The sequence below is a fragment of the Xenopus tropicalis genome, chromosome 2 (genome assembly GCF_000004195.4).
Source record: "Xenopus tropicalis strain Nigerian chromosome 2, UCB_Xtro_10.0, whole genome shotgun sequence".
Lineage (NCBI taxonomy): Eukaryota > Metazoa > Chordata > Amphibia > Anura > Pipidae > Xenopus > Xenopus tropicalis.
The window spans coordinates 12,482,204-12,554,292 of NC_030678.2; the positions used below are offsets into that span (position 1 = coordinate 12,482,204).

Sequence of the window (72,089 nt, forward strand, 5' to 3'; positions counted from 1 at the left end):
GTGTAGGAATCAGTGGGGGGGAAGCTTTATATTTAGACGCGCTGCTGCGCTGCCTACTCGCCCAGTGTAGCTGAGGCTCATGTTGCTGGTAAGTAGAACAATAGCAACCAGGTAAGTGCCCTATTAATAGAGTAGGGATGGGGGTTACAGGCAGAGAGGGAGCAGGTCGCTGGGGATTCACATGTGGGAAGATTGTGTCGGAACCACAAGGGAACCTGGAGCCCCGTCCCTCCGCGCCCCATGGGTGCCAGGCTTAGCCTGTTACTGATGCCCCCTGGTGATTCTGCCCCTGCCAACCCTTTCAATTATTTACAGAAGGATTTACAGAATTAGCCAATAGCAGCTTTCCCTCCCATAATGAGCTGTGAGGGAGAGGGGCGTGTGTATAGAGATGGCAATGTGGGCGGTTTAAAGGGGAAATGCGCCAAGGTATCATATATTTCTGTTCTAATAAAGAGCTACTGTATTCACACAAATAGGCTTGGTACAAGGGAATAGCTATACTGGGATAGATTAAGGCTGGTATATGGCTTCTTGGTCATAAAATAAGCTCAAAAGTGATTATATTCTCCCCTTGTAATTACCATTAAAACTTAGGGGGCTGTTCCTGCTGAATTGTGCTTAGTACAGGGGAATCCCTATGCTGCCATAGTTTTATGGTATCTCTCTGTACAGGCTATGAGCAAACTTAGGGGGCTGTTCCTGCTGAATCGTGCTTAGTACAGGGGAATCCCTATGCTGCCATAGTTTTATGGTATCTCTCTGTACAGGCTATGAGCAAACTTAGGGGGCTGTTCCTGCTGAATTGTGCTTAGTACAGGGGAATCCCTATGTGCCATAGTTTTATGGTATCTCTCGGTACAGGCTATGAGCAAACTTAGGTGGCTGTTCCTGCTGAATTGTGCTTAGTACAGGGGAATCCCTATGTGCCATAGTTTTATGGTATCTCTCTGTACAGGCTATGAGCAAACTTAGGGGGCTGTTCCTGCTGAATTGTGCTTAGTACAGGGGAATCCCTATGCTGCCATAGTTTTATGGGATCTCTCTGTACAGGCTATGAGCAAACTTAGGGGGCTGTTCCTGCTGAATTGTGCTTTCAGTGGAGAAGGTGCACGTAGCCCCCGGTACCAATGGATACTGACCCCCCCCCCATGTAGATGTCTGACTCACTATTGCTTATTTCTAGACATTGGGTGGAATCTGTCACTCTGCAAACAAAATCTATTGGAATGGGAGATATCCGAGTGGGCCTTGGAACTGCCATTCCCAGTACTGTCATTTATAGAGTCCTGCCGGTATGGGGGGGGGGGGGGGGGGGGGAGTGGCCCCCAGGCTCAGGGATCACGTGCCAAGCGGCTCACTGGGGCCCATTCTGGCTCTGCAGAACCAAACTTTGAGCAGAGAAAGTAACCGATTCAGCACTTATATATACAGGGCCGGGAAATCACAACTGGGGTTGCCTTCCCTTTGGTCACTTTCCCCCAAGCCATTCTAGAAACACACAATATTTATTAGGGGTGCGCTGAATCCGCTATTTTAGGATCTGGCCAAACCGCGAAAAATGTTCAACTTCCATGTTCAGCCAAATCTGAATCCTTTCCTAACGTGCCCTAGTCTGGCACCAGGGGCGGGCCAAGCCGACCGGGCGCCCTAGGCAACCTGGTCAGCGACGCAATAGATCATTGCCCCTACCGCATGACTAAGAGAGCAGACTAGGGGTAGGCAGGAGGGGTTCCTGCCGCTGCCTCTTCTGCCTACCCCTAGTTCCGGCCCTATCTGTCACTCAGGATTGTTAGAGACCCCTAAAGTGGCACTGTGGCGATACTCTCATACCTTCCGGTCAGCAGTTTAGAGAATAGGGGAAAGGCTACCCCCTACTGGCACCCAAAGCAATCCTGCCTACCCCCTGCCTCCACTCACTTAACCCCAAAACCGCCCTGTCGCCAGTGACCATGAATTTCAAACAGTTTGTCAATTAGGCAAATGCCATCTAGCAGCTACTTGTCGTGGCTACTAAAACAGACAATGCTGATCATTTACTGATAATTGTCTCTACGTGTGTTTTACCAGAGGCAACTCTCAGTATTATCTATGGCAGGGGATTTTCTGTGATTTAGTGACAAGTAGCTGCTACTAAGTAGCTCTGTGTGTCTTCACCCTAACAGAAGAGACAAATTCCTGTGTAAGCGCAAATAAATGGAAATGAGCCTCGGCCACTGTAACTAAAACCTCATTAATCTTCTCTTAACAATCCCTGATGCCAGATATTAAAGCAATAAATCCCAGCCTGGGGCTTTAATTAGCCCCCACTTGGCACACACAGCTCAAGCACCTTGCCGGGCCTACGGCTGGATTTTATTGCCCCCGCCCCATAAGTACCCTATGATATTTATATGGGCTTGCCAGCTACCAACCAGAATGCCAGCTCTCTAGCAATCCTAGCCAGAGTACTGGGACTTCTAGCCATAAGGGGCTGGCATCTGATCCCTGCTCATGGCAAACAGGTGAAAAGACATTTAACACTTTCTGTGGTTTTAAATGAAATGTTAACTCTCTGTATCAATAAGCGTAAAATTGCTTAAACTACTAATATAATGAATGTGAAACCACAGCGCCACCTGGTGCCCATTTTGTACAATGTGCTACAGTTGCCTGAAAATTCTGCTTGTGAGAAAAGAAAGATCTTCAGATTAGGCTTCTCTGCCCGCAGTGGTTGAAATGAACAGCAGGTGGAGCTCTTGTTTCGGTCATTATATTAACAATAGAACCGCTAACATCTTGAAAACTAGGAAAAGGAAATGATATAGACTGCGAAAGTGATTAGAGGAGCCTCTGGGCAATACTATTAATGGGACTTTTTTATGCAATGTCCATAAGGAGCTTGATAGGGGCAGACTGGCAGACTAATAGTGTAACAGAGATACTCAGGAACATATAGTTATAATGAATAAATAACAGTTGAATTTTTTGGGGTGAGACTTGGCTCTTTAAATCGCCATTATTCTCCACCTATAACCCATGTGACCCAGCAACACAATAGACATTCCATTCAATGCATGGAAGAAGAACATCATGAAAATGGTTCCACTTTGGGATGGCCACAACCACCATATGATTTTACCATGGAAGCTCTGCCGATTTGGAACCCTCGCCATGAGCGGATCTTTCCAGCTTTAGACCAAGAGCCAAGATTCTGATCCTGATGGGCCGATGGGCCAAGAGCTTGTTTGTAATGTCCATAGTCACCTCTCGGTGGGCAATGTCCCACCCACGGGTCTTCCTTGGGGGCAGCACCTATACAGACTGGATACTTTGCCTTCTCTTGATAAAAATGTATCGTTGATCCACAAACATCAGGAAACTTTGTGGCACACAAAGAGATTAGTTGTGGTTGAACCTCCTCAACTGCAGGTAACTAATCTCCTCCAAATGCTTTCCCCACGGGTAACAAAGTAAGGAACCTTCAGGGGAATTCAAAAAAATGAAGCGCTACGTGTGCTTTCCCACCGGCGATTCACTCTATGGCCAGAAGGGGGAGATTATAGTCTTCTGCTGTAGTGAAGATTTAACCATGGTGACCCTGTGTACTAGTCTTAAAGGGATACTGCTGTTTGAAACAATAGCACCCCCTGCTGTTCTGTTTAGGCAGCCTCGGCAAAGGAAGTTAATGAGCAGAGAAGCATCAGGGGGCGCTTCTCTGTCGGGTTTTTCTTACGGCAAGGCAAACAGTACAACAATGGGCGCTACGGTTTCACATTTATTATGTTTGTTGTGTAAAAACGGACAATATTTTTTTGAAATTAGGTGCCCAAAAATAAATACTAGAAATTTAAATAAAACATTCTGAACATGTTTCCCTCCATGTCTGGGTGTTAAGTTGCCTGTCATGGAATACTAAGGTGGGTTATAAGTAGGGACGCACTGAATCAACTGAATCGGCCGAATCCTTCGTAAAAGATTTGGGCGAATACCAAACCGAATGCCAATTTGCATACGCTAATTACTTTATGGGTGGGTTAGAGTTTGCCGTGTGTGGCGAAAACTTTTCAACTTTTACATGACAAAAAGTTACATGATTTTTCGGATTGGGTTCGGCAAGGAGCGTGGATTCGGCCAAATCCTGCCAAAAAAAGCTGAATCCCAAATTCATTGCATCCCTAGCTATAAGCGCTCTTCCTCAACCAAACTGTTACTTGTGCTAATAACAACTCAGTGATGGCCTTGAGCAGATCAAGCCAATCACTGCCTGCTGCTGCAATTACTTCAATTACTTCCTGCTGCTACTTCAATTACTTCCTGCTGCTGCTGTGATTACTTCCTGCTGCTGCTGTGATTACTTCCTGCTGCTGCTGTGATTACTTCCTGCTACTGCTGTGATTACTTCCTGCTGCTGCGATTACATGCTGCTGCTGCTATTACTTCCTGCTGCTGCTGCTATTACTTCCTGCTGCTGCTGCTATTACTTCCTGCTGCTGCTGCTATTACTTCCTGCTGCTGCTGATTACTTCCTGCTGCTGCTGATTACTTCCTGCTGCTGCTGATTACTTCCTGCTGCTGCTGATTACTTCCTGCTGCTACTGTTATTACTTCCTGCTGCTGCTGTGATTACTTCCTGCTGCTGCTGCTGTGATTACTTCCTGCTGCTGCTGCGATTACTTCCTGCTGCTGCTGCGATTACTTCCTGCTGTGATTACTTTCTGCTGCTGTGATTACTTCCTGTTACAGCCAATGGCCCCCTCTGACCAGTGTACCTCGAAAGGATTTCCTCAAAAACTATATGAATGATACCAAGCATTTGCAATGAACATTTTCCTGCTGCTGCTGATTACTTCCTGCTGCTGCTGTGATTACTTCCTGCTGTGATTACTTTCTGCTGCTGCTGCTGTGATTACTTCCTGTTACAGCCAATGGCCCCCTCTGACCAGTGTACCTCGAAAGGATTTCCTCAAAAACTATATGAACGATACCAAGCATTTGCAATGAACATTTTTAAACATGAACTACAATCTGGTGAGTTTTTCTATCCCGCCAATAGTTTCCCTTTAACCCCTGTAGATTTTATAATCTAAGGACCTGATGTACAAACAAGATTTCACCATTAATATATGACAAAATCTTGTTTGTACATCAGGTCCTTAGATGGGTTTCTCCTTTGGGGGGGGGGGAAGGTTTAAGAGAGATGATATTTATATGTCACTAAAATCAGAATAGCAGATCCCAGTCATAGGAAAGTCTGTATTTACAGGTATTGAGGTTATACTTCCCCTTAAGTGCATTTAAAGATGAAGGTGTTGGAGTGTAGTAGTGCAACACTGATGTGTTTTGGTCACTGCCGTCTCTTCCTCAGGCTGTATTAACCATGGAAGGCAGTTGGATGTCATTTGCCCCAAACTGAACTCCAATACCCCCCCCCCCCCCCCCCCCAGTGTCTAGACGTTCCTCGCCAAATGACATCGACCTACGTTCCACGCAATGGGCTCATCGGAGAGGTCGGGGGGTAGTGAAGAAAACACAGCTCGGGAAAAAGAACTGTACACTTCTTTATTAAGCTGCATTTATATACAGATTAAAAGGGAATATGACAAAATACATTTTGTGGTGAACGTAATCCTTAAAATCTACAGATAAAAATACAAAAATATGCCATTTTCAAATGGCAAAATAACTGCCATTTGGCTCCATTCAAGGGATTACAAATGTTAATTATGCTGTGATACTTTTTCATAGACACCAAAACAGTCAACTTCTTCAAATGGACAATCGGCAATAACACGTAGGTCGGAGGCGCCGCACCGGCAAGTCCAGGACACCTGTCGTTTCAAGTGAGAGTTTCAGCGACAGAGAGAGAGGGTTTGTTTGAGGTCAGAACCAGTACTGCAATGGGGGGGAAGGAACGGCTCGGGCAATAGAAAAAGACGGCGGGTCGGTTATTTCAGCATAAAAGTCAGAGCTAGTGATTTGCCCCCCCCGCCCTAAAAAATGGAAATTCCAAGAAACAGCTCTCCTTGGTTGTCCGTATTATCAATGACTGGGTATAAGGGGAGTCTATGGGTGAAGACACACGGAGCTACTAGTAGCAGCTACTTTTTCATGGCTACTAAACACCAGAAAATCCCCTGCCATAGACAATACTGAGAATTGCTTCTGTTAAAACACACATAGAGACAATTGCAATCAGCATTGTCTGTTTTAGTAGCCACAAGTAGCTGCTTCTAGTAGCTCAGTGTGTCTTCACCTTAAATGTAGACATACTCACCCTAAGGGTAATAACACCCAGGCGTTACTTTTGGTGATTTAAAGAAGACCAAAGGCATGAAAATGAATCTGGCTAGAAATGCTGTATTTGATATCCTGGTCTTACTGTACAGGGTTCGGACCCCCTTATCCAGAAACCTGTTATCCAGAAAGTTCCGAATTATGGGAAGGCCATCTCCCATAGACTCCATTCTAATAAAATAATTCACATTTTTAAAGAACCTTGTACCCAACTAAGATATAATTACCCCTTATTGGAGCCTAAACAATCCTATTGGGTTTAATTACTGTTTAAATAATTTCTTTAGCAGACTTAAGGTAGGAGATCTGAATTATGGAAAGACCCCTTATCCGGAAAACCCCAGGTCTTGAGCATTCTGGATAACAGGTCCCATACCTGTCAGCAGCCCGATACCATCCTAGCCTTCAAAGTTGTCCACAGCAGCCCCCCATCCTGGATGTTGTTAGGCCGTCTTGTGTGTGTCAGTGGCACTGCACGTGCTCAGTGTGCCCCGGGCTGCAGTTGGGAAGCTGAACTTAGGCATCATCAAGAAGAAAAGGAGGTTCATCTGTATAGACCAGGGGTCCCCAACTTTTCTTACTCGTGAGCCACAGTCAAATGTAAAAACACTTGGGGAGCAACACAAGCACCATAAAAGTTCATGGAGGAGCCAAATAAGGGCTGTGATTGGCTATTAGGCAGCCTCTATGCACCCTATCAGCTTACAGGGGCAACATCCAAGGGGTTAGGGAGCGACATGTTGCCCCTGAGCCACTGGTTGGGGATCACTGGTATAGAGGCTGATGCTACAGGGCTGATTATTCCGTTATTTAGTAGTGAGTGGGCCCCTAAGCTCAGGTAAGTGACAGCGGCACAGAGTATGGGCAGGGAATCAGCAGAAAATAAGATGGGGGGCTACTGGGGCATCTTTAGGGGCACAGAGCTTCCCTGCTAAAGGGCTGAAGGGCCTGGGGCTGGTACACAACCCCAAAAAATAAGTTGTAGCATTTCTAGCTTAATTCACTGCTAAGCTTTAGTTCTGGTCTACTAAAACCCATGGGCCTCAAACTGGCAAAGGGAAAAATCTACAGAAAAAAAACCTTACTTTTTTACAATCACGTGCCACTGGCACAGGAGCCATTTTTTGGACACTGAGAGGAAGAGTCTGTGCCGGGGTCCCCGGGGGGCGGAGGGAAATCACCAGGGCGAGTTTATTTCCAGCGCAGTATCAGAACACCAGTCTATACAGTATGAGTCAAGCTGGCTTTGGTGTTTAACATCTATGAAGAACTAAGAAATATAGTATTTTTCTTTTTTCCTTTCAGAGGAGCAAAATAGATATACATCTATGATTATTTCATATAAATATATTTTAGATTTGCGTGACAAACATAAGGGCACATTCTGTTCTGCAATCGTCCTATGTTCCACCAGAACAAATGCTCCCTCGGGGGGATACCGCGCCCCCTTATTGCCCCGCTTTCTAACCCCTTAGCACTTATTCCGACGCCGGTCTTTCAACCGGAGTAATGCAAAGGCCTGCCTTAGCCATACAGGGGAAACCGGCTCGGCTGCGCCAACGCGAGTCTGAGCAACTAACAGGGGCCTATTAATAAAAGTGCGTCTCCATATGTTTCTAGTTTATATATTGCACCTTTAGAAATGGGCACTTTATTGAGTGGAGAAGCTCTAGATCACAACCCCCGGCAATGTTACAGAGAGAAAGGGAGCCTGCAGAGCTTGCTAGATAGGCTTTACAGCACTGATATGGCTAAGGACTCACATTCATTTTTTTTTTTTTTTTTTTAAACTGTGGCTACTGGATAGGGATATAAAGTAGGGCAATAAAGGGTAACAGTATCCCGTTCACTTTCAATAAGGCAAATTTCCTATGATGTAGCCTGCATCATAACAAATGACTATAGGTCTTAGCATTGTAGCTCAGGGATGCCCAGCCTGGAACCAACACTGTCCGGAATCCCAACCCTACAGCAGAGGATCTGGAATTTCAACCCTACAGCAGAGGGTCCGGACTCCCAACCCTACAGCAGAGGGTCCGGACTCCCAACCCTACAGCAGAGGATCCGGACTCCCAACCCTACAGCAGAGGATCCGGACTCCCAACCCTACAGCAGAGGATCTGGAATCCCAACCCTACAGCAGAGGGTCCGGAATCCCAACCCTACAGCAGAGGATCCGGAATCCCAACCCTACAGCAGAGGATCTGGACTCCCAACCCTACAGCAGAGGATCCGGACTCCCAACCCTACAGCAGAGGATCCGGACTCCCAACCCTACAGCAGAGGATCCGGACTCCCAACCCTACAGCAGAGGATCCGGACTCCCAACCCTACAGCAGAGGATCCGGACTCCCAACCCTATAGCAGAGGATCTGGACTCCCAACCCTACAGCAGAGGATCCGGACTCCCAACCCTACAGCAGAGGATCCGGACTCCCAACCCTACAGCAGAGGATCCGGACTCCCAACCCTACAGCAGAGGATCCGGACTCCCAACCCTACAGCAGAGGATCCGGACTCCCAACCCTACAGCAGAGGATCCAGAATCCCAACCCTACAGCAGAGGGTCCGGAATCCCAACCCTACAGCAGAGGATCCGGACTCCCAACCCTACAGCAGAGGATCTGGAATCCCAACCCTACAGCAGAGGATCTGGAATCCCAACCCTACAGCAGAGGATCTGGAATCCCAACCCTACAGCAGAGGATCCGGACTCCCAACCCTACAGCAGAGGATCTGGAATCCCAACCCTACAGCAGAGGATCTGGAATCCCAACCCTACAGCTGAGGATCTGGAATCCCAACCCTACAGCAGAGGATCTGGAATCCCAACCCTACAGCTGAGGATCTGGAATCCCAACCTTGTAGCAGAGGATCCGGAATCCAAACCCTACAGCAGAGGATCTGGAATCCCAACCCTACAGCAGAGGATCTGGAATCCCAACCCTACAGCAGAGGATCCGGGTGGGTTCCTGGCTGCCCATCTCCGTTCTAGCCGGAACATATTCATCATCAATTTAAAAAAAATAATAATAATAATAATAATAAAAAAAATAAAATAAATTGGATGTAGTGAAATCACATCAGTTCCAACGATGACAAACGTTACAAAGCAAATAAAACTCAGTAGAAACCTCATTCAAGATTCATGCTTCCCCCAAAGTCAGAGATCATTTCACTACACGTACAAATCTCCAAAAATAAAAACAAACTTCTTTTTTTTTGCAGAAAAATTTGAAGCTATTTTGATAAATTAAAAAAAAAAACAAAGTAAAGTCTGAGCAAAAAATTATTCAACTGTTTATCATACATAAGACTGCATGACTATAATACAAAGGGCTTCGGATTTTTTTTTTGTGGTTGTTTTTTTTGTTTTCATGTAACGTTACAATATACACAGCAAGTCCGGACTAGATCTTACGGAACACAGATCTTATCGGAACACAGGTATAGAACCTTTTTTTTTTTTTTTTTTCTCCTTGTTTTTCCCATGCTGTTTGTTTACACAGACGTCCTGTAACCAAACCGTGTAGTAAAGCACACAAAACTGGACTGTAACAGAAAGACGCTACGTGGGGGGGAATGCTGGGTAACTAAAAAAACAAATGGTTCCTCCCTTCCATTGAAAAAGAAAAAAAAGTGCTATCGTTTCCCTGAAATAAAAATGTTAATATTGTGAAATTGAGTTGTGAAAATATTGTCGATGTCAAAGGAGGAGTAAAAGCCTAAAAGAGAACCTGGCTAAAAATGCTGTATATGTATATATATATATATATATATATTTATATTATATAGAGAACTATATAGGGAACTTACCGTACCAGCCCAGAAGTTGAGCAGCCCCTATAAGAGTAATGATCCGGGACTCACAGCAGTCCCCCATCTTGGATCTTGTTAGGCCGTCTCTTGCAAGTCATTTGCACTGCACGTGCTCAGTGAGAAGCTAAGCTTAGGTATCATGGGAAATTGTTGTCATTGCAGCTGATGCTACAGGGTGATAATGAATCAATGCTACTGCAAAATGCATGGGCTAGGTTGTGTGAATCTGAATTAAGGGGGACCTGTCACCCTAAGAAATAATTCCAGATTCTTTTCTGTTGTGTTTGGCAAGCCAAATAAACTTCACTTACACTGTATAAATGATATAAATCTGGTTTCCTTCAGTCTTGGGAGTACACAATCACAGCAAGCAGGTAGGCACTATATTGAGGGCACGGCAAGCTTTGTATCACCCCAAAATCTAGTTTATGTGCCAGAATTGGGGGACCCGATGCCCTTGCACTGGCTACACAATTAGATGGGAAAGTGACTGCTGAATAGAAAGTTAAGGTAATTGTCTGCCCTGCCTCTATGACTTAAGGTGGCCATACACCTATGGGTGGGGGATATTGGGCGAATCCAGGCTAATTCCGTCGTTTGGCCCTGGGGCCAAACGATCAAATTAAAACAACGTGAATAGGTAAAGTCATCAACGAGCCGATACGGTCCCCGATCAGACTAAATTTTTTAACCTGCCCGATCGATATCTGGCTGATTTCAGGCCAGATATCGGTCGGGCAGGCCCGTTGGTAGTGCCCATACACGGGCCGATAAGCAGCCGAAACGGTCTAAGGAACAGATATCGGCAGCTACAATAGGCCCGTGTATGGCCACCTTAAGGCATAAGGGTGGGGCAGGCAATATATGACAGATGGGATTATTAAATGCCTTTATAATGGGTATGGATGTGTTAATGAAAAAAGCAACTTGAGTTTCATGTTTATATTGAAAAGGATTTTATTATACAGGTTTTTCATGTCTGGGTGACAGGTCCCCTTTAATTACTTGTGCTGTCAGCCTTGTATTGTGACTTTTATATTGTATACAGTATATAGTGAGTGAATCCCTAAGCTCAGGTAAGTGACAGCAGCACAGAGTATGGGCAGGGAATCAGCAGAAAAGGAGATGGGGGGCTACTGGGGCATCTTCAGGGGTACAGATATTCCCTGCTAAAGGCCTGTGGGGGCCTGGGACTGGTACAGAACACCCAAAGCAAAATGCGAGTTTAGAGCTTAATACATAAAAACTCCACGTTCTATTCATTCCTATGGGATTTTAAGAAGGGTATTTATCAATTACTTTCACCCATTGATAAATACCCTTTTAATAATCCCATAGGAATGAACAGAACATGGCTGAGTTTTTATCTTATAAATCTGCCCATGATGTACAACATTTTTACCCTATTTATTCTTTTGTGCTTTGGTTCTCCTTTAATCATACCCACGAAGGAAAAAAGGCCTGAACAAAGCCATCGACAACAAATTCACAACATAAAATGTTTTAAAGGATAAGTTAACAGAAAAAAAATAAGAGCCAATTAGCGTTCCAATATTTAATTCCATGGACAATGCAATATTACAAGATGTATAGGATCATCGCTAGACTCCTGCAACTATTCCCTCCCGTATTTCTCTCTCAGAGTAAAGAAGCATTTAGGTATTAAAAAATAAATATTTTATTATATATATATATATTTTTTTTTATTTTTTTTTTGTAGGGCATAGCGGGTACTGATATTTAGCCAGCGCTAAACGTGTTCTTGGACTAAGGCAGCGGAACTGAAAATTAGGCATCAGTAGCAATAGCCTTCGTTATCTTCAGATTTACCTTGGGTACCACTTCCCTTCCGGACCTGTGTGTGTCGGAACAAGGGGCGGGGCAAGGGGCGGGGCTGGCTGAGAGCTTTAGGGTTTCGGTGGTGGAAACCGGAACACATATCTACGAGCCACTCTGTAACATGACAGCGTAATAGATCCGGCACGGACATTTCGGTATATGTTGAACTAGAGCACAGCGACAGTTCCAGTTTTGTTGAAGCAATAGTACAGCCAGAATTTTTGTAAAAAACAAAAACAAAACAAACAAAAAAACTGTCCCATTACACCTTGTGCCAAAAAGTGCAGAACTGCTACATTATTGGTTACAGACATCTATGTGCTATAAAAACAGCTTTGGTACAATAAATTATCAAAAAAAAAAAAAAAAAGGAAAATAATTTTTTTTTTGTAAAATTCACAGCATAATTGTGAGGCAAAAAAATAAGCAGTCACATAAAATTCTGCATCTTTTTTCTTTTAAAAATGTTCAAAAGGAACAGAAGACATGTTTGTGCAGAATAGTGGAGATACCACGTGCGGAGAAACGGAGGGGGGGGGGAGCTGAAAATAAAAATAAAAGATATGGGGGGGGGGGGAGAGAAAAGCAAATGAAAGAAATGAAGGGGGCTGAAATAAAAAAATAAAGGATGGGACACAGGTGTAGCTATTTCCATCCAACGCAAACCACTACTACTGTGACCTTTAGCCAATAAGGAAGTCAGCTTTATGACACACACGCAAAGTGACCGGGCAAAAACTCTACAATTAGTGGGTCACACCAGTCTATGTGAAAAGAAAGGCCTCTTGAATGAACCCCATTCTGGATTTTCAGTATGAAGGACCGTCTACGAAAAGCGCGTCCCAAAGTGATTGCATCTGAAATGGCAGGCTCTTCGAACTCAAGAGTCCAAATCCATAAGGCCAAAGGTTATCCCAAAGACCGCCGACTCAGACCTCCCCAAGGAGCGGCCATGTCTGGCCTGTTGATTGCTTCTCAGTGCACCTTAAGATCGAGCTGTCTCCCACAAAAAAACAAACAAAAATAAAACGATAAGATCCATTTTTAACGGCTGCTTTGTTTCCCAGATTCAGGACAGGAGATTCTGATGACCGCCATCTTAGCACGTTGACTGCCATCTTAGCACGTTGACCGCCATCTTAGCACGTTGACCGCCATCTTAGCAAGTTGACTGTGTGTGACACCCGTCCCTTTGACTATGGTTTGTGTGTTTAGGAGGTCGAAGGTTCCTCTCTCTTACAGTACTGCATATCTGTGCCCAAGTTTCGATGGACCATTAAGCCCCCCCGAGGGGACCCAAAGAGGTGCATTTTTTTGTTTGTTTTTGATAATGTTGCTTTTTATCATGTTGGCAACTGACTATGTTCAGTATAACTTACTATGGTTAAAATATATAAATATATATGTATATACAAATACATATATATATCATTTTATAAAATTATTATGATACGAGTGTACAGAGTTTAATGGGTGGGGAAGGGTGGGGCGGGGGTTGGGAAGCAAAAGGGAGAGGAAATTACCTCGGAGCTATCCAATAAGGTGTGTTTGGAAACAGCTCGTTAAAAAAATAAAAATCGTTTCACTTCATTGTCCCTTTGCAATCGTTTTGTTTTTGTTTTTTTTTTTCAAGTTTAAAAAAATAGTCAGCTTTTCCCTGTTGTAGCGGTTTAAGTGTGTTTATCTCCTTCTGATTAAAGCAGCTTTTGCACTTTTTTTTTTGTTTTTGCTTTTGTTTTTTTTTTTTTTTTAGTTTTTTTTTCTTGGAAAAAAAAAAACTTCTAAAAACAAATAAAACAAAAGGAAAAATAAAAAAAAATAAAAAAAAAGAGAGAAAACAAACCCACACACAAAAAAAAAAAAAACCAAACAAACCTAGATTGAATTTAGTCACGAGCTTGCCACAGGACTCTGCTGAACACAAACTCCTGTCATGGGAGAGTCTTCTCGGTCCATCCCTTGCCTCATCGTTAAGTGTCCTTCCGTTACGTAGTGGCCGGGGCCTGTATTTGCAGAATATTGGTAATCTGGATGTCCAGTGATGCCAGTCTCTTGGCGAGGGTTTGAAAAGGCAGTTAAATTAACATCCATAGTTCCATTCTGTCCAAAGTCCAAGGTGTTAGCAGCCACAGGACGATTCTGGTAGGCCTGATTGCCTTGGTTGCCAGTAGAAGAGGAAGATGTTGAGGAAGAAGTAGTTGAGGAAGACAAGGATGTCATGGAGTGGTGGCTGTGACCGACATCCATAGAATCCTGGGTGGAGGAGCTAGTTGATGGAGAATTGTAGATCCTGGTCCTCGTCCTGTTACTCAAGACATGCTGTCCGTGGTGGTGATGATGGTGGTGGTGATGGTGGTGGGAGCCATTCCCATGGTGATGCGGTACATTTTGCTGGGAAGGGGGGACATGAAATGTTGTTTCTTGGACAGGGTGTGTTTCAATGGTGACCTGCGTAGGGGCTTCAGGGACGGTCCAACCAGGAGGAAACTGTTGTCGAACCTAAGGAAGGGAAAAAAAGGTTAAAACACAGATAAATGCACATATACAGCTCCCTACACAGCACAGGAAATAAAGTCATTGTTTTTTTTTCTTGGTTTTATTTTTAAACACTACCTAAGCCTTGGAAATAATGATCTGTATAATATAAAACCTTAAGATTTCCCCCAGTGGTTGGCTGTCTCCTGGGTCTACAGAGAGGAAGTTCATAATAAAGGGTGATTGGCTGGGAAGGCCAAATGGGATCAATGTCAAATGAAAGTGCTTTCAGTGTCTCTGTTCTGTACTGTTTAGTGCTACAAATAACATAAATATTATTATATAAAACTAGAGGGAGAAGAAAACAAGTCCTGCAATAACCCTTCTTTTTGGGCTCTTGTTGAAGATAAAGACTGTTTAGGAAACCATGGTTCTACATCTGCACTTACACAGGTACCTGAGCTTCTTCGGGTCAGTGCCAGAACAGGTCATGCAGTAACTGGAATGGTGACTAAAGCACCGAATATAAAGACACAAAACCCCCAGGGCTGCCATGCAACCACCCCAAAAAGCACCCATTGTTAGTGGCCCTGAGCAAGGATTTGATAAACAGCAATCACACACTTACCAGTGGACTGGCCCATTATCCCTCTGCAGGGACAGTCAATATCTACTAAATCTGAAGTTTTAAATACATGAAAACAACTATGGCTAGTGAGCTTCCCATGTAATTGACCCTGTAGCCCAGCATAATGCTCTGGTTATGACCAACACTAAAGTGCCAAAGGCTGGGGCACAATCATTCTGTCGTTAATGGAGAGGACATTACTAGTGTCATTTTTTTCCACGTGCGGAAATTTTTTGCAACGTGGTCGAAAATTTTTTGTAGAGCACAGAATTTTTACGCAGTGAATTTTGTCGCCTGTTTTGCAAAATAATCCTCCAATGGCGAAACATGGAAATTCACTGCAAATCCATGCCTGACGAATTTCGCCCGTCACTAGACTTAGTACCTAGATGTCAATCCGGTTTGTAAATGCCCTCTGTGCTTTCTAATTTACAATAAAATATATTGGAAATATATATAAAGCTTAAGGGCAGGGGTACACGGGGAGATTAGTTGCCCCATGACAAATCTTTGTTGTCGTGGGCAACTAATCTCCCTGCCATGCCATCTCACCGGCTAGAATGTAAATCGCCCGTGGGGTGGCATACTCGTTGCTACGATGTCTCGCAGTCGCCCATAGTTGCCTTGAGAGGAAACTTCGGCCGACTGCTGGACATTGCAGCAACGCGTATGCCATCCCACCAGCGATTTACATTCTAGCCGGTGATGTATGTATTCTGGGACTGTCCCAAAATATAATGCTTTTTGGACTGAGATACTTGGGACTATGGACTCTTCTCTAGGCCTATTGAACATACAGACCCCCACACTCTGCTTACTGGGCCATACAGAGAGGATAACGCTGAATTCCAGTGACAGACTTTGCCTCCTACAGCTTCTGCACTATGCTAAAAAAGCCATTCTGATGAGCTGGGAAGCAGCGGAGACCCCAACACAGTCCTACAAGCAGCTTGTAAATGTCTCTCCAGCCAGAAGCTTACAAACATAGCCTCAGACTGGCCAGGAAAATCAGGAAAATTTGTGACAAATGGCTGGCAGAGATGTGAGAAGTATCAGTAACTGGGTGTAGTGTAGGAAAGCCCTGGTTATTCGTATCTCTTTCTTCTTCTCTTTTAATTCTCACTTTAAACTCTCTCTTGCGTTCTTCTTGTTATGTGTTGTGTAAACTTAAAACTCAATAAAGAAAAACTTATGGAAAAAAAATTATATATATATATATTTATATAGCACTGCAAGTATTGGCACTCACCAGTCCAAAGGCAATAGCCGGGTGCTAACCCAAGAGATGCATCCACTGTATACAGAAAGCACTCACGGCCTTAATGTCCAAAAAATTGAAATTTTATTTCAACATGCTATCTACGCGTTTCAATCCACAGAAGATCGTCATCCTGATGATGATCCTCTGTGGATTGAAATATGTAGATAGCATGTTGAAATAAAATTTCTTCATTTTTTTGGACATTAAGGCCGTGAGTGCTTTCTGTATACAGTGGATATATATCTATATATATATCCAAAAAAGACCAGCAACACAGAGTTATAGTGCTGGGCGGTATGACCAAAAATTTATATCACGGTATTTTTTTTATTATATCGGTATCACGGTATTTGACGGTATTTTTTTTTCCCCATGCATGATTAGGTGACCACCCCAAACACCCCCCCCAACCCCAAACACCCCCCCCCAACCCCAAACACCCCCCCAACCCCAAACAACCCCCCCAACCCCAAACACCCCCCCCAACCCCAAACACCCCCCCCCCAAACCCCAAACACCCCCCCATCCCCTTCACATAAATATAACTTACTGACCAGGCAGCCGCAGGCACCCCCGACAGCTCACAGAGCCTCCTGACAATTTTTCTTACTATTTCCGGGTTGCGCGCGTGACGTCAGCGCGCACAACCCGGAAATAGTAAGAAAAATTGCCAGGAGGCGCCCACACCGGTATGCCGGTAAGTTAAAAATTTTTATCATTTTTTTTTTTAAAAAAATGGTGTTCGGTATATACCGGTATACCGCCCAGCACTACAGAGTTATATTCCAAAAAGATCAATCGTGTATTAAAAACACATGTTTATACATCACATCGACGTTTCGGTCCTGGTGTGGGACCTTAATCAAGATGTTACACACAATAAAATACACATATAAGTGTAACATCTTGATTAAGGTCCCAGACCAGGACCGAAACGTCGATGTGAGAGATATCTAATACAACTATATGCAGCACCCAACCATGTCGGTGTCAGGACCGAAACTGAATTAGAGTGACTGTCAGTTTTCCTGATATTCTGACAATAAAATAAAGTGCAATAAAACAGGCATTCTGAGGGTACCTGAGGACTGTGCGTCTCACAATCCATAGCCTGAACAGCAGCTGTGAAATGGCCACCACTGTGTCGATGTTGATGAGTAGGGTCAGACCTTGCTCTTCCACTGTTGCTTGTACCAGACGAGCCACCTGATACATAAATATATGTGTGATAGAAATATAAATCAAGACGTCAAAAACGTAGAAAGCAAATCATCACTGGGTTATTATAAAGTCACCTATCTGTACTAATGCAACCTGCAACAATAGTTGCCATCTGTCTAAGCTATACACACTTTTTGTATTTCATAAAATTCCCTACTCCTAGCAACTTTGCAATTAGTCTTTATTATTATTATTTTTTTATTATTATTTGCCTTCCTCTTCTGCAACTTTTAAGCTTTCAAATGGGGGAGGGGGGTTCACAGACCCCTGCAGCTAAAAACTAATTCTCTGTGCACTTACAATTTTATCATTATTGTTACTTTTTATTCCTTATCTTTATATTCTGGCCCTCTCCTATTCATATTCCAGTCTCTCATTCAAACCATGGCCTGGTTGCCAAGGTAAAGAAGACCCTAGCAACCAGACAGCTGCTAAATAACTGAAAAACCACAAAAAAAAAAATTTTTAAAAACCAATTGCAAATTCTCTCAGAATATCAATGTCTATGTAATAGTAAATATAAAGTCGAACAATCCCTTTAAGGCCTGTGTCAAATGCAAGCTAAAACTTGTGCACGGTGGCCGTCAATCAACCCATGAATGATGAGTGTACTTACGCCTGCATTTACTACTTGTCCTGAAGGGCGGCTATGAAGGCATAAGGGCAGGTTAATAGGCCCTGGCATTTCAAGTACACAGAGGCCCAAACAGCCCCCCAGCCCAATAAATAGTGACTGTCTGTGGCACCTTACAGCCCCCCTGGCATTCCCAGTACCCAGAGGCACAAACAGCCCCCCAGCCCAATAAATAGTGACTGTCTGTGGCACCTTACAGCCCCCCTGGCATTCCCAGTACCCAGAGGCACAAACAGCCCCCCAGCCCAATAAATAGTGACTGTCTGTGGCACCTTACAGCCCCCCTGGCATTCCCAGTACCCAGAGGCACAAACAGCCCCCCCAGCCCAATAAATAGTGACTGTCTGTGGCACCTTACAGCCCCCTGGCATTCCCAGTACCCAGAGGCACAAACAGCCCCCCCAGCCCAATAAATAGTGACTGTCTGTGACACCTTACAGCCCCCCTGGCATTCCCAGTACCCAGAGGCACAAACAGCCCCCCCAGCCCAATAAATAGTGACTGTCTGTGACACCTTACAGCAGCCCCTCTGGCATTCCCAGTACCCAGAGGCACAAACAGCCCCCCCAGCCCAATAAATAGTGACTGTCTGTGGCACCTTACAGCCCCCCTGGCATTCCCAGTACCCAGAGGCACAAACAGCCCCCCCAGCCCAATAAATAGTGACTGTCTGTGGCACCTTACAGCAGCCCCTCTGGCATTTGCCTGAACCCACAGATTGCCAGTCCGGATCTCATGTGAATCATGAAACCTCACTGTAAAACATTAGTTCTATATAAATACAAGACAAAGCCTTTAGATTTATAGAGACTTTGTGGAAGGAAATAACAGCATTTAGCAACACAAATTAAACCATACTAAATGAGCGTTAGTAACCTTAAGAATGCACAGTAAGGAGTTTCCTGAGGTGTGGGTGCTACATTTGGGTGCTAGAGAACAAATCCTCATACCCGAGCTAGAAGATGTGCTAGAGGTGGTTCCTGATGACTGGGACTGCTCCATTGCTGGACTCGTTGATACACTGTTACTCGTGTTTGTACCTTCGTCAGCAGTTTTCTTAAAGAAACTATGTTGCAGAGCATAATAGGGTTGGATACGGGTCTTGGCATCATAATCCAACATCCTTAAAATGAGGTCTTTAAACTTCAAGTAGTCCGCTACAGTATGACCTGATTCCCCGCCTCGGCGGCCACCTGGTCCTCCAGTTTCTACTCCAAGTAGGTTGTGAAGTTTTCGGGTTCCCGGTGGTTTGTACTCCTAGAGTAATAACACAGACTCCCGTTAACAACTTGCTGGCACTGGATATACAGGCACAACAGTATTTGTCTATAAACAAAATAAACAAGCAAATAACTATGGGTTGGTTTAAAAATGGTGGTGCAATGTGATAGGGACCTTAGACTGTAAGCTCCTCTGGGGCAGGGACAGATGGGAATGTGATAGGGACCTTAGATTGTAAGCTCCACTGGGGCAGGGACTGATGGGAATGTGATAGGGACCTTAGATTGTAAGCTCCACTGGGGCAGGGACTGATGGGAATGTGATAGGGACCTTAGATTGTAAGCTCCACTGGGGCAGGGACTGATAGGAATGTGATAGGGACCTTAGATTGTAAGCTCCACTGGGGCAGGGACTGATGGGAATGTGATAGGGACCTTAGATTGTAAGCTCCACTGGGGCAGGGACTGATAGGAATGTGATAGGGACCTTAGATTGTAAGCTCACTGGGGCAGGGACTGATGGGAATGTGATAGGGGCCTTAGATTGTAAGCTCACTGGGGCAGGGACTGATGGGAATGTGATAGGGGCCTTAGATTGTAAGCTCACTGGGGCAGGGACTGATGGGAATGTGATAGGGGCCTTAGATTGTAAGCTCACTGGGGCAGGGACTGATGGGAATGTGATAGGAACCTTAGATTGTAAGCTCACTGGGGCAGGGACTGATGGGAATGTGATAGGGACCTTAGCTTGTAAGTTCCACTGGGGCAGGGACTGATGGGAACTGAGTGCTAAGCTGTATACATATAATACAACCCAGTGTATCTAGTGACAGTTTTATACATGTATATTGACTATACAGAAAGAGCAGGGACTGCACTGTATAACCAAATGTGCCTTTTGGGCTTAAACCTCATTAGAAACATGCAAAGCCGTTGATTCCTTTTCCATTCCATAGAATTTAGCAAATTACCTTTTTTCCATCTTTGGTCTTCTTTAAGTTCCAAGTGCCTTCTGGCATCTTCTCAAAGAACTTTCTAGCTTTTGGTGCTTGGTCAAGGATGTGAGCAGGTGGTATTCCTAAAACTTCCACAATTTTACTCATTTGATCAACCTACCAAGCGACAAAAGCAAAGTCAGTCGAGGCAGAACCCACACATGATGAAGTGACCCATTACAATTATGGGGCACCATAAAACAAATATGCCATCATCAAGTTATTTATATTGGGTATCCCATATATGTGACTGTCTGTGGGAAGACCCGAATAGGGCACAGAATTGCAAACTGTGGGGAGGACTAAACTTGGGAGGCAGTAGCCTTATAGGTGGCCATAAAGGCCCAGATTTAGTGGGGACTATTCTAAGCATACTGTAAGCATCTAAACTCATTTGGCTTTTAAAGGAAAACTAAAGCTTAAATAAAGAAGGAAATATTGTACATTATGTTTGGGGGGTTGTGTACCAGCCCCAGGCCCCCACAGCCCTTTAGCAGGGAAGATCTTTGCTCCTTAAGATTGCCCCAGTAGCCCCCCATCTCCTTTTCTGCCGATTCCCTGCCCATACTCTGTGCTGCTGGCACTTACCTGAGCTTAGGGGCCCACTCACTATATACTGTATATATAGAATATAAATGTCACAGTATAACCTGAGCTTAGGGGCCCACTCACTATATACTGTATATATACACTATAAATGTCACAGTATAACCTGAGCTTAGGGGCCCACTCACTATATACTGTATATATAGAATATAAATGTCACAGTATAACCTGAGCTTAGGGGCCCACTCACTATATACTGTATATATACACTATAAATGTCACAGTATAACCTGAGCTTAGGGGCCCACTCACTATATACTGTATATATACAATATAAATGTCACAGTATAACCTGAGCTTAGGGGCCCACTCACTATATACTGTATATATACAATATAAATGTCACAGTATAACCTGAGCTTAGGGACCCACTCACTATATACTGTATATATAGAATATAAATGTCACAGTATAACCTGAGCTTAGGGGCCCACTCACTATATACTGTATATATAGAATATAAATATCACAGTATAACCTGAGCTTAGGGGCCCACTCACTATATACTGTATATACCAAGTATAAATGTCACAATATAAGGCTGATTAGTAATTAATACAGATAATTACTACATGGCAGCTCAGAAACCAGTGCAGCTAGCGTGAGAATGTAATAATCACTGCTGAGCCACTGAGTTTTTCCCCTGCTGGTTGGTACTAAATCAGCCGCTCTAGAGCCAAAATTCGGATTTCCTGAATTGAAATTTCAGCTCTTCTGGTGCAGAGAGTGCTATTGTGCTGTCTGCACTAGCAACGCGGCCCCCTCCAGCGCAAAAAAACTAAATTCAGAGTGGCAAGGTGGGGGGCATTCCCTAGGCCACCTCAGGGAAGTAAGTAATATGTAGCACACCACCTATGGGTGGGCGATATCGGGGGAATTTAGGCTAATTCAATCGTTTGGCCCTGGGGCCAGCTCAATGCCGGACTCTGGGCGCTCCACCCCAACCCTGGATCGTGGGCAAAAGTAAATGGAACGTGACACAGCACACAGGGGTGGGGGGTGCACGCAGTGGGTGGGTATAGGCATGCAGACTTTGCAACTGGGTGAGGGGCCAGTGAGGTGGCAGCCCTTGTCTCAGACACCCCATTCCATAAGTGAGCATGACAGCATAAAAGTGATCTACCAATTTAAATCCATGGCGCATTACAAAAGGAAAATAAAAGTGTTGCTACTGCCTTACCTCATTGGCTCCACTGAAGAGGGGCTCCCCAGTGTGCATTTCTACCAAAATGCAGCCAAGGGACCACATGTCAATTGCAAGGTCATAAGGCATTCCTAGTAAAACCTCAGGAGACCGGTAGAAGCGACTCTGAATATACTGGTATATCTAGGGACAAGAAACAAGGTATAAGCCGATTGGCTTCCGTGGCCTCGGTTTCGTGGGAACAAGAGCCAATCCTTACCCTCTGCCCTAGCTGGCACGAGCTTCCAAAGTCCACAATCTTAATGGCGCTTCGTTTTGGGTTACAAAGCAAGATATTCTCAGGCTTCAGGTCACAGTGAATGATACTAAGTTCTGGAGTCGCCAGGAAGAGTAGTGCAGTGCACATCTGCTGTGCAAACTTTCGTGTCAGGTTGAGCGAAACGCCGCGGAAATTGGTGTTGCGCAGTAAGTCGTAGAGGTTGTACGAGAGCATTTCGAACACTAAACAAAGGTGGTTTCTGAACATAAAATGCCGCTTCAAATGCACTAGGGGGGAAATGAATAAAAAGAAAGATGGTTACTTACACAATAATGTGAAATACCATAATGAAAGCCTACACCCTGGGGGGAATATTTATAAAACGGCATAAAAACACGACACATAGCTGCCCCCACTGATTTAGTACATAACCTGCACCCCAGCCTGTGGAATATTATGCTGAGCACAGTCCAACCATTTTTATCCAGGGATTTGATTTTCCTCCTCCCTTAGGGAGCTAGGAAGCCTAATAGTACTTAGTTGCAACTTTATTTATTTGTTATTAGTAAATGTAATCAGAATTTGCTGAATTCCAGGTTGTTATTTTTTAAACAAAGTTGCAAAGGCCAGTCTCCCCCAGCGAGTCTGATCTGTCAGGCTGCTGCCTTGTGTTACATTGTTTAATGCCTGAGCCCCAGGGCAGGGAATAGAAAAGGACAGGCAAACACTACTTCTAATAGTAGTTTTATATACAAATAACTCAAAAACCATTGCAAATTTGTAATGAATGTATATTGTCACTTACAATTATGTTTTCTGTAATTAAGCAAAAAATTATATTTTGGGTTGACTTGTCCTTGAAGGGAGAAGGAAACTCAAATCCCTGGATGGTGCCAATTTGGAATTGAAACCCCTTATTTTGTCCGTTCCGCCACTTCCTCAGTTTTGGGGTTCTAGGCCTGATGTTTATGGGGAGCTGCTCAATGGTATCAGTGTTGCAGAGGAGAATTCCGTAAGTAGTGTACTTACCAATATAGTACTTCATTTCCGTGTCATGTTTGTTCATCAGCTCGAGAAGCCGTACTTCAATTTGGGCTTGGTTTAGGAAAGCTTTCTTGTTCTTTATGATTTTAATTGCCACCCACTCTTGCTCCGCGCGATCATATGCCTTTACAACCTAAGGGGGGGGGGGGGGGTGAAAAATAAACATCACTTGCAGCTCTATGGATATTCAAGTGGCTTTGAATGAATTTGCTGACCAAGTTCTGAGGTAATTCTAAGTTACCCCTATAGCTGGGGTAAGTGCCCCTCCGCCCACTAGAAAGCATGCAGACTGTCGACCTCATTTATAAACAGTGGGCTAATTTGCACCTGAGCAATGGTGACCAATCAGGTGTTTGCTTCTGTTGATTTGCCTGCAGTCGGCTGAATAAATCTAATCACTGATTGGTTGCTGCCCCGGTGTAAATTTGCCCAGTGTTTATAAATAAGCCCATGTGTGTTAGCGTTATATTTGCTAATACTGCTGTTTATATTATTTCCAGTCTATTGTCTAATTACTGTGTTTGCTGTATATAAAATTACCTGCCAGAGGGATAAGGAACAGGGCAGCATGACAGCAAATGCTGACACTGAATAAAAAGTCTGGAACTGCAAGCTGAATCACTAACTCACCCTAAAAACTATATAATTATGTCTTAGACGAGGAAAAATAATTAAGGGCCACCCCCTGGGATCATAGGAGTCACAGTGCACACAAACAAGCCAAGGCACACATACATGCTAGGCCCCATCAGCCAATGAATGGGCAGAGTTCTGCCTTTTGCTCCCACACTACTTCCTGTTACAGTTAGAGCTGCGTCACTTCCTGTCAGCTGATCTCTGAGGGAGCACACAGCCCATCACTAAATGGCGGCTCGAGGGAAAGGATGTAAAAGGGCAATATTTACTGATATATATATTCCAGTTTGGGGAGATTCTTTAATAGGCCACTTAATATGATATAAACTATCTGTTGGTTACGTATTCATTCTGGGGGTATAGTTTTCCTTTTAAGTCCCAAATTCCATCACTTGGAACAAGGTGAGGGAGAGTTGAATGACGCTACTAAATGCCAGCTGAATGACTGGAAGCGCCGCATACCTGGCCGAATGAACCTTTGCCAATTAAAGAATCGATTTCATATCTATCCATCCATTTTTCCCCATTCTTAACGATATAGTCGTAGTTGTCATCATCATAGCCATCGTTGTAAACCTTCCTCTCCTTCTTGTGACTGGAGTCATCCCCTTGTCCTTGCTGATGCCGCCGTTTCTTTTTTGCATAGTAGACCTGAGGGAAAAAAGCACCATAAATGAGCCTTGTCCACACCTCCGCTCTTCCGTAAACCCGACCGGACACGGGGGAAGCATTTCCTCACCTCATTAATATGTTTGTATGTTTTGATCAAGTCGACTGACAGTTTTCTTAATGGTGCTGTGGCCGGATCACGAAATGTTTGTGGCATCCGCCGCTGCAAAACAAGACAATATAGAGCATATTGTGAGAGGTTGGTACCTGCATTGGCTGCATGAAATGCGACAGGGAGTAATAACTGCACCTAGAAATGATCACTGCACAAATGGACAGTTCTTGACCGGTACTGACAAAATGAGGCATTAAAATGGCGAGTGATCTGCCTATATGGTGGCCAAGTCAAAAAGGGCATCTGTAAATACTGCTGCAATTGGTCTTTTTACCTCTACCATAGAGATGTTAAAATAGAGAAAAGTTACAGAGGGTAAATATAAAGCTACAGACAGGAAGAGAGATATGGGCTCCCAAGCTTGCAATCTAGGACACATGAAAGGAACCAGCAAGTGATGTACCTGGTTGGGCAACGGTTGCTGAATCTGGTCATTATACGGTAAGGCAGATGCTTGTTGGTCGTTTAGGTTCTGCTGACGGCGGTCACTGTACTGCTGATGTGAATGGGACATTTGTCCAGCCATCTGAAGGCCGGCAGCATGGAATGAAAAGGATGGTGCAAGCCGGACAGATGATGGTTTGCATGCTGAAGTCTCTCCTCCTGTAATACAAGAGCACAGTAAGATCAATTACACAGATTTAAAAGCAATGCTATAATTAATACAATTGTCAGGGATTTCTCCTGAATGCCTTGGGATTCTATTCATTGGGCAGAAACGTAGGCATCCAGTACCGAGGGCACCATGTGCCATCCCCCATATTTCCCTCCTAAGCAAGAAAATCCCTGGGAAAAGAGCTTTTACTGTCGATCTACCAATCAGGCACTAGGTGGCGATATAGTTCAAGAGTAAAAGTTTAAATGGTTACGGAAAGCGAAAGCATAACTGTACTGAAATCTAATTTGGGCTGAAAACAGAGAATAAAAGACACAAATATAAGGCAAAGTAAAATCCACTAGTACAAAAATGTAAGAATATATAACCCATTAGGGGTCTGTGTGTGGTTTCAAGTGCAATTCTGCTGCTCAGAGCAGTCACACCATGTGTATGCCAATCCATTGCCACCCCCAAGCAACTGCTTATTGCAGGTTTTTCCCATAATTCCCCTCATATTGCATGTATAGGCACCTGTATATAAATACAGCCCTGTATGGGACGGGTGTTAATGGGGTCCCCATACTCCCATGGTATAAACTCATTTTTGGGCCACTGAAGGCATTTAGCCAGTTTAGCCCACCATGCGGTTGGTCACATTGAGTAGAGATACACTAATTTAAGTTAAATAGAATTGCAAGTTAAAGGGGAACTCCTACCAAAACAAATAGTTATTCTCAGCAACTTTCCGATATACAAATTCATTGTAAATGTTTTATGTTCTGTTCTTCCCCTCCAGGGCTGTAACCATGCTGGCTTATGCTACATCAGTGCTGTCCAACTGGCGGCCCGCGGGCCGCATGCGGCCCGCGACCCCCCTCTGTGCGGCCCCCCACCTGTCTGGCTGCTTTGATGGCTTACTCTTGTGTAAGCTTTAAATGGTATCAGTACTGTGATTAACTGCCCCCCTGCATGGTTCTCACCTCAGATTCAGGCTGTAATCAGGCTGTATTGTTTATACATGTAATCCCCTGTGTTGTTCACACCTTTTAATCTCTGTATTGTTCACCCCCTGCAGTGTTCACACCTCAGGCTCAGGCTGTAATCACCCCCATTGTTCCCCTGTTCACACCTCAGGAGCAGTAGAAACCCACAAATAATCCTTGCATACTACAAAAAGAACATATACTGAGGTGGTACTGCAATTAAAAAGTTTTTTAATATATAGTTTTTGTGCAGACTGTAGGAGCAGTGCCAGCATTGTGTCACTGTATGCTGCCTGTGTGTGCCATACACACCTGCAGCATAGGGCAAGCAGAGTATGGCACACACAGGCAGGGTAGGGAAGGCAGAGTTTGGCACAAACCAGCCAAGAATGGCACACACAGTGAAAGTATGGCACACGCAGGCAGGGTAGGGAAGGCAGAGTATGGCACACGCAGGCAGGGTAGGGAAGGCAGAGTATGGCACACACAGGCAGGGTAGGGCAGGCAGAGTATGGCACACGCAGGTCAAGTATGGCACAAACCAGCCAAGAATGGCACACACAGTGAAAGTATGGCACGCAGGCAGGGTAGGGCAGGCAGAGTATGGCACACACAGGCAGGGTAGGGAAGGCAGAGTATGGCACACACAAAGACAGGGTAAGGCAGGCAGAGTATGGCACACAGGCAGGGTAGGGCAGGCAGAGTATGGCATACAGGCAGGGTAGGGCAGGCAGAGTATGGCAGGTTTTTGCTGTACTACAACCATTAATATGGGTATGGTCATGTGATAACATGGGTGTGGTTTCAAGTGGGTGCGGTTTCAAAAAGGGGAGTGGTCAAAACTGGCTTCCATTATCGGCCCTCCACCACATAGGTCGGAAAAATTCCGGCCCTCGGTACCACAGAAGTTGGACAGCACTGTGCTACATTGTTTCAGGAGTCAGAAGCAGCAGTGCATTTAGAAACAGAATATAGAAAGCCAGACTGTCGTTGCTTTCAATACTGATAACTTTAAAGCCACTGAAAGAACATATATTGGAAAGGGAACCCGTCACCCGAAGAAATAATTCTGAATCCTTTTATTGTTACTGTTAATGACACGGTGTAAATTAGTTACATTGTGTTTCCTTAAGTGGTTAGAATTGACAGTCACAGGCGGCAGGCAGGCCCATCTGGGGAACACTGTTACTGAGGGACCTGATGCCCATGATGCACGATTATCGAGGGAGGGGGAATGTGAGGGGGCAGTACCATCTAGAAGTGCAGAGTGGAAAGTGAAAGTAACTATAGGCGGGGCATGCAATATATAATTGACAGCTAAGATTTCCTTTATACCAGGTATGGTATGGATGTTTTACACACCCATGGGTGTAAGGAGAAACTCTACCACCAACTCTATTTTTGCTCTTTAAAAAATGTCCCACAAATTCCCATACAAGTGACCCGGGGCCCAAAAATTCCCGTACAAGTGACCCGGGGCCCACAAATTCCCATACAAGTGACCCGGGGCCCACAAATTCCCATACAAGTGACCCGGGGCCCAAAAATTCCCGTACAAGTGACCCGGGGCCCACAAATTCCCATACAAGTGACCTGGGGGGCTGTGCTGGGTCCTAGTTTCACTCTTGGATAAATATACCCATTGCTACTGCAGCAGCGGCCCTTTTATTCACTAATAACTTCCTTCTCAAAAACAACACAAATGAAATCCAACAGAATAAAAACCCTAGGGTGGATTTACCCTTTAAGAGAGTAAGTTCTGCAGAACAGGAAGCAATTCTCTGCACAGCAACAATAATGGAGACAGACACAGCCATATTTCCTACTAAACTTGCACGGCTTCTTGTTGCGAGGGGTTAATTAATGACTCAAAACACAGTGCAGCTTTATTTATGTACACTGGTGGGGGGGTAGTTATTAAAAATATTAGGGAATCCCCAGCCCAGTAGTGCCGCCTGGTCCCTATAGTCCAAAGTTACAGAGGGAACTACTCACTGGGGTCTCGGCGCCAAGTGCTCAGTACATTCCTATACATTTCTAAACCAGGGGGGGCATTGGGGGGGAATGTGAGCAAGGGATCCAATAAATGCCACTAACAGCCATTATGGGGCAGTGCCAGCTGTATGCAGGGGGGGCGGACACATTATATTCTTACAGAATCTACTTGCCAACACAGATGCTTTAGTTGCCATGGTGAGTTCCATCTGGTCTGCCTGCCTTACCTCCACTTGCCCCTTCCCTACCCACTGCCATTCCCCACTCTCATCTGTTTCTCAATCATGCACCCCTCTGTCCATCTACTCCCTGCACCGCTAAGGTACAGGGAACTCATGTATTATAAGGGATAATGTACCCCCTACTGTAAATGATAAGGATATTAGCAGTCACTGAGGGGTTCTGTGCCCCCCATATAAAGGCACAAGGCTGCAGGCTGAGTTATACAGGGAACTCTGAGTATCACTCATGTATTATAAGGGATAATGTACCCCCTACTGTAAATGATAAGGATATTAGCAGTCACTGAGGGGTTTTGTGCCCATATAAAGGCACAAGGCTGCAGGCTGAGTTATACAGGGAACTCTGAGTATCACTCGTGTATTATAAGGGATAATGTACCCCCTACTGTAAATGATAAGGATATTAGCAGTCACTGAGGGGTTCTGTGCCCATATAAAGGCACAAGGCTGCAGGCTGAGTTATACAGGGAATTTTGAATATCATTCATATTATAAGGGATAATGTACCCCCTACTGTAAATGATAAGGATATTAGCAGTCACTGAGGGGTTTTGTGCCCATATAAAGGCACAAGGCTGCAGGCTGAGTTATACAGGGAACTCTGAGTATCACTCATGTTTTATAAGGGATAATGTACCCCCTACTGTTAATGATAAGGATATTAGCAGTCACTGAGGGGTTCTGTGCCCATATAAAGGCACAAGGCTGCAGGCTGAGTTATACAGGGAACTCTGAGTATCACTCATGTATTATAAGGGATAATGTACCCCCTACTGTAAATGATAAGGATATTAGCAGTCACTGAGGGGTTCTGTGCCCATATAAAGGCACAAGGCTGCAGGCTGAGTTATACAGGGAACTCTGAGTATCACTCATGTATTATAAGGGATAATGTACCCCCTACTGTAAATGATAAGGAAATTACATAACATTTTACATCCACTTATCAAAGCAATATGGCAGCTCCCAACTATAAAACCCAAACATACTTCATGCATGCTGGGCGCAGGGGATATTCTCTGCTTATGAGTAGAGCTGCGCAGGGGAATGAGGTGTAACGTATAATGGGACGTATGGATAACGGATTCTCAATTCAAAACCATCCATAGATAAAGCAGCCATAGGCAGTGGCAGCCCAAATTAGCGTCCCACTGACAGCTTAACGGGACAGTATCATCTTGCAAGAAATCCATGTGCAACATGCAGCTAATTAGTGTTTGTACTGAGCAGCTACAGAAGAGCTCATAAACATGCACTACTTGCCCCTTAATTGGCTTGTTTACCTTACAATGTACTTTTAGTGTGAGTAAGACCCTATGGAATAGGTTTTCTCTTTATGAACCGTATGCTTTTCAGCTGCAGACTTCTTTGTATAACATCATTATATCAGAATGTGGCCCTCAAATAGGCAGCATGAGAAATAATCACCCAATAAAGGGAAGGAGCAGTTAGTTGCCGGGCAGATTTTAGGGTAGAAATAGAAAGCAGTGTCCTGATTTGTGCTTCAGAGCAGTGATGGGAAAGCAACCAGTAATCCAATTAGAACTCCCAGCATCTCCGCTGACCTGCGGCTGGTATATAGATGTATATGGACGTGTATAGAATCCCAGAGGGCAGCAGATACTGTCACATACAAAGCAGAATAGGTGGCCATAACCATTGTTTCCTAAGCAGCTCTCAGATTTATTCAGATAAAAGTCATCCCAACCCCAACTGGCAGCACAAGGTTACAGAGGGCTGGTTTTAGCAAAGAGATATATTTCACGATAATTTTAATGAGGGGGTGCTATCAAGAATCATGGGGTCCCCAAGCAGGGCTCTCCCCAAGTGGGGCCCAATTATTAGCACACAGTTCACTGGGGCCAAATAAAAATGGGGCCCCCAACTAAAAAAAATAGTCCCTTGCATGAATGGCAATGTTCCTGATCTGCCCAGCCATTCCTCAATTATACCCAAACCCTAAAAATGAATATGGCTATAAATGCAGGGAATCAGCAGAAAAGAAGATGGGGGTTAATGGGGCATCTTTGGAGGGTTAGATCTTCCCTGCTAAAGGCCTGGGGCTGGTATAGAAGCCCAAAACATACAATTTCTAGCCTATTTCTTTAGTTAGGCTATAGTTCTCCTTTAAAGGAGAAAGAAAGCTACTGATGCAGGTTCTTCCCATTAGATCAGCCACAACAGGGCAAGGTAGAACGCTATATTTATTACTCAAAATGGTTTACCATACCTGAGTAAACAGCCCTAGAAGCTCTCTGTTTGTTTAAGAAAGCAGCTGCCATGTTGGCTTGGTCTGACTTCACTTCCTGCATCTCTGTGGTCTGGTCTCAGATTGCAGCAGAGAGGGAGGGGGAGGAGGAGCAAGTGGAGCATACTCAAGCCCAAGCCCTGGAGTTCTGAACTAAGGGTGGCCATACACGTTAAGATCTGCTCGCTTGGCGAGGTCGCCAAGCAAGCGGATCTTCTCCCGATATTTCCACCTACGGGTGGGCGATATTGGGTGAATTTAAGCTAAATTGGTCGTTTGGCCTTTGGGCCAAACTATCGAATTAGAACGCCGGTAACAGACGCAGTCGGTTTTGGGACCACATCAACAAGCCGATGCGGTCCCTGGTCCGACTAAATGTTTTATCCTGCCCGATCGATATCCGACGGTCAGGCAGGCCTGTCGATTGGGCCCCTACACGGCCCGATAAGCTGCTGAATCGGTCTAAGGGACCGATATCGGCAGCTACAATCGGCCCAGTGTAAGGCCACCTTAAGAGAAGGAAGTCTAATATCAAAGAACATGTGTACAGAATATAAGGAAAGAAATCCTGTGTTTCTTTTGACAGAGGACAGCATTCATGCGAGTGCTTATGGCTGTATTTACCTTTCCTTCTCCTTTAACCTACCTAAACCCCACCATAAGCCCTACCCCTTAAATCTCAGGGCCTCACTTTTCCATGGGACCCCCAATGGTGCCCCTGGATTCTTTACCAATAAAGTAACCTTATGCTGTTTACACAACAAGCAGAAATAAGGGCAAATTGAAGGCAGCAGCCCAACTTCAAGTAACCAAGTTAGCTCAGTACAAATATTTTCTATTTGTTTTTACGTTTTCTTACTCAAAGGTATTGTTTACCTACAAACTACTGTCACGGTACCCAAACAACACGGGGCTCTGACAGTCGGGAAATACACTTTATAGTAGGGATGGCAGAAAGCCCCACGGAAGAGACAAAGTCTGGGCTGTGAGACTGGGGATTGGACAGATGCAGTGGAACTGGAACGTTATTGCCACTGAATATCATTTGGAGAAAAGGGTTGAACTTGATGGACGAGTGTCTTTCTCCAACCTAGATTACTACGCAACAGACATTGCTTTATCAGCCATTCAACCATAGTTCCAGGAATATCTAGGACATCAAGTCTTCACCCGAAATCTTGCTCTAATTGACCTTGAGGATGGGCTCCCGGAGTATCTAGGGCAGAAAATAGGCGTTCTACCCAAATATGTCCCTAACTGGCCCTTAGGCTGCCCCCCACCCCCAGCCACGGCTCGGAACCCCCCCCCAGGGAGCCGCTGATACAGAAACAAGCACACACTGTATTTTTTACTTTACATTTCCAGGAAAACCAAGTCACAGTTAATCCTACTTAGCAATATATTCTACGTTCCCGCCCCTTCGGAGAGGAATCGGTGTCACGATAAACGTTGTGTAAGTAACTTGCGAATGTATCGTTATGGATATAACCAAGCGCAATTCGTGTTTACGCGTGGGCCTACGCCCTTGAGCCTACGCAGCGGTGCAAGGGTTAAATATGAAGGGGAGAGCGGCCTGGCTGCGGAAAGGGTTAAAGTGCTAAATAATAATGAAGAATGTGTGATCGAGCAGACAAAAAAGCATGTGACTGCAGACTAAAATTATCCGCTGGAGCCAACCCCGGTGCCCACCTGTTGCAGCGCCAGCACATGGCTTACTGGGCTTTTCATTTGCTTCCCCCCTGAATATCTTTAGCGTGCGGTAACGCATTCCTGGGCATGCACTGGGCTCCACTCAGGGGAGCGGGGATGCGCTCGGGGGGGGTCCCAGTGCTCGCTTACACCGGGGGTGGGGGTATGTACTACAGGTATGGGATCCCTTACCCGGAAACCCCTTATCCAGAAAGTTCAGAATTACAGAAAATCCATCTCCCATAGACTCCATTATAAGCAAATAATTCTAATTTTTAAAAATGATTCCCTTTTTCTCTGTAATAATAAAACAGTACCTGTACTTGATCCCAACTAAGATATAATTACCCCTTATTGGGGCAGAACAGCCCTATTGGGTTTATTTAATGGTTAAATGATTCCCTTTTCTCTGTAATAAGAAAACAGTACCTGTACTTGATCCCAACTAAGATATAATTACCCCTTATTGGGGCAGAACAGCCCTATTGGGTTTATTCAATATTTATATGATTTTAGCAGACTTAAGGTATGGAGATCCAAATTACGGAAAGATCCCTTATTCGAAAAACCCCAGGTCCCTGGATAACAGGTCCCATACCTGTACTGCATTTAGCCAATAGCACACGTAGTTAATACGGGCTAAGATCCTGCCTTAGTATTAGAGTCAAGTCCAAGCAGGTATATGTGCAATGAGATGCCATGAAATTAAAGGGTAAATATCAGGCAAAGGGACACCGGTAGCACTAAATATTGCCGTGTGTGACTTTAGGATAAAAGGTATTTAAGCCGGCCAATTAAACCCTTATTGGTACTTTTGTTCTGAGGGACTGTGCCTGCCTGCAGTGAGTAGGAACTGCTGCAGATCATTAAATACTCATTTATCAACGTCTCTCGCCAGGCAACACAATGCAGAAGAACAGCGAACAGAAAAAGCAGCCGGCAACCCAGCAACAGCGGCTAATTAGCATAGCCTACCACTAAGGCACTCGGCTGCCATTGGACGGCGGCGGGGGAAGCCCGGCCAATCGGAAGCGCCCTATGCAAATGGAATGCTGGAGTTGCCAGGGCAGAGCAGCTTCCCCGGCTGCCCAATAGGAAAACAAACAATAAACAAGAAATGAAAATTGAGCACTGTCACATTTTCAAGTCGTCGTTAACACTTTTAAGATTAATGGGGGGGGGGGGCAGTGTATGCTGGGGGGGGGCAGTGTATGCTGGGGGTGGGGGGGGGTAGGAATCGGCTGCGACTAAAAGGGATTACACTGAGGCTTGTGTTGTGGCAAAGCATGGGAAAGGGCAGGGCAATGCAGCCATGATACAGGGGATTTAGCAATAAATCCTACATTACAACTTATAGGCTCTATTCCCAACATTTGCCTTTAACCCCTTGATAGCTGATGGCACTGAGAGGGCACAGGGCTGGAAGTTTCTCAGGGACTGGCCAGCAGCGCCCATAGGAACAGCAGGGGTCACTCAGCAGGGGGGCAGCATTCCTGTAGGACCCCCCATCACACTGCAGGGAAAGGGACACACAAGGGCCAGGCTGGGCCCCTTCATTAACCCCTGCACTACACCTGACCTCCTTCACCTCCTGTATCGGTTATTGATTGCTTTATATGTTACTCTGTATGTCCAATGTATGTAACCCACTTATTGTACAGCGCTGCGGGATATGTTGGCACTTTATAAATAAATGTTAATAATAATAATAACACCTGGGTACAGGTAAAACACACAAACATGGGGCTAGAGACACCCAAACACAAGCAACACTTGGGCTCATTTATAAACACTGGGCGAATCTGCACCCATGGAAACCAATCAGAAGGCTGCTTTCATTGTTATACCTGCAGCTGGCTAGAAGCATTGAATCACTGATTGGTTGTTATAGGTTACCACCCAAGGTGCAAATGTGCCCAATGTTTATAACTGATCCACGCTGTGTTGATGTTTTCTGTTCCTTTACTTTATTACCTCACAGGAGCTTACAATCTAATTTGCCTGACATCAGCGCACAAACAAGCCCACGAGAACCCAGAGCCCCTGAATGAGAGCCACACTAACACAGAGAGACAAACATACAGACTCCCTAGTCTTGACTGGACTCAGTCTCTGGCTGACCTGCCATAATCCTAGCTGGACTACAACTCCCAGCATGCTCTGCCTGGCAATATTGTGGCTGGGCACACTGCCCTTGGACCTTAAAGGGCAAATATTAGGGCTGTACCAAATCAATCACAGCAATAAAAGATCCAGTCTAACAACAACGCAAATTCCTGGTCTGATTTGCAGGTTTTAATTGTTGCAAAATGCGCAATTAATTAATCTTTTGGTTGTCTGCTGCTTTAAAGTCACAAAATCACTAAAAATGGGTCAAATGAACCCGACACTAAAAACTCATAATTTCTATAAAAATTTGTAATTTTATGTAAAAAAACAAAAACAAAAAACCTACCAATCATCAGGTGGGAAATAAATGTAGGAGTTGCCATGGCGAGTTCATCAATACTTGGCCCTAGAAAGGGTAGCAGAATTAATATGAGCAATGGAATCTCATTATAGGTGCCCCCCCACCCCCTCGTTCCTCTTTTCCATTCCACCCCCCAATCAATCTCTCTTCTCAACATTCGGCCCGAGCCCCTCGGGTTGGTACAACCCACAGTTCTAAAGGTGCTAAATTCAAGACCAAGGCGCTACACACAATTTCATTTATAATCTGTCATACATAGAACATGGAGGGGGTTGGATAAGGGATCCTTCTGTGATTTAGAGCACCATTTCAGTTCATCTTGCCTGGTTGCTAGGACTGGTGACCCTAGCTACTGGCTAATCATTAAAATGCAGAATAGGTACAGGTATGGGACCGGTTATCCAGAATGCTCAGGATGCTAAGGGATCTTTAAGTAATTTGGATCTCCGTACCTTAAGCCTACTAAATAATCATTTAAACATTAAATAAACCCAACAGGATTGTTTTGCCTCCAATAAGGGGTAATTATATCTTAGTTGGGATCAAGTACAGGTACTGTTTTATTATTACAGAGAAAAGGGAATCATTTAACCATTAAATAAACCCAATAGGACTGTTCTGCCCCCAATAAGGGGTAATTATATCTTAGTTGGGATCAAGTACAGGTACTGTTTTATTATTACAGAGAAAAGGGAATCATTTAACCATTAAATAAACCCAATAGGGCTGTTCTGCCCCCAATAAGGGGTAATTATATCTTAGTTGGGATCAAGTACAGGTACTGTTTTATTATTACAGAGAAAAGGGAATCATTTAACCATGAAATAAACCCAATAGGGCTGTTCTGCCCCCAATAAGGGGTAATTATATCTTAGTTGGGATCAAGTACAGGTACTGTTTTATTATTACAGAGAAAAGGGAATCATTTAACCATGAAATAAACCCAATAGGGCTGTTCTGCCCCAATAAGGGGTAATTATATCTTAGTTGGGATCAAGTACAGGTACTGTTTTATTATTACAGAGAAAAGGGAATCATTTAACCATGAAATAAACCCAATAGGGCTGTTCTGCCCCAATAAGGGGTAATTATATCTTAGTTGGGATCAAGTACAGGTATTGTTTTATTATTACAGAAAAAAAAGGAAATTCATTTTTAGAAATCTGAATTATTTGATTAAAATGGAGTCTATGGGAGATGACCAGGGGCGGGCCAAGCCGACCGGGCGCCCTAGGCAACCGGGTCGGCCACCTTGCCCCTGCACCTTCCGCCCCACCTTGCGTTTCAGCGCGCATGCGCAGTTCCGGGGGAGGGGGGGCGGTGGCTATGCGATAGTTCATTGCCCCCACCGCGTATTGACAAGCGGCGGGGGTAACGAAAAAGGAGCTAGGGGTAGGCAGGAGAGGTTCCTGCCTGGCGCCCCCCAGTGTTTGCGCCCTAGGCAGCTGCCTCTTCTGCCTACCCCTAGTTCCGGCCCTGGAGATGACCTTCCCATAATTTGGAACTTTCTGGATAGTGGATCCCATACCTGTAGTTATCTTAAAATACAGATACATCAAACCCATCAGCACCAATCACATTGCAACCAAATTCAGGGAAATGTTCCCCTTAATTCCTTACACAAACTAAAGCAAGGAATGAAGTGAAAGAGGAAAAGGGCCCAGCACCCCGTTTTCCTTTAAGCACACATACTACACCCACCCTTCCATACTAGGGCAACCTTGCTGGGGCAGTCACCCTACTATAATCCCAGGCTTACCCAATAAGCATTCAGTTAAAGGCACCCGCACCCAAACTGAGAAGCAATATGGGGGGGAGATCTAATAAAAAGCACGGTTTGCCCAGGAGCAGTAACCCGCAGCAGAAAGCAATTACTGGTCACCTGTTTAAAACTAAACATCTTATTGGTTGCTATTGGTTACTGCTCCTGGGCAAACTTAGTGCCCTTTATTACATACGGGGGTATACCCGTTCCATGAGTGCCTATTCCATATGAGAGCCCAGCAGCCAGGCCTGCCCTATCTCCAATCTCATTCTATGCGCTACTTCAGGGCCCACTCAGAGCTGCTTGAAGCCCCTAAAGGTGGCCATACACGAGCAGATCCGCTCGCTTGGCGATGTCGCCAAGCGAGCGGATCTTCCCCCGATATCCCCACCTACGGGTGGGCGATATCGGGGACCATTTAGGTAAAAAAAATAATAATCCGATCGTTTGGCCCTGGGGCCAGACGATCGGATTATGTGGGCGGCAATGGGGCAGTCGGATCGGGGACCGCATCAACGAGCCGATGCGGTCCCCGATCCGACCAGATTTTCTAACCTGGCCGATCGAGATCTGGCCAATTTCAGGCCAGATATCGGTCGGCCATGCCGCTCTGCTCTCCCCATACACGGGCCGATTAGCTGCCGAATCGGTCCAAGGGACCGATATCGGCAGCTATAGTCGGCCCGTGTATGGCCACCTTAAGTTAGGCTAGGCTCACAGTTTGGGAACGAGGCACCCTAAATAGTCCGGCCCAGACAAAAATCCTGTGAACATCTGCGAGTGACTAACTGGGACAAGTGTGTGGCACCTACAGATGCAGCCCTGGAATTAGCAACTGCATCAAGTTAAGCATCTTTACATGCAAGTACTTCTTAGGGTGAAGACACACAAAGCTAGTAGTAGCAGCTATTTGTTGTGGCTACTAAAACAGACAATGCTGATCATTTACTGATAATTGTCTCTAAGTGTGTTTAGCAGAGGCAATTCTCATTATTGTCTATGGCAGGGTATTTTCTGGCATTTAGTAGCCATGACAAGTAGCTGCTACTAAGTAGCTCCATGTGTCTTCACCTTAAAGGTGGCCACACAAGAAACAATAGGATTTCTACCTCTTTCTGCCGATTCAGCCCTGAAGGTAGATTTTGCTCAAGTGCCTTCAATGGCACCCGATCAAAATCTTTTAACCCGCCCGATCGGCGACCAATATCCGTAGCGTTCTGCGATATCGGTCGCCTCGCCAAGTTGCCATACACGCACCGAACCATCATCGGTGCGTGTATGGCCAGCTTTAGGGAGAAGACACATGGAGCTACTAGTAGCAGATACTTGTCACGGCTACAGCAATAGACAATGCTGATCATTTACCTATAACTGTGTTTTAAGGTGAAGACACACTGAGCTACTAGTAGCAGCTATTTTGTCATGGCTACTAAATGCCAGGCAATACCCTGCCATAGACAATACTGAGAATTGCCTCTGCTAAAACACACGTAGAGACAATTATCAGTAAATGATCAGCATTGTTTATCTTAGTAGCCACGACAAGTAGTTGCTACTAAGTAGCGCCATGTGCCTTCGCCCTCAAGAATGGCACAATGCGCATGACAAGTTGTGTCTATTTTTCCTGTACTGAAGTCACAAGGCAATTTATCTCCTTGTGTGCTGCCCCCGCAGCTGGTGTGGTTACACATTTACAATGCACATGGTTATCAGTCCCTGCACCAGCTGAGCTTACAGTCTAAGGACCCTATCACATACAGCAGGGGCAGATTTATGAGGTTGAACCTGTCTGTTTGTGTTTGGGGTGCAGAAGGAAAGTGGGGTACATGGGGGCAACCCACGCAGACAAACTTCTTACAGACCAATTTCCCACCGTAGCCTGCTTTATAAGCTATAGACTAACTCGTGCCCAAATATTGCTGGCCAGGAATTGCCTACCCCCTAATTAATTAATAAGAAGATTTAAAGACGTAGTTCACCTTAAAATTAACTTTTATTACAAGGGAAATCTTTACTGTACAAGAGTTCACATTTGGTCGGCAGGTTAACATGTTATGTGGTGCTACTCCATAGTAACTAAGCAGCAGTTTAAACACTGACTGATCACTTATGCCAGGAAACTAACAATTTAGATCCCTAGAACATGTGGCACCTCACTCACATGCTCTGAAGACAAAGTTAAAGGGAAACTCTAAATGTAATTCTTTCTTATATACACTAATGATACATTTCCAGTGGTTGTAAAACTGTATGTGCCTGCACTCCTTGTTCCGACTCCTGAAACAATGTAGCACAAGCCAGCTAATTATCTACAGGATAACTTCCTCCTGTCAGGAAGGGATAAACACCGTGAGTAAAATTGTCACCAAGGAGGCCCATGGCACAGGGCATTATGTCTTTGCCTTTCATCGCTCCTAATATTAGGGAATGTTAAGTGCCTGTCTGATATACACGGAGCAGTGACATATGGCCCCCGGCTCCTTCTCTATATATATGTATATATTTGCCTTGGGTTCAGCACTGTCCTGCTGTATGCTCACTGCATGGTCAAAATACATGGGCAGCATGCCTGTAAGTGCCCCTTCACATGCCCCTTTTCTTTCTGCCACTCTGTATGGGTACAATGCTCTATCCCAACAATGAAACAGCTCAATTCAGTGGCTACTAACAGGGCAGGCATTTGGAAAGCAATAAAACACACACAGAGAGGTGACCTGCGGCTACAGAATATGACTGTTGCCCCAACAAAATAAACTGACTTTTGAAACAATGTAGCAGAAACCATCTGTTTACCAGAGCTGGATGAGACTTCTGCTACATTGTTTCCAGGGTCAGAAATAGAGAACCGAAAGGAATAATACAATGACAATTCTGAATAATTGAATAATGAAATTCAGATTTTTTTAGGGTTGACATCAAGAAATGAAAGAATTATTCCTACTTCTGTAATGCAGAGAAGACTTTGTACTAAATAAAAAGCAAACATTCAGGACAGCTGTATGTTAGAGAAGTACAAGAGAGTAAGCAGAGAGCAGCGCCCAATGCATGGGAATTCAGGGAAAACATCTATAGGCATCCCATGAACCAAATCCAACAGCAGCACTGCTCCCAGCAAATACTGACTGACACAATAATACCGCTATGAGCCACACCAGCCTGGCCCATAATCACTGCTATAAGCCACACCAGCCTGGCCCATAATCACTGCTATAAGCCACACCAGCCTGGCCCATAATCACTGCTATAAGCCACACCAGCCTGGCCCATAATCACTGCTATGAGCCACACCAGACTAGCCCATAATCACTGCTATAAGCCACACCAGCCTGGCCCATAATCACTGCTATAAGCCACACCAGCCTGGCCCATAATCACTGCTATAAGCAACACCAGCCTGGCCCATAATCACTGCTATAAGCAACACCAGCCTGGCCCATAATCACTGCTATAAGCCACACCAGACTGGCCCATAATCACTGCTATAAGCCACACCAGCCTGGCCCATAATCACTGCTATAAGCAACACCAGCCTGGCCCATAATCACTGCTATGAGCCACACCAGCCTGGCCCATAATCACTGCTATAAGCCACACCAGCCTGGCCCATAATCACTGCTATAAGCCACACCAGCCTGGCCCATAATCACTGCTATAAGCCACACCAGACTAGCCCATAATCACTGCTATAAGCCACACCAGCCTGGCCCATAATCACTGCTATAAGCCACACCAGACTGGCCCATAATCACTGCTATAAGCAACACCAGCCTGGCCCATAATCACTGCTATAAGCAACACCAGCCTGGCCCATAATCACTGCTATAAGCCACACCAGACTGGCCCATAATCACTGCTATAAGCCACACCAGCCTGGCCCATAATCACTGCTATAAGCAACACCAGCCTGGCCCATAATCACTGCTATGAGCCACACCAGCCTGGCCCATAATCACTGCTATAAGCCACACCAGCCTGGCCCATAATCACTGCTATAAGCAACACCAGCCTGGCCCATAATCACTGCTATGAGCCACACCAGCCTGGCCCATAATCACTGCTATAAGCCACACCAGCCTGGCCCATAATCACTGCTATAAGCAACACCAGCCTGGCCCATAATCACTGCTATAAGCAACACCAGCCTGGCCCATAATCACTGCTATAAGCCACACCAGCCTGGCCCATAATCACTGCTATAAGCAACACCAGCCTGGCCCATAATCACTGCTATGAGCCACACCAGCCTGGCCCATAATCACTGCTATAAGCCACACCAGCCTGGCCCATAATCACTGCTATAAGCAACACCAGCCTGGCCCATAATCACTGCTATAAGCCACACCAGACTGGCCCATAATCACTGCTATAAGCCACACCAGCCTGGCCCATAATCACTGCTATAAGCAACACCAGCCTGGCCCATAATCACTGCTATAAGCCACACCAGCCTGGCCCATAATCACTGCTATAAGCCACACCAGACTGGCCCATAATCACTGCTATAAGCAATGCCAGACTGGCCTAAGGAAAATAGTGGAGGTGACGCCCCCCCCCCCCATGCCACGTGTGATGCCACTAAATGAGGGCACTTTCAGTGTAATAACATAACACACTTGACATGGCGCCCACAGAGCGCCGGCAGATGAACAGAAGCCCCATTTATAAGAAAAGGTGACTGTACCTGTATGCATCGTCCTCTTTCAAGTCTCATATCCTGGGAATGGAGGGGAGAGCCCAGCAGCAAACCACAACACTGGAACAAAACAGAGAGAGAGGCCGAGGGTTAGGAGCAGTGTTATAACAGGGGTGGTACCCAGCACATACAGAGATAAGAAATAGCAAGAAACCCGTGTGTGTAGTGGAACCGAGCCGCCGCTGCTTCTACACAATCTAACGGACTCTCTATGAACCCTACAAACATACAAATCATTTTGCTTTGTCAATTCCAATTTGTTTCAAATGCTTCATGGAACTATATGGCTTGTATGGCTTGCCCAACGGCTGCAATCGTTCCCTCTTGCCTTCTCTGTACCATAGTTATCTAACTCTGCCCTTCCTAAACTGCCTCCCATATATATTTATATCTAAACCTACTGTCATTTAAATAACGCATCAATATTCTCAGATTGCTTCTGTGTTTAAAGGCACATGGTTGCAGTTATACAGGGAACTCATGTATTATAAGGGATAATGTACCCCCTACTGTAAATGATAAGGATATTAGCAGTCACTGAGGGGTTCTGTGCCCATATAAAGGCACAAGGCTGCAGGCTGAGTTAAACAGGGAACCCTGAGTATCACTCATGTATAACTGACACGAAAGGCAAGTGGGCTTTACAATCAGTTATCCTGTTATACAGTAATTACAGTACAGCATTGAACTACTCACAAATATATGCTTATAAATATATTATTATGCTTCATTTATACAGCGCCAGCATATTCCACAGTACTTTGTAGGGCTTAGATTGTAAGCTCCACTGGCGCAGTGGAGGTGTGGGTGACATCAGTCCCTGCGCCAGTGGAGCTTACAATCTAAGTTCCCTATCCCAGTCACACACATTAGGGGCATTTCTATCAGGAGCCAATGAACCTGCCTGTATGTATTTGCAGCATGGAAGAAAAGTAGGGTACCCTGAGGGAAGCCACATAGGCACGGAATCAGGACCCCAGCGCTGCAGGGCAGAGGTATGTGCCCCTATAGAGAATCCAAGCCAAACCAACAGCAGCGCCCACCCCGTGTCTCATACCCCCCTTTATCTTTTGTGACTGGAAGCTCCTGTATCAGAGAGCTATCTGTATGGTTGTACAGCACTTAGCATTAAATAACCTGTCCGCATGTTTCTCAGAATATTAGCAGATAAATAAGGTGCCATTACAAGAAGTATAGGGTTCCTTTAAGGTGCCGGGGTGCTGACGTACACACAACAGGCTACAGGAGCAAAATATGTCAGTCAGGCCCATCTAACTGTATCATTATGGATTAAAAGGGGACAGTTAGGTGTCAGGGAGGTCAGATCAGAGCAGATTTACGGCAATTAAAGCATGTCCTCAGACAAGAGGCTGCAGGGATTGCTTGACTGCAGTGTCAGAAAGCATCTTACAGGAGATCTAGTGCTGCTGGGAGAAGAAATACACAACACAACTTTATTTACCCATGTTAATAGCATGAGAAAATCCCAAGACATATTAAAAGGGGTGGTTTACCTTTAAGTTAACAGGTAGTATGTTACAGAATGGCCTATTCCTAGTAACTTTGCAATTGGTCTTCCTTATTTATTTTTCATTGTTTTTCTATTATTTGCCTTCCTCTTGTACTGACCTAGACAGTCAAAAAAACTATTGCTCCAAGAGCTTACGATTTCATTATTATTATTATTATTACTTTTTATTCCTTATCTTTCCATTTAGTCCCTCTCCAATTCATATTCCAGCCTCTCATTTCAACCGCTGCCTAGTTGCTAAAGTAAACAAGCTGCTGCAATTCCAAAGTGTTATACAAAAAGCTAAATATTTGAAAAACAAAAACACAAAAAATAAAAACCAATCTCATATTTTCTCGGAATATCAATGTCTATGTCATACCAAGGGTTAATTTAAAGGTGAAGAACCCCATTAAGTGACTTGCTACCTTAACTCCATGTATTTACTTCCAAAATAGCTTGTATTAAATATAAAGGTATGTAACGAATGGTTAGTTCATGCAACCTGTGCGTTCCATAGCCACCCTGCAGGCTAGTGATGAGGCTCTTGGTGCCCAGTCACAGTCATGGGAACATTTGTCTTTATTGGCACAGGCGACCCAAGTGATCTTGGCATCGCTTCCTAGAAACGAGGAGGATTTACTGGAAGTTCCTGCCGGATACATTCCGGTGACGCTGGCTCTTGTGCCCAATCACATAAGGCAGGATTTAGCCGCTATGGTAAATGAATTACACAATACTCAGAGCTCTCCATAGAGGTGAATACACAGCACGAGCCTATGGGAAATCCAGCTGTGGGGCACCTCAGTATTAGGCCCGGTCCCTGAGCCGATAAAGTTTATTTCCTGGAGGTTCCTTTCAAACAACCCTGACGCGTTTCGTGCTTCCCAAAGAAGACAGCCCACAGTCACTGTCTAATGTTGCCATTAGCCCTTATGTGCCCAGTAACTGGCAGTACAGGGAATGAGACAGGCCAGCTGATCACTTAATGGGAGACCTGCCCAATGGCCAAATCTGCCCATTTGGAAGCAAGATGGCGCTGCTGGCGCGGGACATGCTCAACTTGCCATGCAAGTAATATACATACACGCGTTTTATTGTGTTAGAGCTAAACTTTATATTGTTCGGAGCTGCTGCAGACATAAGCGATATACAATGGCAGCTAATTTATTGCTCTCCTGGGTTCAGTATATATTGATTTACATGCGTCCTTATGGCCCACAACCTGCTGCTTTGTTCCTTGGTGAATTTCTGCTTTGCCATTGGGAGCTCTGAGTTTTTTTGCATAGACACAACCACCATGGCAATAACACTGCTTGGGGGTTACACTAACTAAGCAAGGAGACCGTGGCAATAACACTGCTTGGGGGTTACACTAACTAAGCAAGGAGACCGTGGCAATAACACTGCTTGGGGGTTACACTAACTAAGCAAGGAGACCGTGGCAATAACACTGCTTGGGGGTTACACTAACTAAGCAAGGAGACCGTGGCAATAACACTGCTTGGGGGTTACACTAACTAAGCAAGGAGACCGGGGCAATAACACTGCTTGGGGGTCACACTAACTAAGCAAGGAGACCGTGGCAATAACACTGCTTGGGGGTTAAACCAACTAAGCAAGGAGACCGTGGCAATAACACTGCTTGGGGGTTACACTAACTAAGCAAGGAGACCGTTGCAATAACACTGCTTGGGGGTTACACCAACTAAGCAAGGAGACCGTCGCAATAACACTGCTTGGGGGTTACACTAACTAAGCAAGGAGACCGTGGCAATAACACTCCTTGGGGGTTACACCAACTAAGCAAGGAGACCGTGGCAATAACACTGCTTGGGGGTTACACCAACTAAGCAAGGAGACCGTGGCAATAACACTGCTTGGGGGTTACACTAACTAAGCAAGGAGACCGTGGCAATAACACTGCTTGGGGGTTACACCAACTAAGCAAGGAGACCGTGGCAATAACACTGCTTGGGGGTTACACTAACTAAGCAAGGAGACCGTGGCAATAACACTGCTTGGGGGTTACACTAACTAAGCAAGGAGACCGTGGCAATAACACTGCTTGGGGGTTACACTAACTAAGCAAGGAGACCGTGGCAATAACACTGCTTGGGGGTTACACTAACTAAGCAAGGAGACTGTGGCAATAACACTGCTTGGGGGTCACACTAACTAAGCAAGGAGACCGTGGCAGTAACACTGCTTGGGGGTTACACCAACTAAGCAAGGAAACTGTGGCAATAACATTGCTTGGGGGTTACACCAACTAAGAAAGGAGACCGTGGCAATAACACTGCTTGGGGGTCACACCAACTAAGAAAAGAGACTGTGGCAATAACACTGCTTGGGGGTTACACTAACTAAGCAAGGAGACCGTGGCAATAACACTGCTTGGGGGTTACACTAACTAAGCAAGGAAACCGTGGCAATAACACTGCTTGGGGGTTACACTAACTAAGCAAGGAGACCGTGGCAATAACACTGCTTGGGGGTTACACTAACTAAGCAAGGAGACCGTGGCAATAACACTGCTTGGGGGTTACACTAACTAAGCAAGGAGACCGTGGCAATAACACTGCTTGGGGAGATTAGGTAATGTGCCCTATTTGCCCCATCTCCCTTAATACAGTGCATAAGGTCAGGCAAGCACCAAGCAATGCTATGTTCTCTCAATGCCACCTACACACCAACCTGGATCTGACAGCAACTGTAGCCCCAGTGTCCAAAATACAAGCCGTCGCACCAAATACTAGCCGCTGCACTCAACAGTACATTTCCAAGCCAATCACTTCATCCGATGTTAAAATGTGCCATTACAGGGCTGGTGGATTCAGTGCTTGGGGTCCCACAATATGCCAGTTAGAGACTGCACTGCCGAGCCCTCGGCAGGGAAACTGGCACAGACAGTGGCACACATAAAAGCATCGGCGCTTACAGGGGCTGTTCACCCTTGAGTTTTAGTAGGATGCAGAGAGTAAAATTTTGCAATTGGTCTTCATTTTTATTATTTGTGGTTTTGTAATTATTTTACTTTTTGTTCAGGAATTCTCCAGTTTACAATTTCAGCAGTTATTTAGTTGCTAGCATTTACATTAGCTTAGCAACCAGGAAGCAGTTATGAATGAGAGACTGGTATACGAATAGAAGAGGACCTGAATAGAAAAATAAATAACAATAAAATTGCGGCCTTTTTTGGCTGTCGGGGCCAGTGACCCCCACTTGAAAGTTGAGTCAAAGGAAGAAGGCAAATAATTCAAAAACTATAAATAAATAAATAATGAATCCCAATTAAAAAGTTGCTTAGAACTGTCCATTCTATAACCTACTAAAAGTTTACATAAAAGTGAACCACCCCTTTAACTTGTTTTGTATCAAAGCACAGATATTGCCTCCTACTCTCCATTGGACACAGGCAGATCGGGAAGTTGCCGAATCGGTCGATATCAACAGCTACAGTCGCCCCGTGTATGGCCACCTCTATTCTGACTAATATCCTGAGTGAAAAGCGTTGCTCACCCGCGGCAGTTCTAGTGCGACTCCTTTATACCCGTGCCCAGTTAGAATAGCCTGTGTATGATATGTTATTGTAAACAAGGGTCCAACTGCTCTCTATTTAAAGATGGGGGGAACCTACTCTTTGGGCAACGTCAGTTCTTCCTTGCCTGTGGGTAAAACTTCTATTAACCCAGATGGGTGGGGGAATACCACTTGTAGGGTATTTACATGCTGCAGTTGCCATTCTCCTGCATTTAGGGGCATTTTCCGTGGGATCTCCCATGGGCGGCAATTATACGTAATACAACCACTGTTGTAACTGGTGAACAGAGATATATTGTGTATAGAGAATGGAATCCCATTTGTAAATGGCCATATATAGGCACAAGGCTGTGGGGAGAGCTTTTATTCATACTTAGGTTGGGTTGAGAAAAACCCCCCCTCCAAATGTCCCCCAGCACCATAAATACACACACTTATACAGACTTCTCTATATACTCACCTATATATATCAATATCTATACTAACTGGGTTGCTTCACCTTTATGTATGTTATAGCATGCCCTATTTACAGCGATTTTGCAACTGCTCTTCATTATGTAGTTTTTTTTTTTTTTACAGTTTTTCAATTAACAGTAATTATTGTTACTTTTTATTTCTTTTTTTATTATTTATTTCCTCCCCATATCTTTCTGTCTCATTCAAACTACCGGGCACGCCCAACTTGAGCCGACACCGGGCACGCCCAACTTGAGCCGACACCGGGCACCCCCAACTTGAGCCAGCACCGGCAACCCCGACTTGAGCCGGCACCGGCAACCCCGACTTGAGCCGGCACCGGGCAACCCCGACTTGAGCCGGCACCGGGCAACCCCGACTTGAGCCGGCACCGGCACCCCCGACTTGAGCCGACACCGGGCACCCCCAACTTGAGCCGACACCGGGCACCCCCAACTTGAGCCGACACCGGGCACCCCCAACTTGAGCCGACACCGGGCACCCCCAACTTGAGCCGACACCGGGCACCCCCAACTTGAGCCGACACCGGGCACCCCCAACTTGAGCCGACACCGGGCACCCCCAACTTGAGCCGACACCGGGCACCCCCAACTTGAGCCGACACCGGGCACCCCCAACTTGAGCCGACACCGGGCACCCCCAACTTGAGCCGACACCGGGCACCCCCAACTTGAGCCGACACCGGGCACCCCCAACTTGAGCCGACACCGGGCACCCCCAACTTGAGCCGACACCGGGCACCCCCAACTTGAGCCGACACCGGGCACCCCCAACTTGAGCCGACACCGGGCACCCCCAACTTGAGCCGACACCGGGCACCCCCAACTTGAGCCGACACGGGCACCCCCAACTTGAGCCGACACCGGGCACCCCCAACTTGAGCCGACACCGGGCACCCCCAACTTGAGCCGACACCGGGCACCCCCAACTTGAGCCGACACCGGGCACCCCCAACTTGAGCCGACACCGGGCACCCCCAACTTGAGCCGACACCGGGCACCCCCAACTTGAGCCGGCACAAGGCACCCCCAACTTGAGCCGGCACCGGGCACCCCCACCTTAAGCCAGCACCAGGCATGCACTTCTGGCTGGGACTGTTAGGATACGCTAACCCCCCATTTGAACACAGACAGGGACCTGAGAGGATCTATCAGGAGCACCAAAACAGAGAGAATTAATTGTTAGACCTAAGTGAAACCAGTACCATATATTATTCATAATTGCCTACAAGATCAGAGTTTTTTTTGTTTATCCTATATGTCTCCATAAATATTCACAGCACCACAAGGAATTAAAAGCTAATCATGAAAGTGATGAAATAGTTGGGCTGCGCTGCTGTGGCGCGGGGCTCCCCTATAACATGTAACAAGTTAGGTTGCACTGCTGTGGCGCGGGGGCTCCCCTATAACATGTAACAAGTTAGGTTGCACTGCTGTGTCGCGGGGGCTCCCCTATAACATGTAACAAGTTAGGCTGCGCTGCTGTGGTGCGGGGCTCCCCTATAACATGTAACAAGTTAGGCTGCACTGCTGCAGCACGGGGGCTCCCCTATAACATGTAACAAGTTAGGTTGCACTGTTGTGGCGCGGGGGCTCCCCTATAACATGTAACAAGTTAGGCTGCACTGCTGTGGCGCGGGGCTCCCCTATAACATGTAACAAGTTAGGTTGCACTGCTGCAGCACGGGGGCTCCCCTATAACATGTAACAAGTTAGGCTGCACTGCTGTGGCGCGGGGCTCCCCTATAACATGTAACAAGTTAGGCTGCACTGCTGTGGCGCGGGGCTCCCCTATAACATGTAACAAGTTAGGCTGCACTGCTGTGGCGCGGGGCTCCCCTATAACATGTAACAAGTTAGGTTGCACTGCTGCAGCACGGGGGCTCCCCTATAACATGTAACAAGTTAGGCTGCGCTGCTGTGGCACGGGGGCTCCCCTATAACATGTAACAAGTTAGGTTGCACTGCTGCAGCACGGGGGCTCCCCTATAACATGTAACAAGTTAGGCTGCACTGCTGTGGCGCGGGGCTCCCCTATAACATGTAACAAGTTAGGCTGCACTGCTGTGGCACAGGGCTCCCCTATAACATGTAACATGTTAGGCTGCGCTGCTATGGCGCGGGGGCTCCCCTATAACATGTAACAAGTTAGGCTGCACTGCTGTGGCGCGGGGCTCCCCTATAACATGTAACAAGTTAGGCTGCACTGCTGTGGCACAGGGCTCCCCTATAACATGTAACATGTTAGGCTGCGCTGCTATGGCGCGGGGGCTCCCCTATAACATGTAACAAGTTAGGCTGCACTGCTGTGGCGCGGGGCTCCCCTATAACATGTAACATGTTAGGCTGCACTGCTGTGGCACGGGGGCTCCCCTATAACATGTAACAAGTTAGGCTGCGCTGCTGTGGCACAGGGCTCCCCTATAACATGTAACATGTTAGGCTGCGCTGCTGTGGAGCGGGGGCTCCCCTAAAACATGTAACAAGTTAGGCTGCGCTGCTGTGGCACGGGGGCTCCCCTATAACATGTAACAAGTTAGGCTGCGCTGCTGTGCCACGGGGGCTCCCCTATAACATGTAACAAGTTAGGCTGCGCTGCTGTGGCACGGGGGCTCCCCTATAACATGTAACAAGTTAGGCTGCGCTGCTGTGGCACGGGGGCTCCCCTATAACATGTAACATGTTAGGCTGCACTGCTGTGGCACGGGGGCTCCCCTATAACATGTAACAAGTTAGGCTGCGCTGCTGTGGCACGGGGGCTCCCCTATAACATATAACAAGTTAGGCTGCGCTGCTGTGGCACGGGGGCTCCCCTATAACATGTAACAAGTTAGGCTGCGCTGCTGTGGCACGGGGGCTCCCCTATAACATGTAACAAGTTAGGCTGCGCTGCTGTGGCACGGGGGCTCCCCTATAACATGTAACAAGTTAGGCTGCGCTGCCGTGGCACGGGGGCTCCCCTATAACATGTAACAAGTTAGGCTGCGCTGCTGTGGCATGGGAGCTCCACTATAACATGTATCAAGTTAGGCTGCGCTGCTGAGTAAAATTTTAAATTATTTTGCTATAATGGAGTCTATGGGAAATGGCCTTCCAATAATTCAGAGCTTTCTGGATAATGGGTTTCCAGATACCGGATCCCAGACCTGTACTATAAAGCCTGTAAAGTAATAAGGCAATATTTCGGGAGCACAGGTTAAAGTGAAACTGAAAGACACGGACAGAGACATCGGAACAATAAGTGCACATACACATGGGTTAATTTAACAGAAGCCAATTAACCAGTCTGTGTGGAACAGACCCATGCAGAGAAGGGAAGAACATACAATTACCCTGGGGCAGATAGTGCCCTGGTTAGAACAGAACACAGGACCCCAGTGCAAAATAAGAAACAGCATGAACCACTGAATCACTGAGCCGCCCAAGGATTCCAACCAGAGTTCCACGGGACACAACAGGGTCCGTTACCCTTTACCTCAGACGGCTCAATAGCATTAGTATAGAGTTGCTTGGGGTGCCTGTGGTGGATACAGCTAGGTGCCAGAGACAAGGGGGCTCAGCTGAGGCAAGGGGATGCCCTGAGCCTATATACCAGAAATACAAGTACCTAAAGATGGAATTTTAAGGGCAAATATAGATTTATAATATGTTTGTGCAGTTCTACCTGGCTTCTGCCACTGTTCCTAATATCGTATCCATCCCAAGCGTGCCATACAGCTATAAAGCACATCACTCCGGAGTACAACGGGACAGCCAAGGAACTTCTCTTCATACGAAATACAGAGACTGAACTTGTAAACTTGGCCATGAAGCTTGAATGCTGCCAAAACCCCAGGGTACCTGCAGGTTAGGGTAACTCTGCCCTCAGCCCACTCCTGCCGTCAGCTTATTTATATACATGCCCCTGCCTGCGACACACACTCTAACACACACACTAACACACACTAAGGGGCGTATTTATTATGCTGTGTAAAACTAATTCGCCGAAAAAACTGAGTAAAAGATTATTTTCCATAAGTTACGGTGGAAGAAAAACCACGTAAAACAATTACGCCGTTTTTACACGGCGAAGCCTGGCGAATTTTCTCGCCGTTTTTTACACAGCATAATAAATATGCCCCTTACACACACACTAACACACACACTCTTAACACACACACACTCTAACACACACACTCTAACACACACACACACTCTAACACACACACTCTAACACACTCTAACACACACACACACTCTAACACACACACACACACTCTAACATGCTGAAGAAACACAGGCTCACTTTTTGTTCTTTGCCCGATTTGGACAACTTTGGCTGAAGACAAGCTGACCCATTAGTTTGGCCAAAGATCTGATCATAATAGGGCCCTATACCAAATCAAGGGCCCAATAAAGTCACCAACCAATGGCATTTTCAGACTTGCCCAATAGATATTTGGCCAGTGTGCCATTTTGGCACCATACATGGGCCAGTAGGCTAGCAACTCAGACTGGGACAACTGAAAAGAATATATATAAGGTTGGGAAATTTACTTCTAGGGAAAAGTTCTCACATTTTTTGCTTTTGACCCTGGGGAAAATTAAATTAAAATCTATTTTTCTTCAGGAGAACAAGTCCTATTGGCCCAATTCAATGTTATCTAGAAAAAGGTTTTCCTACGCAAATGTGCCCAGAAGAGCTTTCTTATGCCTGGCACTTGTACCCACACCTACTATGGCATCTGCATGGACAGAAGTACTGACTGCACACAGACAAACCCATATCCCTTTATGTTATGGTACAAATGGGAAATGGAACCCCCGTCAGTGACTGCTCCATCACTGGGCACCTTAAGGCCTCAGGGGGGGCTAGCAGTTGGGCAAGTGAAGCAAGCAGAAGACTACTAAGTCTATGGGTTATCGGCTTGCACAAACACACATATATAAATCAGAATAACCCATGCCAACAAACTTACAGGAAAAATAAGAGGAATATAAAGCTTTATTTTATATAAGTTGTTCCCCTTTATATTTCCACCCTACACAGCTTTTCCATGAAGTAAGCAAATGCAATCTTATGTGATACATGAATTCAAAACTTTAAATAACAATATAGTGTTTTGTACGTGTATACGTCTAAAAAAAGCATTTGCTTGCTCCATTCTGCGCTGCTGGGTCTGACTCTTGAAACAATGTAGCCGAAGCCAGCTTTTCCAATATTAAAAATAAATAATAACAATAAATGTATTACAAGGCACTGATGAGAAGCTTTACTACAGTGTGTGTGGGGTGGACCGAGGGTGGTTCAGCTATGGGAGTAAAGGAAATTAATAACTAAATAATAACAAAATGAGAATTAATGCTAATAACAGGGGTAGGTACGATGAGACATAGATGTACAATAGGTACAGTAGGTGGGAGGGCAGCAATCCTTAGCCATAAACAGATGCTAACATTAACAGAGTTGTCCACCTTATGAGTTCATTTTTAGTATGTTATAAAATGTCCTATTCCTAGTAACTTTGCAATTGGTCTTCATTTTTTTTTTTTTTTTTTTTTGCATTATTTGCCTTTATTTCTTCTGACACTTTCCAGCTCTCAAATGGTTAGGCAAAAAGCTATTGCTCTGTCAGGCTACAGTTTTATTCTTGTTACTTTTTCTTGGATAGGAGCTGCACAGAAAGCGAAATAACTGAAAAAGCACGAAAACTAACAAATGAAAACCGATGGTAAATGCCTCAGAATATCAGTATCTATGACATAGTAAAACTTAGGTGAGCAACCTCATTAAGGCTGTGTATATGTAAAGGAACCTGTTGTAGCAGCCCTAGTACCTCCCTCATCCAATAAGCGATGTAAGTGTGTGGCGGGCTGCTTGGGAACAGGCTGCTAACATTGGGAACTGCTCTCTTTCCAGCAGATGAATGTAACAGAATCCAGCCCAATATAGCACATTGGCAATGGGCATTCCTACCCAGCAAGGATGTTATGTTCCCCCGTGCCTGCGTGGGTTCCCTCTGGGTACTCCGGTTTCCTCCCACGCTCCCAAAGCTGACCCCTATGTGCCTCTATGAGATACACACTTAGCGTGCCTGGCTCGCTGGCCACAAGAAGCATATTCTCTGCCCAATCCATTACAGGTATGGGATCCCTTATCCGGAAACTCTTTATCCAGAAAGTTCCGAATTACAGAAAGGCCATCTCCCATAGACTCCATTATAAGCAAATAATTCTAATTTTTAAAAATTATTTCCTTTTTCTCTGTAATAATAAAACAGTACCTGTACTTGATCCCAACTAAGATATAATTACCCCTTATTGGGGGCAGAACAGCCCTATTGGGTTTATTTAATGGTTAAATGATTCCCTTTTCTCTGTAATAATAAAAAAAGTACCTGTACTTGATCCCTACTAAGATATAATTACCCCTTATTGGGGGCAGAACAGCCCTATTGGGTTTATTTAATGGTTAAATGATTCCCTTTTCTCTGTAATAATAAAACAGTACCTGTACTTGATCCCAACTAAGATATAATTACCCTTTATTGGGGCAGAACAGCCCTATTGGGTTTATTTCATGGTTAAATGATTCCCTTTTCTCTGTAATAATAAAACAGTACCTGTACTTGATCCCAACTAAGATATAATTACCCCTTATTGGGGGCAGAACAGTCCTATTGGGTTTATTTAATGGTTAAATGATTCCCTTTTCTCTGTAATAATAAAACAGTACCTGTACTTGATCCCAACTAAGATATAATTACCCCTTATTGGGGGCAGAACAGTCCTATTGGGTTTATTTAATGGTTAAATGATTCCCTTTTCTCTGTAATAATAAAACAGTACCTGTACTTGATCCCAACTAAGATATAATTACCCCTTATTGGGGGCAGAACAGTCCTATTGGGTTTATTTAATGGTTAAATGATTCCCTTTTCTCTGTAATAATAAAACAGTACCTGTACTTGATCCCAACTAAGATATAATTACCCCTTATTGGGGGCAGAACAGCCCTATTGGGTTTATTTAATGGTTAAATGATTCCCTTTTCTCTGTAATAATAAAACAGTACCTGTACTTGATCCCAACGAAGATATAATTACCCCTTATTGGGGGCAGAACAGCCCTATTGGGTTTATTTAATGGTTAAATGATTCCCTTTTCTCTGTAATAATAAAACAGTACCTGTACTTGATCCCAACTAAGATATAATTACCCCTTATTGGGGGCAGAACAATCCTATTGGGATTAATCAATATTAAAGTTATGGAGATCCAAATTACGGAAAGATCCCTTATCTGGAAAACCCCAGGTCCTGAGCATGCTGGATAACAGTTCCCATACCTGTACCACTTATATAGGAAAAGGGACAGGACTGGCGCTTATCAGGTCTGAAATGCACCTGTAACAGTGGTGCAATGGGCCCCCCATCTCAGGGCAGGAGAAGCAGAAGTAGCAGATTTGGCAAAAATTTGGGAAAAAAATTGCCATATTATATATACCAGAATATGAAGAGCAATCTGTAGCTATCCATTTCAATACACAAGACCCTTGATTTAATAACCCAACACAATGGCTGCAGTGTAATGAGAGAACAAATAAGCTGCCCATACACACACACTTGCCCACCTAGGCAGGTAGAAGCCCCTTATGGCTGATGTTGCCCAACAAGACTGGCTGCCCTGCCTAACCGATTAGGGAACAAGTGCTGGGGAGGTTATGATGATAAAGGAAATCACTGTGACCCTATAAATGGGACAATGGGATGCTAAGTCGAGACTGAATATTCACACGTAATTGGCTGCTTGGGATTCAGTCTGCAGCAGCCAATCACTCGGAGCCTGCTGGCCCAACTACCATACTGCATGACCCTGGCCACAAACTAATGTGCTTCCTATACTGCAGAGAGTATATACCCTTTAAATCACACAGCAATATAAACAGATACCAGTCATTAAAGGCACAGGCACCAACAGTTTTAATGCTCAAAGGGCTTGTTCAGCTTTAGTAACTTTTAGGCTGATGCCACACCAGGCGTAGGGCTGATTTTTTCGGCAAGCGGAAAAACGCTTGCCGAAAATTCAGCCCTACGCCTGCTACTTGTGCCTGCACCCGAATGAATGAGATACGCTCGGGTGCAGGCACATGTAGCCGATATACGCATGAAAACGCGAGACTTTGCATTCTCTCGTGTTTTCATGCGTATATCGGCTACATGTGCCTGCACCCGAGCGTATCCCATTCATTCGGGTGCAGGCACAAGTAGCAGGCGTAGGGCTGAATTTTCGGCAAGCGTTTATCCGCTTGCCGAAAATGTCAGCCCTACGCCTCGTGTGGCATTAGCCTTAGTATGTTACAGAATGCCTGTTTCTTAGCAACTTTGCAGTTGGTTTTCGTTATTTATTTTTTATAGTTTTCAAATTATTTGCCTTCATCTTCCGCCTCTTTCCAGCTTTCAAATGGGGGTCACTGACCCCAGCTCTGTGAGGCTACAATATTATTCTTATTGTTACTTTTTATTGCTTTTATTGCTCGTTACTATTCATATTCCCACTGACACTGGAGGGCTGATGAACAAAAAGCTAAATAACTGAAAAAAAACATAAAAATTAAAAAATGAAGACCAGTTTCAGAATGTTTCAGAATATCAATGTCCAAATCATATTAAAAGTTAATTTAAAGGTGAACTAAGCCTTTAATGCTGTGGCCCCTTTCACTGCCAACCTTAAACCACCAACACTGAACTGTATAACTCTAGTACTGAACTGTATCACTCTAGTACTGAACTGTATCACTCTAGTACTGAACTGTATCACTCTAGTACTGAACTGTATCACTCTGTATCCTCTCCATATGTCCCACAATATAAATGTTACCTTTCAGTTTTAGGCTACTAAAGTATCTGACGTTGACTGGCTAAAGTTTCCTTCCCGCAGTCGGTCAGGCTGCTCGTGGATTTACCTCACTTGGCCAGACAGACAAACAAGTGGACTGTGGGATGGGACTGCATATATAGGGCTGCTGTACATAATAAGCCATACGGAAGCCCTACAGACAAGAAATACTTAAAACTCACTTCTAACAAGGTTTCCCTTGCATTACCCTGTATAAATAGGGGATAAGTACACAGCATTCCCATCAGTTCTGAGCCACTGCTGCTGTTCCCGGGGCCCCTCTAACTGACTTGCACCCTGTCCTACACCCAGGGCTTCCCCAGCAACAGTTACACTATAGGCGCTACATTGGCTGTCTGACACACTCAGTGTTGCACGTGCACGCCTGCTCACAGGGGGAAGCACCAACCAGCCCACCAACCAGGGGTGGCACACTTGCGGCCTGACACTGGTGGGGGGCTATAAGGATGCCAGCAATGGAATGAGGGGAAAATGGAATGTTTTATAACTGTTTCTGCCCGGCTGTCACAATTTATGGACACATATATAACGCAACTAACAAACACACACACATATAACCCAATGTACACACACACACACACACACACACATATATATATATATATATATATATATATATATATATATATATATATATAACCGAATGTACAGACACACACAAAACCCAATGAACAGACACACACATATAACCCAATGAACAGACACACACATATAACCCAATGTACAGACACACACATATATAGACACACATACACATATATAACCCACATATATAACCCAATGTACAGACACGCATAACCCAATGTACAGACAAACACATATATATAACCCAATGTACAGACACACACATATAACCCAATGTACAGACACACACACATATATATATATAACCCAATGTACAGACACACACATATAACCCAACGGACACACACACATATAAGCCAGTGCTCAGAGTGCAGGGTACAGGCTAGCATACAGTATGGCCTGACGTTTGATAGAGAGTCACAATCACTGCTTTATGAGTCAGCTCCTTCACTTACTCATCCCTAACAACCAATTAGAATGACATCAAGCATCTTAGTGACATTATTGATGGCAGCCCCACAGTTTAGAGCATCACGGAGCACAACGAGGGAGGCACAGACTGTTTGGCCCTATCATACTGGCCTCTAATATAAGCTGTTAGCAGAATGCCTTGGGCACCTTTGGAACAGTGTATATAAACATTCCCATGCCAACAAATGCCATGAAAGGTTGGCCCCTGGCTTAATCAATGGGCAAGCTTGCCTCTTCAATCCAGACAAGTGACCCAACATTGCAAACAGAGAAGGTGTTGATAGAAAACACATAGAGCAAGTGACAGCCGGGCAGAAACAGTTATAAAACATTCCATTTGCCCCTCATACCATTCTTGGCATCCTTATAGCCCCCCACCGGTGCCAAGCCACAAATGTGCCACCCCTGGGCTGGTTGGTGCTTCCCCCTGTGAGCAGGCGTGCACGTGCAACACTGAGTGTGTCAGACAGCCAATGTAGCGCCTATAGTGTAACTGTTGCTGGGGAAGCCCTGGGTGTAGGACAGGGTGCAAGTCAGTTAGAGGGGCCCCGGGAACAGCAGCAGTGGCTCAGAATCCTCTCAGTTCCGCTTTCCCAGGGCTGTTATGGGGCCGTTTTCCCCACTGGGTGATGGGAGTTGGGGTGCAGGGTGAGTAGATTTGATTGCATCCCCTGAAATGCATTATGTGCTGACAGCTGGGGGGCCACAGAGCGGCCAAGAGTGCTGTAACACATGTATTGCAAATGGTTGGCTCCTGTGTGCAGGGCCCCCCTGTATCCCCTATTTCTTGGCCCCCCCTATTTTGGAGACAGGATGATGCTGTACAAATACAGGGAGAATATGGAGCTGTTCCAGGGTCAGGTTTATTCCCAGCGCGGTGCCAGGTGTGAGGGTAACCTTGCCTTGTACCTGAGCGCTCCTGCTCTTGTTTATACTACAACTCCCAGCACCCCCCCACCCCATGTCAGACTGCTGTCAGTAGCACCTGCAGGTGTGCAAAGCACAGGGAAGCCCTGTAACTGTACCCTGATGGGAGTTGTAGTTGCACAGAACACAAATCCACAACAAACAAGGAGGCAGCACAGTTCCGATGACACCTAGAGGGGTTCCCCTAATGCTCTTGATGCATCCGCCAGGCTGGCCAATCATGCGTCTCATTCAACTACAACTCCCAGAGAGTGTCCACAGCAACAGCCAGAGCCCCACAGCTGTAACTGATGGGAGTTGAAGTTTGCGGCAGTGCCCAGCATTACAATATCCACAATGTTTCCACACCTTGCCCATGTATCCCGCATCCACTAGGCTGGCCCTCGGGGGGTCTTGTTTAAACTACAACTCCCAAGCAGACTCTCCGCATTGCCATTATTTGCGCGAATGGCTGGGAATCCCTGTAGCTGTGCCTGATGGGAGTTGTAGTTGACAATCCACACTAACCATGCTCATTCCATTTAAAGAGACAGCGCAGTTCTGCCAACACCTGGAGGGGTTCCCCCAATCCAATCTCCTTCCAACTGCAACTCCCAGCAGACCGTCCACAGCTCCTGAAGGCGTACGACACCCGGTGGGACCCCACAGCTGTGCCTGATGGGAGTTGTAGTTGACAATCCACACTAACCATGCCCATTCCATTTAAAGAGACAGCGCAGTTCTGCCAACACCTGGAGGGGTTCCCCCAATCCAATCTCCTTCCAACTGCAACTCCCAGCAGACCGTCCACAGCTCCTGAAGGCGTACGACACCCGGTGGGACCCCCACAGCTGTGCCTGATGGGAGTTGAAGTTTTACAAGAGCCTTTGAGTGGGACAAGTGCCCCCCCCCCCAATGCCAACACTTCCATTCCATTCAGTGCAGCTTCCAACCACATCTGGAGGGGTGCCCAAGGGTGCTGATGTATCCCGGATCCACAAGGCTGCCCATCCACGTCTTGTCCAAACTACAACTCCCAGCAGCCTCTTGACATCGCCTGTGTGGGTGCAAAAGCCAGGGGGGGAGCCGCAGCTGTGCCTGATGGAAGTTGTAGTTCTGCCAAGAGCCGCCAGTGTGACACTAGGGTCTGACAGCTCTCCCCTTGCCCAAACCACTTACCTGTCTCTTGTCCCCTCTTCTAGGCCAATCCCATGGGAGCCCCCCGGTCACACAGAGCGGCCCACTGGGGGGTCAGAGAGCCCAGTCCATGAAGCGCAGAGACAAAATCAGAGAGCCTGGGGGATCCTGCTCCCCAGCACTGTCAGCGGCATCTCCCTCCTCCTATCTCCCCTGCCCTCCTCCTTGTGTTACTGCTGCTGCTACTGCTGCTTGTCGGCACTGTGCGGGCTCGGCCACTGGATCCAGCTGGGGGGAGGCGGTGGCGGTTCCTCGGTTCCCGGCCGTGCAGGATGCTGGAAGGGGGAGGAGCGACTCGGCACAAAATGGCGCGCCTTCCCTCAGCTGCGCAGCCTGGAAGGGAGGGGGTGTCACACCGGCCTGGGAGGGGGGGGTACGGAACCGACGCTTTCTCACAGCAGTACCCACCGGAACCTTGCCAGGAACTGAGGGGGGCACAGTAGGTTGCATTGGGGGGGGGGAACCCTCGCGAGAATGCCAACTGATGCTCGGGCACCGCCCCCAACATGTTGAAATTGTCAATTTTTATTTTTCTTACAAAATATAGTCTCCAGGAGGTTTTCCAGATTGTAAATACTAATACAGAGGCCGCAGGAATATTTTGAATTTGAAATTAAAAAAAAAAAAAAAAAAAAATTAAGAATAGGAATAATAAAATGGCGGCGGGACGAGCGCGTTGCCACGGCAACTGTCAATCAACGTAGAATGGGAGAGCGCGCCCTACCCCCGGATACGCGCTGACGTTGTTGCCCAGAGGGGAGGGGCCTGTGGGCAGCTTAGCGGCCGTGACGGCTGTAGGTCATGTGACGAGTAAAAGGACGGGGGAGGGAGAGAGAGAAGGGGGAGAAACAGCGGAGGTGGGAGACGTGAAACGAATAATCGCAAGAGGGTTAAATAATGTGTTTGTCGCGGGCGTCTGTGGCCGGCACGATTTTATAGCTGGGGTTTGTAACCCACGACTTGGGGGCGCAGCGAGGGTGCTCCGGCGTACTGCGAGACTGCAGGGAGTTATGCTTCAATAGGAGCTGAAGCGCTCCTAATGCGACTAAACTACATCTCCCGTGATGCTTAGCGGGGTATAAGCAGGCGGGGGTAGTTCAGCGTTAGCGCCCAGGAGCCACAGGTTGCGGATGCAGGCGCGCAATGTGATCAATACGGTTCCCTTTAAATCTGACAGCGGCTGAATATGAACATGTACAACCCCGACTCCCCCATATCGCCCGATATATATGTATATATGCACATCGTCTGCTCCCAGTATCCCTGCATTAGCCCAGCCTTACCTGCCCCTCCATCTGCTACTCAGCTTCCCAGCGCAGCGTCTTCCCCTGTCTGCCAGATGCCACCTCCCTATGCCTCACCCCCCTTACCCTCAGCCAGTGTGTCTCATTCATACTCTCCTTCCTGCACCCCCACACCCTCATTATGTCTCCTGCACCCCCACACCCTCATGTCTTCTGCACCCCCACTCTCCTGTCTCCTGCACCCCCACACCCTCATTATGTCTCCTGCACCCCCACACCCTCATGTCTCCTGCACCCCCACACCCTCATTATGTCTCCTGCACCCCCACACCCTCATGTCTTCTGCACCCCCACTCTCCTGTCTCCTGCACCCCCACACCCTCATTATGTCTCCTGCACCCCCACACAATCATTATGTCTCCTGCACCCCCACACCCTCATTATGTCTCCTGCACACCCTCATTATGTCTCCTGCACCCCCACACCCTCATTATGTCTCCTGCACCCCCACACCCTCATTATGTCTCCTGCACACCCTCATTATGTCTCCTGCACCCCCACACCCTCATTATGTCTCCTGCACCCCCACCCTCATGTCTCCTGCACCCCCACCCTCATGTCTCCTGCACCCCCACTCTCATGTCTCCTGCACCCCCACTCTCATGTCTCCTGCACCCCCACACCCTCATGTCTCCTGCACCCCCACCCTCCTGTCTCCTGCACCCCCACTCTCCTGTCTCATGCACCCCCACACCCTCATTATGTCTCCTGCACCCCCACACCCTCATTATGTCTCCTGCACCCCCACACCCTCATTATGTCTCCTGCACCCCCACCCTCATGTCTCCTGCACCCCCACTCTCATGTCTCCTGCACCCCCACTCTCATGTCTCCTGCACCCCCACTCTCATGTCTCCTGCACCCCCACTCTCATGTCTCCTGCACCCCCACTCTCATGTCTCCTGCACCCCCACACCCTCATTATGTCTCCTGCACCCCCACACCCTCATTATGTCTCCTGCACCCCCACACCCTCATTATGTCTCCTGCACCCCACACCCTCATTATGTCTCCTGCACCCCCACACCCTCATTATGTCTCCTGCACCCCCCACACCCTCCTGTCTCCTGCACCCCACTCACCTGTCTCCTGCACCCCCACACCCTCCTGTCTCCTGCACCCCCACACCCTCCTGTCTCCTGCACCCCCACACCCTCCTGTCTCCTGCACCCCCACACCCTCCTGTCTCCTGCACCCCCACACCCTCCTGTCTCCTGCACCCCCACACCCTCCTGTCTCCTGCACCCCCACACCCTCCTGTCTCCTGCACCCCCACACCCTCCTGTCTCCTGCACCCCCACACCCTCCTGTCTCCTGCACCCCCACACCCTCCTGTCTCCTGCACCCCCACACCCTCCTGTCTCCTGCACCCCCACTCACCTGTCTCCTGCACCCCCACTCTCCTGTCTCCTGCACCCCCACTCTCCTGTCTCCTGCACCCCCACACCCTCCTGTCTCCTGCACCCCCACACCCTCCTGTCTCCTGCACCCCCACACCCTCCTGTCTCCTGCACCCCCACACCCTCATGTCTGCTGCACCCCCACACCCTCCTGTCTCCTGCACCCCCACACCCTCCTGTCTCCTGCACCCCCACACCCTCCTGTCTCCTGCACCCCCACTCACCTGTCTCCTGCACCCCCACTCTCCTGTCTCCTGCACCCCCACTCTCCTGTCTCCTGCACCCCCACTCTCCTGTCTCCTGCACCCCCACACCCTCCTGTCTCCTGCACCCCCACACCCTCCTGTCTCCTGCACCCCCACACCCTCCTGTCTCCTGCACCCCCACACCCTCATGTCTGCTGCACCCCCACACCCTCATGTCTGCTGCACCCCCACTCTCATGTCTGCTGCACCCCCACTCTCATGTCTCCTTATGTAATAATTCCCTCTGTCATTTAACATTTTATTCTTGAACCAACAAATGTATTTGTAGCTGTAATATTGGTGTGTAGGCGCCATCTCAGTGCATTGTGCCTGAGTCTGAGCTTTCAGCCAGCGCTACATATTAGAACTGCTTTCAGCTAACCTATTGTTTCTCCTACTCCCATGTAACTGGAGGAGTCCCAAGCCGGACTTGGATTTCTTACTATTGAGTGCTATTCTGATACCTACTGGGAGCTGCTATCTTGCTCCCTTCCCATTGTTCTGCTGATTGGCTGCTGGGGGTGAGGGGGGGGGGGATATCACTCCAACTTGCAGCGCAGCAGTAAAGTGTGCCTGAGTCTGAGCTTTTAGAAGGAGCCAGCGCTACACATAAGAACTGCTTTCAGCTAACCTATTGTTTCTCCTACTCCCATGTAACTGGAGGAGTCCCAAGCCGGACTTGGATTTATTACTATTGAGTGCTATTCTGATACCTACTGGGAGCTGCTATCTTGCTCCCTTCCCATTGTTCTGCTGATCGGCTGCTGGGGTGAGGGGGGGGGATATCACTCCAACTTGCAGCGCAGCAGTAAAGTGTGAGTGAAGTTTATCAGAGCAAAGGTCACATGACTGTGGCACCCTGGGAAATGAAGAATATGGCTAACCCCATGGGAAAAACAGATTACAATGCAGGATTCTGCTGGAGAAGCTCTATTAACTGATGAGTTTTGGAAAAAAAAACATGTTTTCCCATGGCAGTATTGCTTTAACTTTTCAGCAGGGAAATATGTTTTTGGGCACCACAGCAACATTATTGGGCCCCTATGTTTACACTATTTACGTAACTTATGCAAAAACGTACATTACTTTCAAAGAACTTTATACAACTTACTTTTAAACCACACTGACCTCCCAATTTAATGACTGACCTATTAGCACATTTGTTTTATCATTTTTATGAACTAATGCTGACTAGTTATTGGGCCCTAAATTAGCAATGATGGCACAGAGGACGGGCAGTGTAGGGTTTAAACTTAGGGCAAACTCTACTAACCCCCAATGAACTGACTTAATTAACTTTTTGAACTGTTTATTATAGAGTGACTTCTATTATACTGCACACATGAGGAATGTGGGCAAAATTTTAGTACAGATATTTGATCCCTTATCCGGAAACCCGTTATCCAGAGTCCAAATTACTGAAAGATCATCTCCCGTAGACTCCATTATAAGCAAATAATTCTAATTTTCCTTTTTCTCTGTAATAATAAAACAGTACCTGTACTTGATCCCAACTAAGATATAATTACCCCTTATTGGGGCAGAACAGCCCTATTGGGTTTATTTAATGGTTAAATGATTCCCTTTTCTCTGTAATAATAAAACAGTACCTGTACTTGATCCCAACTAAGATATAATTACCCCTTATTGGGGCAGAACAGCCCTATTGGGTTTATTTAATGGTTAAATGATTCCCTTTTCTCTGTAATAATAAAACAGTACCTGTACTTGATCCCAACTAAGATATAATTACCCCTTATTGGGGGCAGAACAGCCCTATTGGGTTTATTTAATGGTTAAATGATTCCCTTTTCTCTGTAATAATAAAACAGTACATGTACTTGATCCCAACTAAGATATAATTACCCCTTATTGGGGGCAGAACAGCCCTATTGGGTTTATTTAATGGTTAAATGATTCCCTTTTCTCTGTAATAATAAAACAGTACCTGTACTTGATCCCAACTAAGATATAATTACCCCTTATTGGGGGCAGAACAGCCCTATTGGGTTTATTTAATGGTTAAATGATTCCCTTTTCTCTGTAATAATAAAACAGTACCTGTACTTGATCCCAACTAAGATATAATTACCCCTTATTGGGGGCAGAACAGCCCTATTGGGTTTATTTCATGGTTAAATGATTCCCTTTTCTCTGTAATAATAAAACAGTACCTGTACTTGATCCCAACTAAGATATAATGAATCCTTATTAAAGGTAAAACAATTAAATTATTTAAATATTTTAATGATTTTTAGCAGATTTAAGTTATTGAGATCCAAATTACAGAAAGGTCCCTTATCCGGAAAACCCCAGGTCCTGAGCATTCTGGATAACAGGTCCCATACCTGTACTGTGCTTTGGCGAGGGGGGTATATAAATAACTTGTATGGGTCCCCATATTTTCCCAATGGTGGCCCTGGGGATACTGGTGTGTATCGGATACAACAATATCACAACTTACATACCTTTTATGCATTTACCTGAATTTACATTGATTAGTAACTTAAAGAGATTTTCTGTGGCTGTTGGCAGTGCTGCGCTGGCCGTCATTTCTCATACAAATGAATGGGAGACTGCAGGGGTGGTTTTGGCCATTCCCAGTAGAGCAAAGACAGGGAATTCGTACTTACAAAGACAGACTGAAGTTACACTTAGAAGTGAGGTTTATTTTCCCTTTAATATGAAACACTCAAGCTGTACCAACCTTTCTTCCTTTCCTTCATGCTGTAAAATCCCATGTTTCCATGTTGCTATTTTCATACTGCCAAGCTTTCCAAAAAGAGCAATAAAACCATGGCTACTGGCAGTTCTTCTGTGAACTTCGGAGTCCTTCATACAAAGAAACATTAGGTGAAGATTTCAAAAATTCTCCTATGCGTTCTATTACCATGGAAACCTTTACAGTTACAAAAAAGATACAGAAGAAATAAGGAATCTCAATACAAATAAATAAATTACAAGTAATAAAGTCTATTCTATATGCATTATACAGACTGGGACTCATACATGCAAGGTGCTGTGGTCATAAGACTTGATACTATTGGCCAGTGAGAGCTGTAAATTACCATTGAGGCTTCTGTGGCTAAATGCATTGAGCACTACTGAACATGCCCAGTCTACCCAAATCAGGTACCCACAGGTATCAATATTAAAGTCCAACTTAATTCACTGGGTTCAATACACACTGAATTCAGCTTTTATAAAAGTGGACAGAACATACTGTCACCCCTAGTGAATATGGGGGTCCTTGTCCTTTAAAATGATCTTGGTATTCTTCAGATGGCCATACAGGCCGAGTTAGAAACTTGTTGGCCCATGTATGTGTTTTGCTAACGGGCCTGCCCAAATCATATCTGGCTGAAAATTGGGCAGTTATCAATTAGACAATATCTGTCAGGTAAGGAGCGCATTGACATGTTAATGTGGCCCTAGTCCTGGGGATCCCCAACCTTTCTTACTCGGGAGCCACAGACAAATGTAAAAAGACTTGGGGAGCAACACAAGCACCATAAAAGTTCATGGAGGAGCCAAATAAGGGCTGTGATTGGCTATTAGGCAGCCTCTATGCACCCTATCAGCTTACAGGGGCTTTATTTGGTAGGAAATCTTGTTTTTATTCAACCAAAACTTGCCCCCAAGTCAGGAATTCAAAAATAACTCCCTGGTTTGGGGGCACTGAGAGCAACATCCAAGGGGTTGGGGAGCAACATGTTCCCCCCGAGCCACTGGTTGGGGATCCCTGCCCTAGTCTGACGGGTAGATGATCTGATCATTGGCCCTGGGGAAAGTTGCTTAGAATACTATTATGCAGAAGCCTTCTTTTGGGGGAGATCTATGTAGGTCTCCATAAGCAGATAAAAATCCGACTGAATGCAATAGAATGAATTCCGCTTTCATACTCATTAATTTCTATAAAAATATAGTAATATAATATATCCTAATGTAAAGCTTATTGGCTGTGTTTTCACGCTGGGGGGTTTGAAATGGATGCAAAAGCAACTACCTAAGAACTAGGTATAATGGCGTCCAGCATAGTCCCACCTTTTATTCCTCAACCATTCTAACTTTCTGCCTTGTTGTCAGGGGCTATTCAGATTCTGGCCCACCCTTACCCCACCCCATCTTACAAGGGCCATGGCAAGAGGGTGGAATTTACAGTTATCAGGGATATATTTTTGGGAAATCCCCTTTCCCTATGCCAAAAACTGCCCTGCTGGTTGATAGGTTCATGAAGCCAAGCAAGCAAATAGCTGTTAAAGGGGAAGGAAAGGTTGAATCACTGGGGGGGCAGAAATGTTAGGAACCCCCCCCCTCAGCGATTGTATTTTGGTGCCCCTGTTAGCAAAAAACTGCACCAGCCCAGGGTACATGCTTCCATAGAGTGAAAAGCCAAACTTTAACAAAATACTTGGCTTTTTGACTCACCTGAGCATATGAGAAACGAGAAGGAAGGAAGAGTATTGCTTGGCTGCATGTACCCCCAGGCCGGCACAATACTCAATACACAATACTCTGCTAACAGGAGCACCAGCCCTGGGTATCAGGTAAGTGATTACAATCACTTCGTGGTGGCTAACATTTGGCACCCCCCAGTTATTTTGACTTTCCTTCTTTAATGCAGAAGGAAGTAATTCAGTGGTGGGTTCCAATGTATTAGGCACCCCAGTGATTATAATTGCTTCCCTCAGACCCCAAGCCAGGACTCTACTGAAGAACCTTCTGCCCTGTAGAACTGCTCTATTGAGCACCGTGCCACCATCTTCTTTCCTCCCCCTTGCTTGCACATAGGCTGCTGAGCAAAACAATGGCTTTTCATGTTTAAGCTAGGATTCTTACTGTACTGCCTATACACACCACCCAGACCGCCATCTCTGGGGCAGGCCATCTTTATGGATATGGATAGTGAGAGCTGGGACGAACACATATTTAAAGGTCTTGATACAGATGGTCGCAGAGCAAGATGGTTGATGTTGGGGGTTTGAATGAGTTAAGTCTTAAAAGAAAATATATCCTGTTTATGACATGAGCTCATTCAATTGGGGTTATATTGCTGCATGGACCAGTCCCCCCTACCCCCCCGGGTCACAGTGTTATGCAACACCTCCCTCACCTTGTTCCATTGTGACGTGATGAATTCTGGGACTTGAAATTGGAACTTGTTTATCCTATGCCCATGTCTAGGGTAGCAGTTTTGGGGGGGGCTGATACCCGTGAGTCAGGTGGGTTTGGCCTCACCTCGGCACATCACTTGCGGGTCATGGGTGGGTTTGGGTTGAGCTCTTCCGCTCTCTTTCCCTCCCTGCGACCTACGACTGCTGGCCTGCATCTTCCGACTTTTGAATTTATAGGCGTGTGCCCGCCAAGCACCGCCCCTTTTTTTATGTCATTGTGGGGCTGGGCAGGTTCTTTTCCCTGCCTAACTGCTCTTGAGCTGCCTGGAGGCAAGTTTTAAAAAATAGGAAGGAATATATCACTAAGCTGCTAAGGCCTGGCGCAATATGTATGGCAGCACCTACAAACATACATAACTGGCATGAACACAGCACTCATTATTCAGGCTTTGGTATCTGCACACTTTGATTTCAGCATGCACTGCTCCCAATAATATTGCTATTACACATTACAAGAATATAGCAAGATCCCCATATGATCTTGAAAATAAAGTAGAAAGCAGAGAAGCTTTTGGTTGCCATAGAGACAAAAGTTGAAATATGCATCTTAAAAATACTTACAGCTTTCTTCAGCCTTTTTTTTTTTTTTTAAAAAAGACACCATTCACCTCATTTCACATCGTGTAGTGCAGCAGCTTTTATTGTTCTACTCCGCTGTGGTTTATTTGGAGGAAACAATAATAAAGCTGCCCTAGACGAACTTACAGGGAGAAATGTTAAAGGGGAAACAAACACCAGGGTTTAACATTTGCACAATAAATTGCATGTATGTTAGGTGCATTTCTTTCTACTTACTGAATCCACAGCAGTTATCGTGTGTCGGATTGAGCTTCCTAGCAGCTCAGATCCAGGGTCCACTTTGCTAGCAATTAGATGTAGATATTAAGAAATATATAGTAATAGCAATACAATTGGGCAGATATGTAGAAAATGTTGTCAATCAAGGACCGCATTGCTCCGTAGATGCAGTTCCCTCCTAACCCAAGCCCAGATTATGATCCAAGTTTTGGACAGGGGCCAAACAAGCGGATCAGCCGGATTTAGCCCAGTGTGTGGGTGGCTAAAGCAGGCAAAGATCCAAAAGTTTCACAACCTCACCAAACAAGCAGATCTTCACATCTATGGCTAGATTTAAGGTGGCCATACATGGGCAGATTTCAGCTACCAATTTGTGTCCTTACGACCAACACAGCAGCTGATCTACCCATGTATGGGGTACTCCAACAGGCCTCCACAACCAATATATGGCCTAAAATTGGGCAGATGTCGATTGGACAGGCTTGATTTTTCATTGGATCAGGGACCGCATTGGATTATTGATGCAGTCCTCACTCTGACTTTTCCTATCCTCTTTATTGCAATGGGATTGTTTGGCCCTTGGTCATTTCAGAGGAAAGATTTGCTCATATGGAGACCTCCCCAAACAAGTAAATCTAATCATGTATGTCCACCTTTAGTCTGGCAGGCCAGTCTGATCATTAGAGATGTAGCGAACTGTTCTCTGGCGAACTAATTCGTGCGAACATCGGGTGTTCGCAAGTTCGCAAACTTTTTGCGTATGTTCGCAATTTGGGTTCGCGTGGCGTTTTTCCGCTGTGTTTTTTCTCAGCCTAAAAACGCCGCACAAGCCACACATGGCGTTTTTCAGCAAATCCCGTTTCCATGGTGCTAATAATGCGAAATAGCAAAAAACGCCGCGTATTTCCGCTAGGTCTGCCAGCTGCCTTTGCGGTTTTACGCAACGCTGTGTCAACAAAGTATTTTTCAGAGAAATGTTTGACCTTGATCCCCCTCCTGCATGCCACTGTCCAGGTCGTGGCACCCTTTAAACAACTTTAAAATCAGTTTTCTGGCCAGAAATGGCTTTTCTAGGTTTTAAAGTTCGCCTTCCCATTGAAGTCTATGGGGTTCGCAAAGTTCGCGAATATTCGCACTTTTTGGCGGAAGTTCGCGAATGGGTTCGCAAACTTTTTTTTTGAGGTTCGCTACATTCCTACTGATCATGTCCTGAGGCGAACATAGGCATAGTCTATGAAAAGTAGGGATGCACCGAATCCAGGCTTTTTTTGAAGGATTCCGTTTTGGCCAAATCCACGGTCCTGGCCAAACCGAATCCGAATTAGCATAAATTAGCATGTGCTAATTAGCATTCAGAAAGAGTTAAATGGATGGGGAAAAAAATTTCACAGCACACTACACGCGCAGTGATTTTAAACCTCTTCCAATCCTAATTTCGTATGTTAATTAGGATTCGGAATCGGTTCGTGATTCGGCAGAATCCATCGGGGTGGGTTCGGACAAACCCAAAAAAGTGGTTTCAGTGCATCCCTAATGAAAAGCCTAATATAACACTACTCCTTTGAGGTCATGTAACTGCAATTGCAGTCCCTTGCTTGTAAAAGCACATTCATTAACGATACTTGCACTAGTGATTGTGTGGGCCGCGGCTTAACACTGACGGCTGCCTCTTCCTGGTTCTGTATTTATAGGCGCAGCCACGCCCCTTATGTGGCGTCAGGGCAGGTCTATAAATACAGGGGAGATGCCAGGTTGGTTCGGGGCAGGCGGGCTAGGGTCAGGTGCGGGTTGAGGTTTTCTTGACCTGCACATCACTATTGTGCATGGCTCTTCTCAATTCAGTTGTGCTAAAAGAATATGGAAACGAACCAACAACCTTTATCACACACCCTAAGGCTGATGCCACACGTGGTGTTTTTACGCTGCGTATTTTCTAATTCTCTCGGCTGCTGAAAAACGCGCGGTATCATGATCCATAGAAATAACTTGAAAAGACTCGAAGCAAACCACACAATGCGTAAATACGCTAGAAAACGCCTTACTGCGGATTTTTCAAGCGTTTGCCGAAATACGCCAGTATTTGCACAGCAAGCTATTCCTATGTATACACAAAGGCAGCTGCCAGACCTAGCGGAAATACGCGGCGTTTTTTACTATTTCGCACAATTAGCAACATGGAAACAGAATTGGCTACGTCACCAGTACTAGGCTGAAAAACGCCATAGTCAGGGGCTGTGTGGCTTGTGCGGCGTTTTTAGGCTGAGAAAATACGCAGCGTAAAAACGCCACGTGTGGCATCAGCCTTAGCTCTCCAAAAAACTTCAATGCTCGGTGCACACTGCTGGAGGGATCGGCACCCTCCCCAAAATTCCAAATCGAAACAACAGCACTGGCACTCAGGAGCTGAAAACGGGACTAGCCCTTTAGAAATCTTTATTACAGAAGTGCAACGTTTCGGGTCAAGCATACAAATCAGTGAAGGTGACGGCAATTTATACCCAGTTCATTAACATAATCAACGTCATTCATTAACACAATTAAGTATACAGGTGTGACAGGATCAATAAATACAAGTGTAAGAAATTTATACAAAGGTAAAATTTTATACAAAAGTAATTGTTTCGAGCTAAAAGAATATGGCACATACATCACTTGCAAGCCAAGCACCGCAAAAGACTCCATGCAGACTTAAAAAATATTCAGCACATCTGTGCCAGATTTGCGACACACACAGTTGCATCATTGTTGGTGAATCGGACGCAATTGCAGCACATTTGTTTCAGGTGCATTGCTCCCTTTGTGACAACAATGATGCAGGAATTCTGGGGAAAAAAAATATGGTGATCACATTCGAAACTGGACTTTTTAATTGCACTTGCAGACATACTCGTTCCCTCTTATCTGTAAACGTGGGATATGGGCAGCAACTAAAAGAATGTTGTGGCTGATAATCGGCTCTGCAAAATCTTGTATCACTGCCCTTAATCAAAATCCTTTGATTCCGGCGCAGGAGCAGATTGATTATTCCTTTGACTTTAGGCTGTGCCCTGGCCTGCCCCTTGTCCACTAAAATAGATTCAGGCGACTGTCACGGTTACCCTTATGTAAATCTGCCACTGCTCCAGGGTTAGAGATGAAGAGGTAGTCAGGGTTAAGGTGGCCATACACCTTAAGATCCACTCGCTTGGCGATGTAGTGTATAGGCAAAGTCGGTCCGGGGACCGCATCAACGAGCCGATGGCGCCCCTGATCCGACTAGATTTTCTAACCTGCCCAATTGAGATCTCGCCGATTTCAGGCCAGATATCGGTCGGGCAGGCCTGTCGGTAGTGCCCCTACATGGGCCGATTAGCTGCCGAATCTGTCTAAGGGACCGATATTGGCAGCTAGAATCGGCCCGTGTATGGGGACCTTTAAATATTGAATTAGTACATAATAGTAAAGCAGTACACAAGCTGTGAATATTCTATTATAAACAGTGCTTGGTGATGTCACATATCACATGACACACTAACATTTGCTCATTGTAAGAAATAATGTACCTCGTGCTTTAAACCATAAGGATTTTAGAAAAATGTTGGAGTCCTTGACCTGTATAAAAGCACTCAGCCTATGTCTATGTATATGGGGTAGTACGGGGAACATTTATTTCATGCACCTGGTTTCTTTGTGCCTATTCATTTGCTATCGATCCAGAAGAACTAAAAAAACACAAAGGGATTAAAATTCACTGTTTTTTTCAAGGTGGTTTTAAGAATTTTGCTCTTTTTATTGTTGCTATATATTTGTGTTGCGCAGACTGAGTCCTGATATAAAGCAATAAACCTGGGACAGTGGTATTTATAATCCCATGATATAGAGACCTTGGATACCAGGGTGCTGATCTGGAAAATGGTAAGTGCATTTGTTTAATCAAGAAATGTAATGAACTAATGAATGTATAAATCCTAAACATTTATGACATTTTGAGAACAAGTGAAATCACCTGCGAGTGCCAATTGCGAAAGTCGGACGCATGAAAAATGACAATGAATTTACAATTTATTTAAACACATTTTT

At 45.6% G+C, this 72,089-nt stretch overlaps 1 protein-coding gene across 4 annotated transcripts; it reads right to left on the bottom strand.

The window, feature by feature from the left end:
• Positions 1 to 11,635: 11,635 nt before the first annotated feature.
• On the bottom strand, positions 11,636 to 60,446 carry dyrk1a (dual specificity tyrosine-(Y)-phosphorylation regulated kinase 1A). Of its 4 annotated transcripts, none has more exons than XM_012957234.3 (13): positions 60,393 to 60,446; positions 41,513 to 41,584; positions 35,052 to 35,111; positions 25,245 to 25,444; positions 24,797 to 24,889; positions 24,520 to 24,708; positions 23,407 to 23,554; positions 22,378 to 22,664; positions 22,155 to 22,301; positions 20,345 to 20,485; positions 19,104 to 19,410; positions 17,380 to 17,504; positions 11,636 to 14,433 (listed from the first exon to the last, which is right to left on the bottom strand). In XM_012957234.3, exons 2-13 carry the CDS (start codon positions 41,520 to 41,522, stop codon positions 13,825 to 13,827), a joined length of 2,316 nt encoding a protein of 771 aa, XP_012812688.1. In that variant the 5' UTR covers positions 41,523 to 41,584; positions 60,393 to 60,446; the 3' UTR covers positions 11,636 to 13,824.
• Positions 60,447 to 72,089: the final 11,643 nt, after the last annotated feature.

What these genes read in the sequence shown, in the direction of transcription:
- dyrk1a (XM_012957234.3), bottom strand. An exon ending in TCTTCAGTGGAGCCAATGAG is followed by an intron (nt 20,486 to 22,154) that starts GTAAGGCAGTAG and finishes GTCGCTTGGTAG; the next exon opens with GTTGATCAAATGAGTAAAAT. An exon ending in TAGCACATCTTCTAGCTCGG is followed by an intron (nt 17,505 to 19,103) that starts GTATGAGGATTT and finishes TTTATGTATCAG; the next exon opens with GTGGCTCGTCTGGTACAAGC.